This window comes from Zea mays, chromosome 9 (genome assembly GCF_902167145.1).
Source record: "Zea mays cultivar B73 chromosome 9, Zm-B73-REFERENCE-NAM-5.0, whole genome shotgun sequence".
NCBI classification, from domain to species: Eukaryota; Viridiplantae; Streptophyta; class Magnoliopsida; order Poales; family Poaceae; genus Zea; species Zea mays.
This window is the reverse complement of record NC_050104.1, coordinates 79,860,229-79,932,317: the sequence shown is the minus strand read 5'-3', so window position 1 is coordinate 79,932,317 and position 72,089 is coordinate 79,860,229.

The window sequence follows — 72,089 nt, the reverse complement described above, 5'->3', positions numbered from 1 at the left end:
CGACGTGACCGCCAGAGTCTCCCCGAGCCAACCCTGCCCTTCGCCGGACCTCCCTCGCCATCGGTAAGCCGCGCCACCCTTTTCTTTCCCGCGGTTACTGTTTACATTGGGGGAAGGACTGCGGGTGAGAGGGAGAGAAGGTCAGGGGGTTTTGTGAAATGTCAGAGACACAGGGGAATAGTGGTGCAAGGGTAGAATTGCGAAGGTTGATTTAGTTTAAACCCAGGGACCTCGGTGTAAACTGTTTTTCTAGAAAACCTTTATTAAGTCTGTTTTTAATTTGAACAGAAACTTTAAAAACTCATAACTTCAGTTTAGTTCATCCAAATTTGGTCAAACCAATTTTGCCAGACTTTAATTAATGTAACCTACTTAAGAAAAATATAAAACCCCTTGGTACTATAGAAAACTTTAAAGTTCTGATTTAATGATAGTTTTAGCCAAAAGCTCAATAATAGAAAGAAAAATAGTTGTGCTATTTGACTAGGGTTAGAAAAATTTGGAGAAGTTTATATCTACCTACTGACCTGTTTAAAAATGTTAAACCTCTCTGTCCACCCCAATAAGTTAGTCTTTACCCCTTATTTTGCAATATGCTTAGGATTAAGAAAAATAGAAAAGGGGGTATAAATAATGAACCAGAGAGCACCTCTATTTTTGTTGGGATACTTATTCAATATAGTTCACTGGAAAAATCTATCATACCCTGGTTTAGTATAAAATAAGTAGGATACCTTTTATTTTAATAAAATAAGGATAACTTAGAAAAACCCTACAAAAATAACCCCAAGGTAAAAACACCCCCACCCTTGGGATAACTAATGTTTTATTAATGAGAACTTAGGAAAAATATGAAATCTGCTGTTTGACATTTTTCAAATAATAATGTAGTAGAAAGTGCCTTTTTGACATTAAACTTAAGAAAATCATAACTAAATAACCACCCCTTAGTTTTCTGTGATTTTTAGCACAGAAGCCTATTATTACTATTGGATGCCAGCAAAAATAACCTTTAGGACAGAACCCACCCCTAACTAAGAGATGTAGTGTAAAGTGGCCCATTTTGCATAACTCTTGTTATTTTTGTTTAAAGCCTAGCCTTTGTACTTTAAGCCTCAAATTCTTAAAACAGGCTAGAATGGCAAATGGCAACCCACTGTACTTTTTACAGAATTTTTGGAAAATATTAAACCCCTGTCATAGTTCAAACCTACCCTAGAAACCATAAGTAGAAAATAAAAGAAAGGGAAAAGTGGGTAATAGAAGAATGGTGCCATCCTAAAATCCTTTATATCTTATCCATTGAAGGATACAAGAGCAATACAAATTCCCTATGTTTATCCTCAACAAAAACCTAAGCCTAAAGGTGATAAGTCTAACCCACTAGAAGCCCCACATAACCAAGAAACCCTAAGTTACTTCTTGACTTATTTTCTTTTTAGCATAATGTTATTAAATCCTGCATAATCATGACATACATGTTCATTGCATTCGATAGACTGTAACCTTGCTGACGGAGAGTACATCCTCATGCCGGAGCAAGGAGCTGCTCAGGAGGTAGCCCCGGATCCAGCACCCGAGCCTGCACCAGAGGACCTGCCTGCCACTGCTTTGGAAGGCAAGCCCCGGTTTATGCATAACCATTATATATGCTATTTTACTGCACTTAATGATTGTAGGATTGATTGTGCACTTAAGTGTAGGAATTGTTTGAAACCCTAGTTGCATGATCTCAGGAGTCCTTTTGAGATGAATACTAGTATGATAGGTCGAGTAGTTGCTTTAATTAATTAGGATCTCGGTAGAAGACGAGTGATTTTTCTAGCACTCGCTCAAGATCAGGATTTGGTTGTACCACCTTCATACTATTATGATACTAGTGGTAGACAACAATCCATGGGGATTGGTTGTCTACGAGATGGGAAAATGGAATAAGGATTAACGTGCGGATACCTGTGTCAAGCGTTTGAACGTACTAAACACATACCGAGAAATATGGTAAATCGGTAAGCCTAGTACCTGAGTGAACCTGCCCGCAGACATATCCCCTCACGCGACCTGAGACGAGGTCTCCCATTCCGGTTATGGTGGGTACAAGTGCGGTCACTGCACGACGGCAGTCGGGGTCAGTGAGGCATTGTACGCCAAGGCGGTGAGCCCTGATCTGTTGCCAGGGAATCGATGGGGACGGTTGATGTGTGTGGGGACGGAGTGCCCCTACATGTCGTGTGTTTAGGTTTACCTTGCAAGGATAAAAACTCGATTCGAATCGTCTGCTTCTCGCAGCTAATGAGACTGCTTGATCCATTGTACTGCATTGAGTAACAAGTGGAAGTGTGATGAGATGATGTAAGCTGTTGATTGATAATAATGCTTGCTACCATGTATGAATAGATAGTACATCTTTAGCCTTAAGAGAGTCACACTTAAATTTGACAAAGTTAAAAACTTGATTTAGAAACTCAGCTAGTGCTTTTGGCAACCAAACCCCACAGCCAAACAGCTGCATGTCTAGAGGTAGAGGAGTAGACTCCTCACACCGGGTAAGTCTAGCTGAGTATTAGTATACTCAGCCTTGCTTGTGGCATAATTTTTACAGGTTCTCTGGTGGACATGGTTGCTGGAGTGACTTGGCCGTCCATCTTGCCACCGGGTTGGACTGTCGAGTGGGACCCTACCTCGGTTGAGGAGGAGCATGAGGAGTGATGGGACAGGCTTCCCCATCTCTCTATTTATTTACCGTTAGTTTATTTCCGCTGCACTTCGAACAATGATGGTTACTTTTGCAAAACTTTTATGATGATGTAATAACTTACTACCCCTTTCATGCATGGTTTTATGCTTTATTGTATTTGCTCTGTGACTCACCATCGAGTGAGATTGTGGTACTTGATCGTGTCAGTGGCTGTGTCGGACTAGATCCGAGGGATTGATGGGTTATTCCCATTTAAGTGTGGTCTAGCCTCTAAGGCGGGGCTTAGGCACTTAAGTTGGAATAATTCGGGCAGTTCCGCCACACAGGGTTGGCTCGGGGAGGCTCTGGCGGTCACAGCGAGGTGCGGTTCGACGGCGGGGATGGCCGGAATTGCTCGGTCCACGTGCGCAGGCGGGTGTTCTCGTCGGCGGTGAGTGTACCGGCCAAACCACGGCGATCTGGTTCAATCCAAGGGCACGGTGAGCTTCATGGGGTAACGTAGAGACCGTGTGTACAAGGAATCGGAAAATGGTTGAGTGTATTACCCGGTCCACGTACTCCGGCGGGGTTGTGAACTCCGGCGACCGTGGACTGGCCTCTCCGGCGAAGCAGGCTTCGATTCCTCGCTCGAGGAGCTTCACTGAGTTGTGCACACTCATCTCCGAGGGTTGGATGGGGCTGGGGAAAGCTAGGCTGGCCGGTCTACGGCGGCAGTGGCTCGGGTGGCCGCGGACACATCGCGCACGGGCAAACGGCGGTGAACTGAGCTCCGGTGAGGCTTGAGGGTGCGCGGAAGAGTGCAGTCGACGCCCGAGCGGGCTTTATAGGCGCGGGCGCGGGCCATGGCGTCGGCTGGCCGTTGGCGCGACGCAGGGCGCGCGCGGGCGTGCTCTGGCGCACACAGAGCGCGTCGAACACGTGGAGCTTTTCTTCTGCCCGTGTTCCACATCTCACCCAAGTCAGAAACGTGCGAATCTTGGCAAAAATCCGGCGCGAGTCTTTTCCTGGCACCTAGGGCTGTCTCTCATCCGTGAGCTACCATGGCAGATATGGCCTAGGTAGGGAGATCTTCGGTTGCCAAATCGGGTGTGTCACACTGCCCACCTCGCAACAAAAACCATGCCAAGGCATGTCAAACGTCCAAGTCTCGGGCTCAGCTTTTTCCAGTGGGTGCCTTAGGTGGTATGCCACATTTTTGGTATAGAACATAGGTGGATTTGATGCCAGCTTCGAGGTGAACACGACTGATCTTTAGTGTAGGTGTAGTTTTTAACTTAGAGAGAAATAGAGAGCTCTAGCTCTCTCTCCACTTGGAGATTTGATTTGGGGTTTCTCCAGGGGTCTTTTTGCAATATTTCCTTCCCCTAATTGCTGGTTATAAGGTTACTTAAGGTTTGGTTAAAGATTACTCATGTTTTGCACCTTTGCTCACTCTCTTTCCCCTCTTATCCATGGTTTTGGGAGATAGGGTTTAAGAGAGGTCTAGGGTTCTTCCCCCCTCTTATCCAAGGTAGTAAGTGTACAAAGATTTGAGTAATACTTCTTAGGTCATTAACAAACTTTGATTAACACATGATCTCCAAAGTTCTTATGTGTTCCCTTAAGTCTCTACCACATATGATCACAGTCCTTAGGACCAAGGTGTGCTCTAGCCATGGTAACACCTGAGGTGTTACAGCCCTCCCCCCTTAAAGGAATCTCGTCCCGAGATTTTAGGCAGAGTCCTCTAGAGGGGTGCTACTAAGGTACGATGGTGTGTTACTCTTCCTTATACTCCAGTTTCTCTCGTTAACTGCTCTTCGAATGTCATTCTCTTTGCAACTTCAGAAGGAAGCTCTTTTTAAGTTAAATCCACAACTTAGACTATCCTTGTTATCTAAGTTTTTCTTATAATTGAGTTCAAGGGGCAGGTGGGGGTGGGGTTTTGGGGTTACGTACCGACTCCTTTGGGCAGAAAGTCGGGGAAGCGAGAGCGTAGAAAATCCTCAGTCTCCCATGTAGCTTCTTCTATCGAATGGTGACTCCACTGAACCTTATACATTCTGACCGACCTTGCCCGAGTTGATCTCTCCTTTTGATCTAATACCATGATGGGGTACTCCTGGTAGGACAAGTCTGGTTCTATCTCAAAGTCTGGTTCTGGCAGCACTTCAGTGGGTAGGCGAACACACTTCCGCAATTGAGATACATGGAACACATTGTGAACTGCTAACATGTGAGGTGGCAATTCCAATTGATAGGCTACGGGTCCACAAGCTTCCTTGATCTCGTAGGGTCCAATGTAGCGAGGAGCTAACTTGCCCTTGATCCCAAATCTTTGGACACCCTTGGTGGGTGACACCTTAAGATAAACATGATCTCCCACCTCAAACTGTAGAGGCTTCCGCCTCTTATCATGATAGCTCTTTTGTCTGGCCTGAGCAGCTTCTAGGTTCTTCTTGATGATTCTGACCTTTGCCTCTGCTTCAAGTACCAAATCTGGCCCAAAAATTTCCCTCTCTCCCGCTTGAGACCAATTCAGTGGGGTCCTACACCTTCTCCCATATAAGGCTTCAATAGGTGCCATCTTCAGACTGGACTGATAGCTGTTATTGTAAGAAAACTCTACCAAGGAAAGACACTTGTCCCAATCCATTCCGTAGTGTAGTGCACATGCTCGCAACATGTCTTCCAAAATCTGATTCACCCTTTCTGTCTGGCCATCGGTTTGGGGATGATAGGCTGAGCTTCGTATGACCTGGGTCCCAAGTGATTCCTGCAATTGTTCCCAAAATCGTGCCACGAATGGTGCTCCTCTATCCGAGACTATAGTCCTTGGTATCCCATGCAGACGAACTATCTGGTCAATGTAGATCTCTGCATACTTCTCTGTCCTGTAGGTGGTGTGCACTGGCAAGAAATGAGCAGTCTTAGTTAATCTGTCCACAATAACCCAAATAGAATCATGGTGTATGGATGTATTGGGCAATCCCACTATAAAGTCCATGCAAATGTCCTCCCATTTCCAAGATGGTATGGGAAGGGGTTGCAAAGGACCTGCTGTCTTCAAGTGACTAGCTTTTATCCTCTGGCAAGTGTCACACTCAGATATGTACTTGGCAATTTCCCTCTTCATTCTGGTCCACCAATATAAAGATCTGAGATCATGGTACATCTTGTTGCTACCAGGGTGCATGGAGAATTTTGAAAGATGAGCTTCATCCAGTATCTTCCTTCTGAGCTCAAGGTCCTTGGGAACAACCAATCGATCTCCAAACCATAAAATTCCCTTGCTGTCCTGACGGAAGCACTTGTATTTTTCTGCCTTTTGCTTGATCATGTCTTTGATAACCTGAACACTCTTATCCTCAATCTGTGCCCTGACTATTTGCTCTTGCAATGTGGGCTCTACCGAGATATAATTTAATTCACTGGAAGGAACAACTTCCAGGTTCAGCTTGCACAATTCATCACATAGGGTGGTAACCCTTGCATCCATGCTCATACAATTGCACTGGGCCTTCCTGCTCAAGGCATCTGCCACAACATTTGCTTTGCCCGGATGGTAGTGCACCTCCAAATCATAGTCCTTGATTAACTCCAACCATCTCCTCTGCCTCATGTTCAGATCTGCCTGAGTGAAGATGTATTTGAGGCTCTTATGATCAGTGTAGATGTTACAGTGAGCTCCCATCAAGTAGTGTCTCCATATCTTAAGAGCATGAACCACAGCTGCCAATTCCAGATCATGTGTAGGATAGTTCTGCTCATGGGGGCTGAGTGCTCGGGAAGCATAAGCAATGACTCTGTTATCTTGCATCAAGACACAACCCAAACATGTACCAGAAGCATCACAATAAACTTCAAATGGCTTGGTGTTGTCAGGTTGAGCCAGCACTGGGGCTGTTGTCAAATGCTGCCTCAAAGTATGAAAGGCATCTTCGCACTTTTGGCTCCAATCATACTTGACTCCCTTCTTTAACAGTTCAGTCATTGGCTTGGCAATTCTGGAGAAATCCGGAATAAATCGTCGATAATACCCTGCCAATCCTAGAAAACTCCGAATTTGCTTCACTGTAGTCGGGGGTTTCCAATCCATTACCTCTTGTACCTTCTCAGGATCAACTGATATCCCATCCTGAGAAATTGTGTGACCCAAGAATTTAATCTCCTTCAGCCAGAATTCACATTTAGACAACTTAGCATAAAGACGATGATCGCGCAGTCGCTGAAGCACAATGTGCAGGTGCTCAGCGTGTTCGTCTTCATTCTTGGAATAGACCAGAATATCATCAATGAAAACGACCACAAACTTATCCAACTCTGGCATAAAAACTGAGTTCATCAGGTACATGAAATAAGCCGGGGCATTGGTCAGCCCAAAAGACATCACCAAAAACTCATACAGCCCATATCTAGTAGAGAAAGCCGTCTTGGGAATATCGCTGGCACGGATCTTGATCTGATGGTAACCTGAGCGAAGGTCTATCTTGGAGAATACCTTGGCTCCTACGAACTGATCGAACAAAACATCAATGCGGGGCAGTGGGTATTTGTTCTTGATAGTCACCGCATTGAGAGGGCGGTAGTCAACACACATTCTCAAACTCTCATCCTTTTTCTTCACGAATAAGGCGGGACATCCCCATGGTGAAGTACTTGGGCGAATGAACCCCTTATCCAACAACTCTTGCAATTGCTTTTTCAGTTCTACCAATTCTGCGGGAGGCATCCTATAGGGTCTCTTGGAGATAGGAGCAGTCCCGGGTTGTAACTCGATTGCGAACTCAATGTCTCGGTCAGGTGGCATCCCTGGCAATTCATTCGGAAACACATCCGGGTAGTCACAGACCACTGTGATCTTTGCCACTGGGGATTCTATCATAACGAAAGCACAAGAATGGGTACATCCCCGGTCGGGCAAATATAGCGTGGTTTCACCACAAGTGGATGAGTGCACCTCAATGGCCCTAGCTGCAATATCAATCACAGCCTGATGTTTGGTCAACCAGTCAGTTCCCAATATGATATCCATGATATCCAAACCCAAAATGAGGAGGTTGGTTTTAATTATCAGACTACCAAACTTTATGGGCACATTCTTGTTGATTTGGTAGGTGGCAACCCTGCCTCCTGGTGTTGAAATTGTGATACCCCCATTGGTGTGGTGGAAAGATAATTGGCACTTGGCACTAAATTTGGCACAGATAAAGCTATGCGACGCACCAGAATTAAAAAGAATAATGGCAGGATAATTTAAAACTGTAAAGATACCAGTCAAGACGGGTGCTCCCTCAGGAATATCAGCCATGGTGGTGAAGTTTAGCCTGCCCTGCCTCACTTGCACCTTCTGTCTCTTGCCTTGATTCTGATTAACATTCTGCCCCTGCCTCTGCTAGTTCCTGGGGCAATTCTTGGCATAGTGCCCGGTGTTGCCGCAAGTGAAACACCTGTTATCATTTGCCTGGCGGTACTGCTGCTGCTGATTGTTCCTCTGAGCTGGAAACTGGGTGCGGTTGGGTGCCTGCTGCTGCTGCTGCTGGGGTCGGATCACCCATCTTCCTTGCTGCTGCTGGGGTCCCCTGCTCTGAGTGTCGGACACAATCCTGAAGCGTTGTGGCTGAGCTGAGGGTCCTGCCACCGGGGTCTTCCTCTTCTTTTCTGCCTGTCGAGCTGTAATGCAGTCCTCCTGGGAGATAGCCATGTTGACCAACTCGTTGTAACAATTGGCCCTGACGGTGTTGAGACGGTCACGGAGCTTAGTGCTGAGCCCCCTCCGGAACCTGTCTCTCTTCTTCTCATCCGTGTCTGCGTGATATCCAGCATACTGGCACAAGTCATTAAAAGCCTGGGCATACTGCAATACTGTCTGTTGCCCTGAGTGAGTGCCAGAAACTTGTTGAGCTTTCGGTCCATAATCCCGGCTGGTATGTGGTGTCCCCTGAAAGCTGCCTTGAACTCCCTCCATTCCACCTCTCGATCCTCTGGCTGCATGGCAAGAAAATGGTCCCACCAAGTCCTTGCGGGTCCGCGAAGCTGCTGGGTGGCGAACCTGACTTTAGTGACCTCTGAGCAAGCTCCATGGAGTAGCGGGAACTTGGATTCCACCACTCGCAACCACACATCTGCATCAAGTGGGTCCTCTGCCCTGGTGAACAATGGTGGCTGGGTACTGAGGAACTCCTGGTAGGTAGCTGTCGCGTGGTGACGCTGATGGTCTCCACCACCATAGTGCTGCGGTGGTGGTTGACGCTGAGCCAGCTGCCTCAAGATCTCATTCTGCTGAGCCATTAGCTCCTGCAGAGTGGGAGGCGATGGCGGCGGTGGAGGAACACGCTCATTCTGGCCTCGACGCTGCCTCCCGGCCATCTGAAAAGCCACATATATACTTAACACCATATCTCCAAGTTCAAGGTTTAATCGCGGCGAAAAGAGTCAAAAGCAAAATGATAGATTCCAACTTAAACAAAAGGATTCAAAAAGGCATAAATTTTTCCTTCCAAATTTAAAACTGATAACAGCATGCATCAATCATGCTTCCAAAAGAGTTTATCACGGTTACATCATTTGTCCCAAAAAGACTCAACTCTATCTAGCCTAGTACCCCAAGGGTGCAAAAGCTAAGCTAGCTGCGAGGAGTCCTACCATCACCAACGTCTAACTCTATCTCGGACACCTAGTGAGCGAACGAGGCAACACTCGACTCAGGGTAAGGTGGTCTCCCTGGGCCAGCAGTGTCCACACTAGAGGCAGGCTCAGCTCCTCCCTCGATGTCGACGTCCTCGTTGGCCTCCATATCCTGGATCTCTTGGTGATGCATATCCAAGTGCTCGTTAGCCTCAGCAAGCTGCTGCTGAGTGTTAATGAGCTGATCCTCGAGAACCTCAATGGTGTTCTCCCTGGTGCCCACTAATTCCTCCAACTCTTGGATATCAGTGGATAGCTGCTCCACCTGCAAGTCCTTTTCCACCATTTCAGTGGACAAATCAACCACGAGCTCCTCCCTGTTGTCCAAAGTAATCTTTGTTGCCTCCAATAGTGCCATCAGATGGGACATCGCCTCACCTCGCATCACTTGCAGACGGTACAGAGCATTCATGCACCGTACGGTCAAGTGCGTAGTCTGTCCTGGGTAGATGGCCCAGATATCCTTGGCATGCTCCACCCGATCCTTCCACATTGGGTCGTCCTCCCTTTCGGCGGGGAACAAGCCAATGGGGTGGGTAGCCAGCTCCAAAGGATGGAATCCGCAGAAAGTGGTCAACCCGTGCAGAGCGATCGCCTCGATCGTGTCCTCAGCTCGGTACCCAAAAGACTCAGAGTCCAATGAGCGCCAGCCGGGCTGCAGGGGATGAGGCTCCAAGGTCATCCTCACCCTACAACGGGGCACTCGGTGCTTCTCGAACTGCTGCACCGCGTACTGAGGGGGTGTCGTGTATCCGGCCCCCTGAAGTACCTCCCACAAAATGCGGGGAAAGCCCTCTCGTGCAAGCCCGTCAGTGTGGGACAGTGCATTTCCGTCCTCTGAGGATCCGTGGGAAGTCATCTGTGTACGGTTAAGCGTAAGTAAAATAAAAGAATTATAAAAAGAACAAGAAAAATAAAACTCAACCTTTCTCTAGTTAAATAAAATGGTACTGAGGACTTAGTTGGTTATCATCTTGTTTTTAAGTCTTTACTCAATTATCCATTTGTTTAATTTAGTAATGCATGCATGATAGTCCTGAACGACCTCACCAATATAAGGGGATAGGGAAGAACTCCCATCCCTTAAGGTGGCCTATAGGGCCTAATTACGTAGCCACCTAGCTACCCTTCTATCACCCTAAGGCTTCACGTCCTAGGTCTATCCTGCTCGTCCTACTATCTATCCAACATGGTTTCTAGCAAGTTTTATTTTGAAAAAAATGATGGTATTCACATTTTATGGATTCCTCTATGGTAGTACAAGCTCCGATACCAGCTGTGGCGGAACTGCCCGAATTATTCCAACTTAAGTGCCTAAGTCCCGCCTCCGAGGCTAGACCACACTTAAATGGGAATAACCCATCAATCCCTCGGATCTAGTCCGACACGGCCACTGACAGGATCAAGTACCACAATCTCACTCGATGGTGAGTCACAGAGCAAATACAATAAAGCATAAAACCATGCATTAAAGAGTATTAAATTATTACATCATCATCGGAGTTTTGCAAAAGTAGTCATCATCGTTCGAAGTGCAGCGGAATAAAACTAACGGTAAATAAACAGAGAGATGGGGAAGCCTGTCCCATCACTCCTCATGCTCCTCCTCAGCCGAGGTAGGGTCCCACTCGACAGTCCAACCCGGTGGTAAGGTAGACGGCCAAGTCACTCCAGCAACCATGTCCTCCAGAGAACCTGTAAAATTGTGCCACAAGCAAGGCTGAGTATACTAATACTTAGCTAGACTTACCCGGTGTGAGGAGTCTACTCCTCTACCTCTAGACATGTAGCTGTTTGGCTGTGGGGTTTGGTTGCCAAAAGCACTAGCTGAGTTTCTAAGTCAAGTTTTAACTTTGCCAATTTAAGTGTGACTCTCTTAAGGCTAAATGTGTACTATCTACTCATACATAGTAGCAAACATTTTTAGCAATCAACATCTTGTATCATCTCAGCACAATTCCACTTATTACTCAATGTAGCAGCATGGATCAAGCAGTCTCATTAGCTGCGAGAAGCAGACGATTCGAATCGAGTTTTTTTATCCTTGCAAGGTAAACCTAAACACACGACATGTAGGGGCACTCCGTCCCCACACACATCAACCGTCCCCGTCGATTCCCCGTCAGCAGATCAGGGCTCACCGCCTTGGCGTACAATGCCTCACTGACCCCGACTGCCGTCGTGCAGTGACCGCACTTGTACCCACCATAACCGGAATGGGAGACCTCGTCTCAGGTCGTGTGCGGGGATATGTCCACTGCTAGGTTCACTCAGGTACTAGGCTTGCCGATTTACCATATTTCTCGGCATGTGCTTAGTACGTTCAAACGCTTGACTCACGGTACCACACCATAATCCTTATTCAAATTTTTATCCCGTAGACAACCAATCCCCATGGATTATTGCCCACAAACTAGCATCATTATGATAAGAAAGTGGATACAACCAAATTCCTGATCTCGCGCGAGTGCTAGAAAATCACTCGACTTCTACCGAAATCCTAATTAATAAAGCAGCTACTCGTCCTAGCATACTAGTATCCATCTCAATAGGATTCCTGAGATCATGCAACTAGGGTTTCAACACAACTCCTACACCTAAGTGCACAATCAATCCTACAATCATTAAGTAAATTAAAATAGCATAATTAACAGGTTATGCATAAAACCGGGGCTTGCCTTCCAAAGCAGTGGCAGGCAGATCCTCTGATGCAGACTCTGGGGCTGGATCCGGGGCTACCTCCTGAGTAGCTCCTTGCTCCGGCACGAGGACGTACTCTCCGTCAGCAAGGTTATAGTCTATCGAATGCAATGAACATGTATGTCATGATTATGCAGGATTTAATAACATTATGCTAAAAGAAACTAAGTCAAGAAGTAACTTAGGGTTTCTTGGTCATGCGGGGCTTCCAGTGGGTTATGCTTATTACTTTTTAGGCTTAGGTTTTTATTGTTGAGGATAATCATAGGGAATTGGTATTGCGTTTTTATATACTTTAGTGGGCAAGTTATAAAGAGTTTTTAGGATGGCACTAAATTCCTGGCATTCACTTTCCCTTTTCTTTATTTTCTACTTATGGTTTCTAGGGTAGGTTTGAACTACGACAGTGGTTTAATACTTTCCAAAAATTCTATAAAAATTACAGGGGGTTGCCATCTGCTATTTTAGCCTGTTTTAAGAATTTGAGACTTAAAATATAAAGGCTATGCTTTAGATAAAAATAACAAGAGTTGTGCAAAATGGGCCACTTACACTACATCTCCTAATTAGGGGTGGGTTCTATCCTAAAGGTTATTTTTGCTGGCATCTAATGGCAATAATAGGCTTCTGTGCCACAAATCACAGAAAGCTAAGGGGTGGTTATTTAGTTATGATTTTCTAAAGTTTAATGCCTAAAAGGCACTTTCTACTACATGGTTATTTGAAAAATATCAAACAGCAGATTTCATATTTTTCCTAAGTTCTTAATAACAAAACATTAACTATCCCAAGGGTTGAGGTGTTTTCACCTTGGGGTTATTTTTGTAGGGTTTTTCTAAGTTTTCCTTGTTTCATTAAAATAAAAGGTATCCTACTTATTTTATACTAAACCAGGGTAGGATAGATTTTTCTAATGATCTTCATTGGATAAGTACCTTAACAAAAATAAGGGTGCCCTCTGGTTCATTATTTAAATCACATTTTCTATTTTTCTTAACCTTAAGCATATTGTCAAATAAGGGGCAAAAACTAACTTAATGGGGTGGACAGAGAGGTTTAACATTTTTAAACAGATCAGTAGGTAGATATAAACTTCTCCAAATTTTTCTAACCCTAGTCAAATACTGCAACTAATTTTTTGCCCTATTATTTAGCTTATGGCCAAAACAATAATTAAATTAGAACCCTAAGGTTTTCTGTAGTACATAGGGGTTTTTATATTTTTCTTAAGTAGTTTACATTATTTAAAGTCTGGCAAAATTGTTTGACCAAATTTGGATGAACTAAACCGAAGTTATGAATTGTTAAAGTTTATGTTCAATTTAAAAATAGATTTAATAAGAGTTTCCTGGAAAAACAGTTTACACCGAGGCCCCTGGGTTTAAACTAAATCAACCCGCACAAATCTACCCCTGTGCCACTATTCCCCTGGGTCGCTGACAGTTCAAAAAGCCCCCTGACCTTTCCTTCTTCTTCCCCGAGGTCCTTCCCCTAATGTAAACAGTACCCGCGGGAAAGAAAAGGGTGGCGCGGCTTACCGGCGGCGAGATAGGTCCGGCGAAGGGCAAGGTTGGCTCGGGGAGGCTCTGGCGGTCACAGCGAGGTGCGGTTCGACGGCGGGGATGGCCGGAATTGTAACACCCCTGGTGTTACTATAACTAAAACTTGAGCATGGCATCATAAGCATTGGCATTGCATATGTTTGACACACCTAGAGTGCATTCACTAGGCAAAAATTTCAAACAAGTTGTATTGTTTTAATGTTTTTGCAAATTGAACCTTGGTTAAAGGATTTAACCCTAAACAGGGATTAAAGGGGTAAAACTTAACCCAAGTTAAGGAAACCTAAAAACTTTAGGGTAAAAGTCATAAAATGACCCCAAGAATAAACTTGAATCACATTTATACCCCTGGGATACCAGAAACCCTAATTGGAACCCTGGAAACCCTAAAACCAAACCCTAGGGGCTTATGTGCAAAAGTGATGAACCTTTGGACCAAAGTGTAAAAACTACTATGTTTACACACATAAAGTCAATTGGTTCACAAATATGTGGACTTGAAAGCCAAACCCTAAGTTTTGGACTTAAATGCAAAATGGACCTCATTTGAGTTCTACACTAAGTCTGAAATTCAGTGTTAAAGGCTCCACTTTTGGGCTTTGTAACTTGCAGAGCATAGGGTTTTTGCCCTAGGTCACCACATCAAAGTTGAAGACCAATCATAGGAGAATAGCCTTGCTTAAGAAGGAAAACATAGTTAATAAGAAAAAGTCAGAGATAATTAAGCCTCAAGTTTGGCTGTCAGGCTGATCCATTCTGAAATTCAGATTCTCAGTGGAACAGAGCCAACTTGGTGTGTGAATTCAAACCTGAATTGTTGAGAAGTTGATCAAGGTTGCTGTGACAAAGTTGTAGCTGGTTTGTCAGGCTATAATTTTGGTACAGGGAGCTAGCTTAGTCGCCACACAAAATTGAGAGAAAACTAAGCCTCAAAAGGCTCTGTCAGGCATCTAAACTGAACTTCGCCATGGTACAGTAGCCGGATAGGATTAGAACGCCAGCGCGGCTTGCTCACCGTCGGCGACCTCTTTGCGCCAAAATCCGTGCCGCCGCCGTCCGTGTTCGTGCGCGATCGGAAATGGATAGAGTCGGAGTTAAACAGCGCATAAGTGGCACCGTTCCCTGAGTCCAGCCGGAGACCTCACCGGCGGCCACCGTGACCCAGTGACTTTGCCGCGGTGTCACCCATGCCGCGATCTCCCTCACTATGTCTTCTACCGACGTGGTAAGCATGCGTGTGTGTTACTGTCCGTGGCCGCAGGTCGACTATTGGGTCGCCGTGGCTATAAATAGCACGGTGGTCCACGGCGAGGTGTCTTCCTCTTCACCTACAAACCCATCGCAACCCAAAATTCGCCGTGTCTCTTCTCCCACTCTCCAAATTGGTTGTGCACGGGGAATCAGTGGTTCTTTACGGCCGCGTAGCCCCAATCCCATCTCCTAATTTCGTCCAGAGACGCCGCAACACCATTTTCCCCCAAAACTGGTCCGCCACATCGCGTAGAACAGCCCGTCCGTGGCTAGGCCACTCTGGTAAGTCCCTGTCCAATTCAAGCCTTGTTTTAGCAGCTCTGTGTGTTCATGAAACTCCTCGTAGTGGCCGTTCAATCAATCCGAGCGTGGATAATTGAGAACACGGGATCGACACCGCGGTTCTCGCCGTGAACGTGGACAGGCCGTTCGCAGGGCGCTCTTGTCAAATTAATGCGTGTTCCGAGGCCATCCTAGGTTAGTGAAGCCTCCCCGATGGTTAGTCCGGGCAGTCGTCGCCGGCCATGGCCGGTACAGACCCCGTCCAGGATGAACGGCGAGCGCGCCGTAGACCGGGGTGTAGTTGGAGAAGAATTAGAAATATGGGGGTATTTCTGCAATGTGTCAGCGACCTAATACAATAGTAAACGAACCTGCTTCGGTTTAGCTGAAAAGACCAGGGCTTCTGTGCAAATTAGCTAGAGCACGCGGGCACGCGACCCTTTTCCTGTGTCGTTGGGCCGACCAGGGTTAGAATCGGCCCAAGACTGTTACAAGTTTCTCTTTTTCTTTTTATTCCAGAACTAAAACAATTATAGAAAAATGTAGAAAAATGCTAAAATTGTGAAACTAATTTTTCTAGGCTTGTTATTTTCCCTAGAATTTAATAAAAATAGTTTTGTGATTTTTAGCGGAAGTAAGAAATTGTAGGGTATTTAAAGTGGTTAAAAGTATTGGTTATAGATTTTTAGAAAATAATTGATAAGTCCAAAAATGCCCAAAATTTTTATATGAGTGTTATACACTATTTAGAGACCTTGGGTAAAGTTTGAATTGATTTGGACCTTGTTTGATCACCAAACCCCAAAACACCCCCCCCCCCCCCCCCCCCCGCCCTATGAACTCCTTTACCGATTCCGGAAACCCTAAGTTCCCGGAACTCCGTGAAGGAAAGTTGTATACAAGACAAAAATAATAAGTTTATGCTATCTTTGCATCCTCATGAGCATCCCATGGCATCCATTCTTATACCTATGTACGGTTATGATTAGAACGTGAAGAAGAAATCGAAGTAACTGAAGAGGAGACACCACCACCACCTTCGGAGTCTCAGGCCGGGAATCATTTCTACTTTGACATCTGTGGATCTGAGCCTGATTCACATGTAAACGAAGGCAAGCCCCGGTGCATTTGCCACCTCCCTTGCTATTTCAAAATCTTTCTCACTTGATTGCTGCATTAGGTGATAGGAGTTGCTTGATAAAACCATTCCTGCATTACCTTCCTTGAATTTGATTACCTTCCTTGATCACCTGTTTTACAAAAGCTTTTTGATGCTTAGCTTTGCTTTAGAAAAACAAAAGGTTTTGTTTTTACAAACTATGATGTGGCAAAAGTGGGTGGGATGTTTTTCGAAAATAAAACTTGATGATGGATCTATCAAAGGCCTTGATAGGTTCAACATCGGAAAAGATGTACCTCTGCCAAGTACCAAACTTTGGGTTTGAAATGATTAAGCTGAGACCGGGCGGGTGACTTGCACGAGAAGAGAGTCTCGGTGTAGTGTCTCCGTCTGAGTCGATTAAGGACCTTGTCGATGTAGGCTTGTTGATCGAGGACCCTTTAACTGGTCACATGCCTCGTCATGGGTAAGCCTTGCCTCGGGCAGACTAAGGCCGGAATAAGACAACACGAGATGGGCGTAGAGCGGTGGCGAGAGTAGCGTGTACCCTCCGTGGCAAGAGGCTGGACGGTGGTGTATCTGTGCTCTCGGTCTGCGTGAACCTGATCCGGTCTTAAGAACCCCGGTGGCGGGTTGACATATGCAAGGGTTAAGTGCTACATATGTCGTGTGATTGGAGATCCTCAGCTGAGTATAATCGATTCGGATCGCCGTACCTTCGTGGTTATGAAGACTTGGTCACTACCCTACACGTAGCATTCCACTAAAGACGATGGGCTTTTGTTAAGAAATTGGCCAGTGCAGGACCAGTGATTGAACTAGGGTAGAAAGAACTCTAGTACAGGTAATTTTACCTAACTTGACAAATAAAATTGGATTTTTAAGGATCCACTTTAGTAAGCATTTCTGCAAAAAAACAGAGTCATTGATGATTGAAAAGCCTTACCTTGACTCCCATATAACCAGCATACCCTTGAGAGTCTTTTCTTTAGTCGGGTAAGACTTGCTGAGTATCCCATACTCAGGGTTTATCCCTTCGTTGTTTTTAGGTGAGGAAGTAGCAGACTTTTGCTGCTTCTGTGCCAAGGTGGTTCCAAAAGAAGAACAACAAGACTGAAGTGCGGGAGGACTCGGTCCTCCACTTAGGTTCTTTTGCTTATAGCTTATCGGGAGGAGTTTGTGCCTCCCCTGGTTTGTATAATATTACTACTCTGCACTCACTTTTAGTCTGGTCTGTAATAACATAACTCAAGCTTGCTTTTGAAATAAATGTAAGATTATGTAATTCGCTTCCGCATTTCTTTATCTCCGATGTTCTGTAATGTCTGCAAGACGGGTGAGACGTTCCTGGTAAGGTAAGGAAAGATACCGAACTTGTCGAGTAGTCAGGGGCACCTACAGGGTTGTCTAAAGTCCGTTGGACAAGGACAACTGTAGGTGGGCCTAATTACTTGGGAGGTTCCGTCACAGCTGGTATCGGAGCGTAGCCCTTCTTGGCAGATATTATGAGGCATCTTCAAAAGGATTTTCAAAAGTCTTACCTAAAAACTCTTTTCTCTCCTTACCTAAGTATTCTGAAGAGTCTATCTTAAAGACCAGATAGGAAGAGTGCAACGTATAGAAGGTTGAATCGACTAAGGTTGATTCTGTAATTATACATGCATCATGCTAAGCACTATACTAATAATATTTTCCCCCTTAGAAAAGATGCCGCCACGCACCAGGCTAACGGCACGCAAGTCTACGGGACCAATTGGGGTGCCTCGGCATCAATTGGCTCCCCGACATGAAAGCAGCAGCAGTGGAAGTAATGACCCCATCGGAGATCTTGAAGCTCGTGTGAGTCGACTTCAAGCAGCTCTTCAACAGAGGACCGATGCTTGGGTCGCTGACGGAGATAGAATCAATGAACTGAGAAGGGACATCCGACACTTGCAGGATCAACTCGCTGATCGAGACTTAGCACTTGACTGGGTCGTACAGTCTCGTTTGCTAATGTGTGCTAAGGAAGCAAGGGCTCAGGCCCGAATTAAAGAACTTAGCTCGACTGTCGATGACCTGCAGGTTTACTGCAATACGTTGCATGAGGAAGTCCATATACTTTACTCACAATTACACCCAAGTGAGCCTGCACAACCTGCTGAGGCGGAAGCTGGACCATCTCACGTTGCGGGACGTGCGCTGGGTGGGGAGTTAGACCTTTTTGAGCCCCCTCCTTCTTTGAGGTTGGTTGATGTCTGGACTCCCACACCTGAAGATGAAGCCGCCAAGAGTAATGGCAAGCAGGAATAAAGGTGTGATAGAAGTAGAGTAGTGTATAGTAGGGTATTGTAGGGTGTACTGTTGTATAATAGGTTGAACTTTTGTATAATGGGTATTGTATCCTGTTATGTAATATCGAGTCTGTATCATTACTTTTTATAGTAATGTAAAATGGAAGGTTTTCTCTGGCATATTATGTTTACTTCAAATGTTCTTTGCCACAGATGCCGACCAGGACTCGAGGACAGGACGCAGCCGGAACTTCTGGGGGCAGGGATGTTACCCCAAACCCACCTCCGGTTCCTCCCACGTTAGCCGAGGCGATCGCCGCCTTGGTGAATGCCACCGCAGACAATACCCGCTTCCTTAGGGAAATGGCGGGTCAGCAGCAATTCCAGCAGCAGGCAGGAAGAGGTTATCCGCAAGGTCCCCGTGAGACCACCTATCTGGATTTCTCGGAAACTCGTCCACCCCTATTCGTTAAAGCTGAAGATCCCCTAGAAGCTGATGAGTGGATTCGGGTTATTGAACAAAAGTTTGGTCTTCTCCGTTGCTCAGAGACGCAGAAGCCGTTATTTGCAGCACAACAACTCCGTGGTCCTGCCAGTACCTGGTGGGGAAATTTTGTGGCTATCCAACCTGTCAACCATCAAGTCACTTGGGATGAGTTTAAAGCAGCCTTCCGTGAACACTACATTCCCGAAGGAGTGCTACATATGAAACAAGAGGAGTTTATGAAGTTACAACAAGGTGGAGATACCGTCAACCAATATCTCAACAAATTTAATCACCTGTCGCAGTATGCCATCGACCAGGTGAATACGGATTTAAAGAAGAAGAACTATTTTATGCGAGGATTGAATGATCGGCTACAAAGGAAAATGGCCACATGCATAGATCTCACGTATGGAAAGGCTGTCAGCACGACCTTATCTGTTGAAGCCAAGTACACAAATTCTGGGAAGAATAAGGGATTCGGTGGTGAGAGGCCTAGTCAGGGCCAGGCGAAGAAACCACGGTTTGTGATCCGACCTTCAAGCCAAAATCGCACTTTTTCTCGTCCACCCTCATTCCCCTTCAAACAGCCTATCATTATCCGCCCCAACAATACCCCCACTACCCCAAAACAGCCGGGTGCCCCAGGCACTCGATTTCCTGCCTTGCCTAGTTCTTCAACTGGGTGCTTTAATTGCGGCAAGTCGGGACACTTCATCAAAGACTGCCCATATCCTAGGCAAAATCAATCAAATGCTTCGCAAGGATCTGGGAAATCAAGTCAGCCCAAAGGAAATGCTATGGGGAAGAATACGAAGAAAACGGGGCGTGTATATTACACTCAAGTGGCTACTACACCGGAAGGAGAGCCGGTGATGATGGGTACGTTTCCCGTGGCCAGTCACCCAGCAATTATTCTTTTTGATTCTGGTGCTTCACATACATTTATTAGTAAGAAGTTTGTGGAACAACATCATATTGCATACCATGAATCAAAGGAGGGATTTAAAATTCATTCACCTGGGGGACACATTTATACTAGAGAAGTGGCCTATGGAGTGCCAGTAACAATGGCCGGACGGAACTTTCCTGCTAACATGATTGTTCTGAAAGGCCAGGATATAGATGTAATATTGGGTATGAATTGGTTAACCCAACACAAGGCAATTCTCAACACTGAACTCAGAACCGTCAGGTTGAGCTATAATCAAGAAGAGATTCTTTTGACTCTCCCCGCAACCAATCCAGCCAAAGCTTCTGGTAGAGTCTATGAAGCCATTGTACCGGAGATCAAGAACATTCCGGTAGTGTGTGAGTTTCCAGATGTATTTCCGGAAGATTTGCCTGGACTGCCCCCTAAAAGAGATGTAGAATTCATAATTGAGCTAAAGCCCGGTACGGCTCCCATCTCCCGAAGATCGTACCGCATGCCCCCTAATGAATTAGCGGAACTGAAGATTCAATTACAAGATCTACTGAACAAGGGATTCATCCGGCCAAGCTCGTCCCCATGGGGTTGTCCCGCCATTTTTGTTAAGAAGAAGGATCAAACCTTGAGAATGTGCGTGGATTATCGACCCCTAAATGCGGTCACTATCAAGAATAAGTACCCTCTTCCAAGGATCGACATCTTATTTGATCAACTGACTGGGGCGAGGGTATTTTCCAAAATTGATCTCAGGTCGGGCTATCATCAAATCCGTATTCGGCCCGAGGATATACCGAAGACCGCGTTTACTACGCGGTATGGATTGTTTGAATACTTGGTAATGTCTTTCGGGCTTACAAATGCTCCTGCCCATTTCACCTACTTGATGAACTCGGTGTTCATGCCCGAGTTGGATAAGTTCGTGGTAGTCTTCATCGACGATATCTTGATATATTCCAAGAATGAAGAAGACCATGCTCAGCATTTACGGATTGTATTGACGCGCCTGAGGGAACACCAGCTATATGCCAAGTTCAGCAAGTGCGCGTTCTGGCTGGAAGAAATTCAATTTTTGGGGCACGTGTTATCGGCTAAAGGAATTGTGGTAGATCCTAGCAAGGTCAAAGATATTCTGGAGTGGAAACCCCCAACAACCGTTCACCAAGTCCGAAGTTTTCTTGGACTAGCTGGGTATTATCGCAGATTCATACCAGATTTTTCTAAGCTTGTGAAGCCAATCACAAGTTTATTGAAGAATGACATTAAGTTCAATTGGTCTTCTGAGTGTAATGAAGCCTTTGAGCAACTGAAGACACTATTGACCACTGCTCCGGTATTGGCTCAACCGGACATCACTAAACCTTTTGACGTATATTGTGATGCATCTGGCAGTGGGCTCGGCTGTGTACTGATGCAAGAGGGCCGAGTGATTGCGTATGCTTCAAGGCAGTTGCGCCGACATGAGGAGCATTATCCAACTCATGATCTGGAGCTAGCTGCTGTGGTTCATGCCCTAAAGATTTGGCGTCACTATCTGCTGGGTAATATCTGTCACATATATACAGATCATAAAAGTTTGAAGTACATCTTCACCCAGTCAGAGTTAAATATGAGGCAAAGACGATGGCTTGAGCTCATCAAAGACTATGAACTGGAGATCCATTATAACCCAGGCAAAGCCAATGTGGTGGCAGATGCATTGAGTCGTAAGACTTCCTGCCACTGTCTTATGGCAAAGACCTCCGAGAACACTTTGTGTCAAGAAATGGAAAAGTTAAACCTGGGGATCATCCAACAAGGGACTCTGAATCAACTAAAGTTTGAGTCAATCATTTTGCAAAGGATAAATGATGCTCAAAAGGATAATCTGGGTATGAAGCACATACGAGAGAAAATAAGGGCTGGAACAGCCAAGTGTTTCAAGGAAGACGATCAAGGTGTGATATGGTTTAAAAACCGCATAGTTGTGCCAAAGAACGAAGAGCTCCGCCAGCAAATTCTAGATGAAGCACATCTTAGTCGTTATTCTATTCATCCCGGAAGCACTAAGATGTACCAAGATTTAAAGCAACATTACTGGTGGACAAAAATGAAGATTGAAATTGCACGCTATGTGGCGAAGTGTGACACTTGCAGACGTGTCAAGGCCATACACATGAAAACTGCTGGTCCATTACAATCCTTGCCAATCCCAACATGGAAATGGGAAGACATCAGTATGGACTTTATTGTGGGACTGCCCAGGACGGCCAAAGGGTATGACTCTATTTGGGTTATCACTGATCGATTTACCAAGATCGCCCACTTTCTCCCGGTCAAGGTAAAATATCACGTCAATATCTATGCGGAGTTGTACATCGCCCGTATTCTCAGTTTGCATGGTATCCCAAAGACAATAGTGTCGGATCGTGGACCACAATTTGTATCTAAATTCTGGGAAGAACTTCATAAATTCCTGGGTACTAAACTGATCCACAGTTCGGCCTATCATCCTCAAACCAGTGGACAAACTGAGAGAGTGAACCAAATACTTGAAGATATGCTGCGGGCATGTGTCCTGGATTTCTCACTAAAATGGGATGAATGTTTACCTTTAGCGGAGTTTTCATATAATAATAGCTACCAAGAAAGTATCAAGATGGCACCCTTTGAAGCTTTATATGGACGACGGTGTCGGACTCCGCTAAATTGGTATGAACCTGGTGAGAGGTGCTTCTTTAGACCTGATCTGGTGAAAGAAGCCGAGGATAAAGTTCAGAAAATTATTTATAATCTGAAGAAAGCACAAGCTCGTCAGAAGAGTTATGTAGACACACGGCGAATGCCCCTATATTTCTTGAAAGGAGACTATGTCTACTTGAAGGTCTCACCAATGAAAGGTGTATCGCGTTTCGGGGTTAAAGGGAAACTTGCACCCAGGTACATTGGTCCATTCTTGGTGCTTGAGCAATGTGGACCAGTGGCATACCGACTTCAGCTCCCCGAAACATTGTCTGCTGTGCATAATGTGTTCCACGTGTCACAATTGAAGAAGTGTCTGCGGGTTCCTGATCGAACCATTGAAGCGACTGATGTTGTCCTGGAACCAGACTTAACATACTCGGAACATCCTATTCGAGTTCTGGACCAAAGGGACAGGATCACCCGAAGAAAGACTCTCAAGTTTTATAAGATACAGTGGAACCAGCATTCTGAAGATGAAGCTACATGGGAAACCCAAGATTTTCTAGAAAAGAATTTTCCAGGCTTTCTAGCCTCTTGTAAATTGTAAAGTCTGTATAGCTGTGTAATAAAGAAGTAACCCCCACATCACCCCTGCCTTGTACCAAAATTAAGGAAATAAAAATGTGATGCGTTTCCTTTACCATTACCTACCCTAGGATTTTAATCTCGGGACGAGATTCTTTTATGGGGGGAAGGATGTAACACCCCTGGTGTTACTATAACTAAAACATGAGCATGGCATCATAAGCATTGGCATTGCATATGTTTGACACACCTAGAGTGCATTCACTAGGCAAAAATTTCAAACAAGTTGTATTGTTTTAATGTTTTTGCAAATTGAACCTTGGTTAAAGGATTTAACCCTAAACAGGGATTAAAGGGGTAAAACTTAACCCAAGTTAAGGAAACCTAAAAACTTTAGGGTAAAAGTCATAAAATGACCCCAAGAATAAACTTGAATCACATTTATACCACTGGGATACCAGAAACCCTAATTGGAACCCTGGAAAACCCTAAAACCAAACCCTAGGGGCTTATGTGCAAAAGTGATGAACCTTTGGACCAAAGTGTAAAAACTATGTGGACTTGAAAGCCAAACCCTAAGTTTTGGACTTAAATGCAAAATGGACCTCATTTGAGTTCTACACTAAGTCTGAAATTCAGTGTTAAAGGCTCCACTTTTGGGCTTTGTAACTTGCAGAGCATATGGTTTTTGCCCTAGGTCACCACATCAAAGTTGAAGACCAATCATAGGAGAATAGCCTTGCTTAAGAAGGAAAACATAGTTAATAAGAAAAAGTCAGAGATAATTAAGCCTCAAGTTTGGCTGTCAGGCTGATCCATTCTGAAATTCAGATTCTCAGTGCAACAGAGCCAACTTGGTGTGTGAATTCAAACCTGAATTGTTGAGAAGTTGATCAAGGTTGCTGTGACAAAGTTGTAGCTGGTTTGTCAGGCTATAATTTTGGTACAGGGTGCTAGCTTAGTCGCCACACAAAATTGAGAGAAAACTAAGCCTCAAAAGGCTCTGTCAGGCATCTAAACTGAACTTCGCCATGGTACAGTAGCCGGATAGGATTAGAACGCCAGCGTGGCTTGCTCACCGTCGGCGACCTCTTTGCGCCAAAATCCGTGCCGCCGCCGTCCGGGTTCGTGCGCGATCGGAAATGGATAGAGTCGGAGTTAAACAGCGCATACGTGGCACCGTTCCCTGAGTCCAGCCGGAGACCTCACCGGCGGCCACCGTGACCCAGTGACTTTGCCGCGGTGTCACCCATGCCGCGATCTCCCTCACTGTGTCTTCTACCGACGTGGTAAGCATGCGCGTGTGTTACTGTCCGTGGCCGCAGGTCGACTATTGGGTCGTCGTGGCTATAAATAGCACGGTGGTCCACGGCGAGGTGACTTCCTCTTCACCTGCAAACCCATCGCAACCCAAAATTCGTCGTGTCTCTTCTCCCACTCTCCAAATTGGTTGTGCACGGGGAATCAGTGGTTCTTTACGGCCGCGTAGCCCCAATCCCATCTCCTAATTTCGTCCAGAGACGCCGCAACACCATTTTCCCCCAAAACTGGTCCGCCACATCGCGTAGAACAGCCCGTCCGTGGCTAGGCCACTCTGGTAAGTCCCTGTCCAATTCAAGCCTTGTTTTAGCAGCTCTGTGTGTTCATGAAACTCCTCGTAGTGGTCGTTCAATCAATCCGAGCGTGGATAATTGAGAACACGGGATCGACACTGCGGTTCTCGCCGTGAACGTGGACAGGCCGTTCGCAGGGCGCTCTTGTCAAATTAATGTGTGTTCCGAGGCCATCCTAGGTTAGTGAAGCCTCCCCGATGGTTAGTCCGGGCAGTCGTCGCCGGCCATGGCCGGTACAGACCCCGTCCAGGATGAACGGCGAGCGCGCCGTAGACAGGGGTGTAGTTGGAGAAGAATTAGAAATATGGGGGTATTTCTGCAATGTGTCAGCGACCTAATACAATAGTAAACGAACCTGCTTCGGTTTAGCTGAAAAGACCAGGGCTTCTGTGCAAATTAGCTAGAGCACGCGGGCACGCGACCCTTTTCCTGTGTCGTTGGGCCGACCAGGGTTAGAATCGGCCCAAGACTGTTACAAGTTTCTCTTTTTCTTTTTATTCTAGAACTAAAACAATTATAGAAAAATGTAGAAAAATGCTAAAATTGTGAAACTAATTTTCCTAGGCTTGTTATTTTCCCTAGAAGTTAATAAAAATAGTTTTGTGATTTTTAGTGGAAGTAAGAAATTGTAGGGTATTTAAAGTGGTTAAAAGTATTGGTTATAGATTTTTAGAAAATAATTGATAAGTCCAAAAATGCCCAAAATTTTTATATGAGTGTTATACACTGTTTAGAGACCTTGGGTAAAGTTTGAATTGATTTGGACCTTGTTTGATCACCAAACCCCAAAACACCCCCCCCCCGCCCTATGAACTCCTTTACCGATTCCGGAAACCCTAAGTTCCCGGAACTCCGTGAAGGAAAGTTGTATACAAGACATAAATAATAAGTTTATGCTATCTTTGCATCCTCATGAGCATCCCATGGCATCCATTCTTATACCTATGTATGGTTATGATTAGAACGTGAAGAAGAAATCGAAGTAACTGAAGAGGAGACACCACCACCACCTTCGGAGTCTCAGGCCGGGAATCATTTCTACTTTGACATCTGTGGATCTGAGCCTGATTCACCTGTAAACGAAGGCAAGCCCCGGTGCATTTGCCACCTCCCTTGCTATTTCAAAATCTTTCTCACTTGATTGCTGCATTAGGTGATAGGAGTTGCTTGATAAAACCATTCCTGCATTACCTTCCTTGAATTTGATTACCTTCCTTGATCACCTGTTTTACAAAAGCTTTTTGATGCTTAGCTTTGCTTTAGAAAAACAAAAGGTTTTGTTTTTACAAACTATGATGTGGCAAAAGTGGGTGGGATGTTTTTCGAAAATAAAACTTGATGATGGATCTATCAAAGGCCTTGATAGGTTCAACATCGGAAAAGATGTACCTCTGCCAGTTACCAAACTTTGGGTTTGAAATGATTAAGCTGAGACCGGGCGGGTGACTTGCACGAGAAGAGAGTCTCGGTGTAGTGTCTCCGTCTGAGTCGATTAAGGACCTTGTCGATGTAGGCTTGTTGATCGAGGACCCTTTAACTGGTCACATGCCTCGTCATGGGTAAGCCTTGCCTCGGGCAGACTAAGGCCGGAATAAGACAACACGAGATGGGCGTGGAGCGGTGGCGAGAGTAGCGTGTACCCTCCGTGGCAAGAGGCTGGACGGTGGTGTATCTGTGCTCTCGGTCTGCGTGAACCTGATCCGGTCTTAAGAACCCCGGTGGCGGGTTGACATATGCAAGGGTTAAGTGCTACATATGTCGTGTGATTGGAGATCCTCAGCTGAGTATAATCGATTCGGATCGCCGTACCTTCGCGGTTATGAAGACTTGGTCACTACCCTACACGTAGCATTCCACTAAAGACGATGGGCTTTTGTTAAGAAATTGGCCAGTGCAGGACCAGTGATTGAACTAGGGTAGAAAGAACTCTAGTACAGGTAATTTTACCTAACTTGACAAATAAAATTGGATTTTTAAGGATCCACTTTAGTAAGCATTTCTGCAAAAAAACAGAGTCATTGATGATTGAAAAGCCTTACCTTGACTCCCATATAACCAGCATACCCTTGAGAGTCTTTTCTTTAGTCGGGTAAGACTTGCTGAGTATCCCATACTCAGGGTTTATCCCTTCGTTGTTTTTAGGTGAGGAAGTAGCAGACTTTTGCTGCTTCTGTGCCAAGGTGGTTCCAAAAGAAGAACAACAAGACTGAAGTGCGGGAGGACTCGGTCCTCCACTTAGGTTCTTTTGCTTATAGCTTATCGGGAGGAGTTTGTGCCTCCCCTGGTTTGTATAATATTACTACTCTGCACTCACTTTTAGTCTGGTCTGTAATAACATAACTCAAGCTTGCTTTTGAAATAAATGTAAGATTATGTAATTCGCTTCCGCATTTCTTTATCTCCGATGTTCTGTAATGTCTGCAAGACGGGTGAGACGTTCCTGGTAAGGTAAGGAAAGATACCGAACTTGTCGAGTAGTCAGTGGCACCTACAGGGTTGTCTAAAGTCCGTTGGACAAGGACAACTGTAGGTGGGCCTAATTACTTGGGAGGTTCCGTCACAGGAATTGCTCGGTGCACGTGCGCAGGCGGGTGTTCTCGTCGGCGGTGAGTGTACCGGCCAAACCACGGCGATCTGGTTCAATCCAAGGGCACGGTGAGCTTCACGGGGTAACGTAGAGACCGTGTGTACAAGGAATCGGAAAATGGTTGAGTGTATTACCCGGTCCACGTACTCCGGTGGGGTTGTAAACTCCGGCGACCGTGGACTGGCCTCTCCGGCGAAGCAGGCTTCGATTCCTCGCTCGGGGAGCTTCACTGAGTTGTGCACACTCGTCTCCGAGGGTTGGATGGGGCTAGGGAAAGCTGGGCTGGCCGGTCTACAGCGGCAGTGGCTCGGGTGGCCGCGGACACGTCGCGCACGGGCAAACGGCGGTGAACTGAGCTCCGGTGAGGCTTGAGGTTGCGCGGAAGAGTGCAGTCGACGCCCGAGCGGGCTTTATAGGCGCGGGCGCGGGCCATGGCGTCGGCTGGCCGTTGGCGCGACGCGGGGCGCGCGCGGGCGTGCTCTGGCGCACATAGAGCGCGTCGAACACGTGGAGCTTTTCTTCTGCCCGTGTTCCACAGCTCACCCAAGTCGCAAACGTGCGGATCTTGGCAAAAATCCGGCGTGAGTCTTTTCCTGGCACCTAGGGTTGTCTCTCATCCGTGAGCTGCCATGGCAGATATGGCCTAGGTAGGGAGATCTTCGGTCGCCAAATCGGGTGTCTCACACTGCCCACCTCGCGACAAAAACCATGCCAAGGCATGTCAAACGTCCAAGTCTCGGGCTCAGCTTTTTCCAGTGGGTGCCTTAGGTGGTATGCCACATTTTTGGTATAGAATATAGGTGGATTTGGTGCCAGCTTCGAGGTGAACACGACTGATCTTTAGTGTAGGTGTAGTTTTTAACTTAGAGAGAAATAGAGAGCTCTAGCTCTCTCTCCACTTGGAGATTTGATTTGGGGTTTCTCCAGGGGTCTTTTTGCAATATTTCCTTCCCCTAATTGCTGGTTATAAGGTTACTTAAGGTTTGGTTAAAGATTACTCATGTTTTGCACCTTTGCTCACTCTCTTTCCCCTCTTATCCATGGTTTTGGGAGATAGGGTTTAAGAGAGGTCTAGGGTTCTTCCCCCCTCTTATCCAAGGTAGTAAGTGTACAAAGATTTGAGTAATACTTCTTAGGTCATTAACAAACTTTGATTAACACATGATCTCCAAAGTTCTTATGTGTTCCCTTAAGTCTCTACCACATATGATCACAGTCCTTAGGACCAAGGTGTGCTCTAGCCATGGTAACACCTGAGGTGTTACAACGGTCGGCCGCCAAATCCGCGGGCGACGCGTGGCCTGCTCCAACGGTCGGCAGGGGGCACCGGACTGTCCAGTGCGCCAACAGCTACAATTCTGCAACGGTCAACTGTGCTATTTTAGGAAGGAGAACCGCACCGGACACTGTACAGTGGATGTCCGGTGGTGCACCGGACTATCCGGTGCGCCACCCGACAGAAGGCAAGAATTGCCTTCCCAGATTGCATCCAACGGCTCCTTGCTGCCTTGGAGCTATAAAAGGGACCCCTAGGCGCATATAGGAAGAACCCAAGCATTCCTTGATCATTCCTATGCACCAAGACTCCATTCTCGCGCATTCGATTCTTTGAGATAATGCATTAGCTCCATTTGAGTAGAGAACTCCTTGAGTGGTGTTGTGAGCTCAAGTTGTGGCTTGTGTGCGTGATTGTGCTCATGCTCTTTGTGATCATCAATTGTAAGGGCGAGAGGCTCCAAGATTGTGGAGATTCCTCGCAAACGGGAAAGAGTATAAGAAAGAAAAACACCGTGGTATTCAAGTCGATCATTGGATCACTTGAGAAGGGTTGAGTGCAACCCTCGTCCATTGGGACGCCACAACGTGGAGTAGGCAAGTGTTATACTTGGCCGAACCACGGGATAAATCATCGTGTCTCTTGTGCTTGTTTTCCTTGTGACCATTGTGTTTCACAAGAAGCTCGGTCCTTAGCCACTTGATTTCATTGTGCTAACACTTAACCAAGTTTTGTGGCTACAAGTTTTAGATTTTTATAGGATCACCTATTCACCCCCCTCCCTCTAGGTTCTCTCAATTGGTATCAGAGCTGTTCTCTTCACGAAAGGGACTAATCGCCCAAAGAGATGGATCCTAAGAGAAAGGGGATGGTGGTCAACGACAAGACTAAGGAATCCATCGTCAATGAGCCAAAAGATGATAAGCCCTCGGACTCTAGCTCGAGTCATAAGAAAAGAGATGGGAACAAGAAGAGGCGCATCAAGAAGATTGTCTACTACGACAGCGACGAGTCTTCTTCTTCCCTAAGAGACGACGACTACGACGAGGAAAAGAAACCAGTTAACTCAAACTTTTCTTTTGATTATTCTAGTATTCCGTTTAACTCCAATGCTCATTTACTTTCAATTCCACTTGGGAAACCTCCGCACTTTGATGGAGAAGACTACTCATTTTGGAGTCACAAAATATGTAGTCACCTATTCTCTCTCCATCCAAGTATTTGGGAGATTGTTGAAAACAGAATGCTTTTTGATAGTACTGACAATCCCGTTTTCATTAATGAGCAAATCCATAAAAATGCACAAGCTACTACTGTTTTGCTAGCATCCTTGTGCAGGGACGAGTACCACAAGGTGAGCGGGTTGGATAACACCAAGCAAATTTGGGACACCCTCAAGATTTCTCATGAGGGGAACGACGCCACCATGATCACCAAGATGGAGTTGGTGGAAGGCGAACTGGGAAGGCTCGCAATGATCAGGGGGGAGGAGCCAACCCAAACGTACAACAGGCTCAAGACCCTGGTCAACAAGATCAGGAGCTATGGAAGCACGAGATGGACAGACCACGACGTCGTTCGACTTATGCTCAGGTCTTTCACCGTCCTTGATCCTCATCTTGTGAACTCGATTCATGAAAATCCTAGGTATACGAAGATGACGCCCGAGGAAATACTCGGAAAGTTTGTAAGCGGGCGTATGATGATCAAGGAAGCAAGATACGTTGACGAGGCATTGAATGGCCCAATGCCCATCTACGAGCCTCAAACCGTTGCTCTCAAACCAACAAGCAGCCGGGAGGCACTACCTAGCAAGGTGGCGCAAGTTGAAGCGGTCGGGCTAAACGAGGACGAAATGGCCCTCATTATCAAGCGCTTCAAGACGGCGCTAAAAGGACGAAAGGAGCATCCCAACAAGAGCAAAGCAAAGGGAAAGTGCTCCTGTTTTAAATGTGGTAAGACTGGTCATTTCATAGCAAATTGTCCCGATAATACAAATGACCAGGAACAAGAAAGGAATGGGAAGAGGGAGAAAAAGAATACCTACAAGAAGATGAAGGGCGAGGCGCACCTTGGCAAAGAGTGGGACTCGGATTATTCTTCGTCTGATTCCGACGACAAAGGACTCGCCGCCTCGGCCTTCAACAAGTCGTCGCTCTTTACCAATGAGCGCCACACTTGCCTAATGGCAAAGGAGAAGAAGGTAAACACTTGAGAAACTTCTAAGTACTCTACTTCTAGTGATGAGGACTCTAGTGATGATGAAGTAGATTACACTAGCTTGTTCAAAGGATTAGATAGATCTAAAGTAGAAAAGATAAATGAGTTGATTGATGCCTTGAATGAAAAAGATAGACTGCTAGAGAGGCAAGAGGACATTTTGTATGAGGAACATGACAAATTTGTTAGTGTTCAAAAGTCTCTTGCCTTAGAGATTAAAAGGAATGAATAACTATCTTTTGAGTTATCTATTTGCACTGAATCTATTTCTAGTTTGAAGACTTTGAATGATGATTTAAATGCTAAGCTAGAAATAGTTAGTAAATCTAGTCCTTGTGTAGAGCATGTTGTGATTTGTGATAGATATAAGGATTTCAATATTGATGCATGTGTTGAGCACCTTACTTCTATTTTAAAATTAAATGATGAAGTGGCAAGTCTTAATGTACAACTTAAGACTTGCAAAAATGACTTTGATAAACTAAAATTTGCAAGGGATGCCTACACTATTGGTAGACACCCCTCAATTAAGGATGGGCTTGGCTTTCGAAGGGAAGCCAAGAACTTAACAAGTCAAAGGGCTCCCATTTCCAACAAGGAGAAAGGGAAGGCCCCAATGGCTAGTAGTAGTCAAAAGAATTATGCTTTCATGTACCATGATAGAAAATATTCTAGAAATTTTCATTATGATAGGAGTTATAATGTTTTCGAGTCATATGCCATGATTGCTTCGAGTTCCAATATTAATGGTAGGTCTAGGAGAAATTGTGTGTCTCATGCTCCTCGGAAAGTCTGTAATAAACCTACCACTGTTTTTCATGCTTGCAACACCACATTTGTTCTTTCATGTAAAAATGAAAAAGTGGTTGCTAAAAAGATGGGGGCCAAAAGCAAGGGAGACAAGACTTGCATTTGGGTCGCTAAGGCTATTGTTACTAACCTTGTAGGACCCAACAAGAGTTGGGTACCTAAAGCCCAAGCCTAATTTGCCTTGCAGGTTTATGCATCCGAGGGGTCAAGCTAGATTATCGATAGCGGATGCACAAACCACATGACGGGGGAGAAGAAGATGTTCATCTCCTACGTCAAGAACAAAGATTCCCAAGATTCGATCATCTTTGGAGATGGGAATCAAGGCAAGGTTAAAGGACTAGGAAAGATAGCTATTTCATCTGAGCATTCCATATCTAATGTGTTCTTAGTTGAATCGCGCGGGTATAACTTGTTGTCCGTTAGTCAACTATGTAATATGGGTTACAATTGCTTATTTACCAATGTAGATGTGTCTGTCTTTAGAAGGAGTGATGGTTCATTAGCTTTTAAGGGTGTACTAGACGACAAACTCTATTTAGTTGATTTTTCGAAGGAGGAGGTCGATCTAGATGCATGCTTTATCGCTAAGACTAGCATGGGCTGGTTGTGGCATCGTCGTCTAGCACATGTTGGGATGAAGAACCTTCATAAACTTCTAAAGGGAGAACATGTGTTAGGTCTAACCAATGTAACTTTTGAAAAAGATAGACCTTGTGCAGCTTATCAAGCAGGTAAACAGGTGGGAAGTACTCATCACAGCAAGAATGCGATGACCACATCAAGACCTCTGGAGCTACTTCACATGGACCTCTTTGGACCCATCGCCTACCTCAGCATCGGGGGAAGTAAGTATGGTCTTGTTATTGTTGATGATTTTTCCCGCTTCATTTGGGTATTCTTTTTGCAGGATAAATCAGAAACCCAAAGGACCCTAAAGCGCTTCCTAATGAGAGCTCAAAACGAATTTGAGCTCAAGGTGAAAAAGATAAGAAGCAACAATGGGTCCGAGTTCAAGAACCTTCAAGTGGAAGAGTTTCTTGAGGAGGAAGGAATCAAGCACAAGTTCTCCGCTCCCTACACACCACAGCAAAATGGTGCGGTAGAGAGGAAGAACAGGACGCTTATAGACATGGCGAGGACGATGCTTGGAGAATTCAAGACACCCGAGCGGTTTTGGTCGGAAGCTGTGAACACAGCTTGCCACGCCATAAACCGGGTCTACCTTCATTGCCTCCTCAAGAAGACGTCGTACGAACTTCTAACCGGTAACAAACCCAATGTTTCATATTTTCGTGTATTTGGGAGTAAATGTTACATTCTAGTGAAGAAAGGTAGGAATTCCAAATTTGCTCCTAAAGTTGTAGAAGGGTTTTTGTTAGGTTATGACTCAAATACAAAGGCGTATAGAGTCTTCAACAAATCATCAGGTTTGGTTGAAGTCTCTAGCGACGTTGTATTTGATGAAACTAATGGCTCTCCAAGAGAGCAAGTTGATCTTGATGATGTAGATGAAGATGATGTTCCAACGGACGCAATTCGCACCATGGCTATTAGAGATGTGCGACCACAGGAACACCAAGAGCAAGATCAACCTTCTTCCTCAACGATGGTGCATCCCCCGACTCAAGATGAAGAACATGCTCCTTAAGAGAAGGTGTGTGATCAAGGGGGAGCACAAGAAGAACAAGTTGTGGAGGAAGAAGCACCACTGGCCCCTCCAACTCAAGTCCGAGCGACGATTCAAAGGAATCATCCCGTCGACCAGATTTTAGGTGATATAAGCAAGGGAGTAACTACTTGCTCTAGATTAGCTAATTTTTGTGAGCATTACTCGTTTGTCTCTTCTATTGAGCCTTTCAGGGTAGAAGAGGCCTTGCTAGGTCCGGACTGGGTGTTGGCCATGCAGGAAGAGCTCAACAACTTCAAGCGAAATGAAGTTTGGACCCTGGTGCCACATCCCAAGCAAAATATTGTGGGAACCAAGTGGGTGTTCCGCAACAAACAAGATGAGCACAGGGTGGTGACAAGGAACAAGGCTCGACTTGTGGCAAAAGGTTATGCCCAAGTCGCAGGTTTGGACTTTGAGGAGACTTTTGCTCCTGTGGCTAGGCTAGAGTCTATTCGCATTTTGTTAGCCTATGCCGCTCACCATTCCTTCAGGTTGTTCCTAATGGATGTGAAGAGCGGTTTCCTCAACGGGCCAATCAAGGAGGAGGTGTACGTAGAGCAACCCCTGGCTTTGAGGATGAACGGTACCCCGACCACGTGTGTAAGCTCTCTAAGGCGCTCTATGGACTTAAGCAAGCCCCAAGAGCGTGGTATGAATGCCTTAGAGATTTTCTAATTGCTAATGCTTTCAAGGTTGGGAAAGCTGATCCAACTCTATTCACTAAGACTTGTGATGGTGACTTATTTGTGTGCCAAATTTATGTCGATGACATAATATTTGGTTCTACTAACCAAAAGTCATGTGAAGAGTTTAGCAGGGTAATGACTCAGAAATTTGAGATGTCGATGATGGGTGAGTTAAACTACTTCCTCGGGTTCCAAGTGAAGCAACTCAAGGACGACACCTTCATCTCCCAAACGAAGTACACGCAAGACTTGCTCAAGCGGTTTGGGATGAAGGACGCAAAGCCTGCAAAGACTCCAATGGGAACCGACAGACATGTCGACCTCAACAAAGGAGGTAAGTCCGTTGATCAAAAGGAATACCGGTCTATGATAGGTTCCTTGCTTTACTTATGTGCTAGTAGACCGGATATTATGCCTAGCGTTTGCATGTGTGCTAGATATCAATCCGACCCAAGGGAATGTCACCTTGTGGCCGTTAAGCGGATTCTTAGATATTTAGTTGCTACGCCTTGCTTCGGGATCTGGTATCCAAAGGGGTCTACCTTTGACTTGATTGGATATTCAGACTCTGATTATGCTGGATGCAAGGTTGATAGGAAGAGTACATCAGGGACGTGCCAATTCCTAGGAAGGTCCCTGGTGTCTTGGAGTTCTAAGAAACAAACTTCTGTTGCCCTATCTACCGCTGAGGCCGAGTACGTTGCCACAGGACAGTGTTGCGCGCAACTACTTTGGATGAGGCAAACCCTTCGGGACTTTGGCTACAATCTGAGCAAAGTCCCACTCCTATGTGACAATGAGAGTGCAATCCGCATGGCGGATAATCCTGTTGAACACAGCCGCACTAAGCACATAGACATTCGGCATCACTTTTTGAGAGACCACCAGCAAAAGGGAGATATCGAAGTGTTTTATGTTAGCACCGAGAACCAGCTAGCTGATATCTTTACCAAGCCTTTAAATGAAAAGACCTTTTGCAGGCTGCGTAGTGAACTAAATGTCTTAGATTCGGGTAACTTGGATTGATCTATAGCATACATGTGTTTTATGCCTTTGATCATGTAACTTATGCATTTCAATCTATTTTGTTCATTTGTGGTGCTCAAGTTGTACACATGATCCCCGGACCTCACAAGTCCATTTGCAAGTGATGCACTTATTTAGGGGGAGGCATGCTACAACTTGACACTTTGAGACTAACCTTATGTATTGAGTTTACTTGTTTGAGTCTCAAAAGTGGATTGAAAGGGAAAAGTGAACTTGGACCATGCAAGACTTCCACTGCACTCCGATGAGAGGGTAATTTACTCCAAGTTCATCTCCATACTCATATTGCCTTTTTTGCTCTTCGTTGACAATTTTGGTGAGGCAATGGGGTTAAAGGGCAAAGATTGATCCTGTTTTGGTGCTTAATGCCAAAGGGGGAGAAAATAAGGCCAAAGCAAATGGATCAGCTACCACTTGTGAAATTTTTTAAAAAGAGTAGAGTAGAACTTTTGATTTGTCAAAATAACTCTTACTATCAAAATTTGGTCTCTTGTGGGGAGAATGTTTGATTATTGGAAAAAGGGGGAGTTTTGGCTCTTAATCATTTTTCCTCTTGGATTATCTCCCTTTGTGTCTAAACATGTGTGTTTAACTTAGAGATAGGAAAATGAATTTGATTTGCAAAAACAAACCAAGTGGTGGCGAAGAACGATCCAAATATGTCAAATCGTGTCAAAGACTATTTATGTTCTCAATTGCATTGATGCTGCACTTCTATTTGTTGCTTTTTGATGTGTTGGCATAAATCACCAAAAAGGGGAAGATTGAAAGGGAAATGTGCCCTTGGGCCATTTCTAGTATATTTTGGTGATTAAGTGCCCAACACATATTGAGTGAGTAATTATATACCAAATGATGGATGAAGTGCAAATCGACAAGAAGGTATGGTTCTAGACTTAGTACATTGGTTTTTGTGTACTAATATATTTGGCTAAGTGCTAGAATCAGGAAAGGAAAAGGATTGGAAAAGAGTTGGCTGTGTATAGCCAACTGCTGCTCAGTCTGGGTGCACCGGACTGTCCGGTGCGCCAGGCTGGGCTCTGGCGAACTGGCCACTCTCGGGAATTCGTCGGCGGTGTACGACTATAATTCACCAGACTGTCCGGTGGTGCACCGGACTGTCCGGTGAGCAAACGGCCGCCGTCGCAACGATCGACCACCAAATCCGCGGGCGACGTGTGGCCCGCTCCAACGGTCGGCAGGGGGCACCGGACTGTCCGGTGCACCAACAGCTACAATTCTGCAATGGTCGACTGTGCTATTTTAGGAAGGAGATCCGCACCAGACACTGTATAGTGGATGTCTGGTGGTGCACCGGACTGTTCGGTGCGCCACCCAATAGAAGGCAAGAATTGTCTTCCCAGATTGCCTCCAATGGCTCCTTGCTGCCTTGGAGCTATAAAAGGGACCCCTAGGCGCATGGAGGAAGAACCCAAGCATTCCTTGATCATTCCTAAGCACCAAGACTCCATTCTCACGCATTCGATTCTTTGAGATAGTGACTTGAGCTCCATTTGAGTAGAGAACTCCTTGAGTGGTGTTGTGAGCTCAAGTTGTGGCTTGTGTGCGTGATTGTGCTCGTGCTTTGAGTCTTGTGTGTGTTGCTCTTCCCAACCTTACTTTCATGCTTCTTTGTGATCATCAATTGTAAGGGCGAGAGGCTCCAAGATTGTGGAGATTCCTCGCAAACGGGAAAGAGTATAAGAAAGAAAAACACCATGGTATTCAAGTCGATCATTGGATCACTTGAGAAGGGTTGAGTGCAACCCTCGTCCATTGGGACGCCACAACGTGGAGTAGGCAAGTGTTATACTTGGCCGAACCACGGGATAAATCACCGTGTCTTTTGTGCTTGTTTTCCTTGTGACCATTGTATTTCACAAGAAGCTCGGTCCTTAGCCACTTCATTTCATTGTGCTAACACTTAACCAAGTTTTGTGGCTACAAGTTTTAGATTTTTACAGGATCACCTATTCACCCCCCTCTAGGTTCTCTCACCAACCAATAGTGTCATGATTGATTGTATAATCTATCTGTCCTCACCTAACAGCAAATAAACTTTTGACCTACATCATGTAGTCTATCTCATCATATCTATCTTAACCATATTCCCCAACTCCGCTAAAATACACTAACATCGAATCAATGAGACCAAGACCGGAGAAGGAAAAAGATCAACATCGACAAGGGAGGATACAACAATCAAAGCGAATCTCGAGATGAATCAAGACTTAAACCTTTCAAACGAAGCCTTTTCCATTGCCGTAATATTTCCTACATCAACCTATTCAGCTTATATCATACATAATAAGTAGCTGGATACCTAAGCTCTTCTAATCACCCACTATTGTCTATAAAAAAAGAGGGCTCTAGATTTCTAAACCCATTCTAGACTAAAAGTTGATCACTTCCTTTTTACCCACTCATGTTCTTATTAATCATAATGATCTGCATAGGTTAATTTTGATGGGATCCAATAGGTTACCCCAGTTTTGGCTATCTTTATACCTTGATTTACCACTAAATATTTTTGGGTAGTACTTGATATTGCTTTATGTGGTTTTGGGTATGGAGATACATTATTCATGATTACACTTTTTATTATTACTGTTCATGTTAAGATTATTATGTTAATGGGAACATGGAGCGACCACCCGAGAAAACAGTGTACCACAAGGGTAGTATGGGATGCCCTTGGCTGATTAACTAGGAAAGCTAGTGGATGACTACCTTACCCGAAAGGGGCAAGAGCAGTAGGGGAGTGGTCAGTGTAGGGAGGTCCTTGGGTTGATTTTGCTGCGATGGCGGTCAAGCGAGGGATCCCTGCATTGGAGCTTCCTATAAATTGTAACGGGTTTTTTAAAACTAGTGGAACTTTATAAAGGCCTCGTAGTGTTACCCTGCCTCGCTTCCTTGGTAGAGGTGTATGGGGCCCGTACAACCCCGTGGCAGATGGGTAACATGACTTGTGGGAAAAGATGTGCAACCTCTGCAGAGTGTAAAACTGGTATACTAGCCATGCTCACGGTCATGAGCAGCTCTGTCGTCGTTTTGACCCTGGCGGGTCCCTGGACCGACGAGTAAACTGTCGCCGCGTGCCCCAGCTCAGATGGGTCGGCGCGAGACGGAGCGCGAAGGGGGGAAGCCGGAGGGAGACAGGCGTAAAAGGGGAATCCCGCAGCCTTCGTGTTTGTCCCGCGCCCAGGTCGGGTGCGCTTGCAGTAGGGGGTTACAAGCGTCTGCGTGGGAGAGAGCGAGAGGCTTACGCGTGCCGTCCCGTTCCCCCACGTGGCCAACCTCCTCGTAAGAGAGCCCTGGACCTTCCTTTTATAGGCGTAAGGAGAGAGTCCAGGTGTACAATGGGGGGTATAGCAGTATGCTAACGTGTCTAGCAGAGAGGAGCTAGTGCCCTAAGTACATGTCGTTGTGGCAGCCAGAGAGGTTTTGGCACCCTGTTCATGTGATGTCGTGGCCGTCGGAGGAGCGTTGGAGCCTTGCGGAAGGACAGCTGTCGGGGCTGTCGAGTCCTTGCTGACGTCTCCTTGCTTCCGTAAGGGGCTGAGAGCCGCCGTCGTCATGGAGCACGCGGGGCGCCATCATTATTTGTTTACCGGGGCGAGCCAGATGGGACACCGGTCTTGTTCCCCGTAGCCTGAGCTAGCTAGGGGTAGGGTAATGATGGCAGCCCTGTGAAGCGGTCGGTCCGAGCCCTGGGTCGGGCGAGGCGGAGGCTCCTCCAAGGTCGGGGTCGAGTCTGTCTTCCGAGGTCGAGGTCGAGTCCGAGCCCTAGGGTCGGGCGAGGCGGAGTTCGTCGTCTTCCGGGGCCGAGCCCGAGTCCGAGCCTTGGGGTCGGGCGAGGCGGAGTTCGTCGTCTTCCGGGGCCGAGCCCGAGTCCGAGCCCTGGGGTCGGGCGAGGCAGAGTTCATCGTCTTCCGAGGCCGAGCCCGAGTCTGAGCCCTGGGTCGGGCGCGGCGGAGTTCATCGTCTTCTAGGGCCGAGCCCGAGCCCGAGCCCTGGGGTCGGTCGAGGCGGAGTTCGTCGTCTTCCGGAGCCAAGCCCGAGTCCGAGCCCTGGGGTCGGGCGAGGCGGAGTTCGTCGTCCTCCGGGGCCGAGCTCGAGTCCGAGCCCTGGAGTCGGGCGAGGCGGAGCTTCCTATGGCGCCCGAGGCCGGACTTGGCCACTGTCAGCCTCACTCTGTCGAGTGGCACAGCAGTCGGAGCGACGCGGGCGGCGCTGTCTTCTTGTCAGGCTGGTCAGTGGAGCGGCGAAGTGACTGCGGTCACTTCGGCTCAGTCGACCAAAGGGCGTGCGTCAGGATAAGGTGTCAGGCCACCTTTGCATTAAACGCTCCTGCGATACGGTCGGCCGGTGTGGTGATCCGGCCAAGGTTGCTTCTCGGCAAAGACTGGGCCTCGGGCGAGCCGAAGGTGTGTCCGTTGCTTGAGGGGACCCTCGGGCGAGACGTGAATCCTCCGGGGTCGGCTGCCCTTGCCCGAGGCTGGGCTCGGGCGAGGTGAGGTCGTGTCCCCTTGAGTGGACCGAACCTTGACTTAATCACATCCATCAGGCCTTTGCAGCTTTGTGCTGATGGGGGTTACCAGCTGAGATTAGGATTCTTGGGGGTACCCCTAATTATGGTCCCTGACAGTAGCCCCCGAGCCTCGAAGGGAGTGTTAATACTCGCTTGGAGGCTTTTGTCGCACTTTTTTGCAAGGGGACCGGCCTTTCTCGGTTGCGTTTTCGTTCCGGTGGGTGCGCGCGAGCGCACCCGCCGGGTGTAGCCCCCGAGGCCTCGGAGTGGTTTAACTCCTTCGAGGTCTTAATGCGTTTCGTGATGCTTCGGTCGGTCTGGTTGTTCCCTCATGCGAACTGGTCGTAGCCCGGGTGCACAGTCGAGTCCCAAGTTCTCGGGCTGGTATTTTGACGCTGTCAACGGTTTGGCCGGAGCCGGGTTTGCGAGAGCAGCCCCCGAGCCTCCGCACAGAGCGAGAGGACGGTCAAGGACAGACTCGACTTTTTTACATACATCCCTGCGTCACCTTTCCGCAAGGAGGAGGGGGAAAAGCGCCATGTTGCCCTTGGAGGGCGCCGAACATGGTGTCTTCAGTGAGCTGCTAACGGGTAATCCGAGTGGATGCCCGTGCCCCATTCGTTAGGGGTCGGCTAGTGGCCCGGAGGCGCGCTCCAAAAGTACCTGCGGGTGATTTGCCGGACCCGGTCCCCTTTTGACGGGGTCTGAGGGCTCGATGCCTCCCTCTGGTGGGATTCCGTTACAAGATCGTTCCCGTGGGTCTCAGAAATGTGCTAGGGTACCTCGGGAGCGTAGCCCGAGCCTTGGTTATGTATCGAACGTACCCAGGGCCATCCCTCGCTCTGCGTCTGAGGTGGCTGTCGAACCCTTCGGGGGCCAGCCTACGAACCCCTGATCAGTAGTGGGCGCGGAGCCCGAGTGGACTGAGGCGGCCGTTGAACCCTTCTGAGGGGCCGGCCTTCGAACCTCTGACCAGTAGTGGGCGCGGAGCCCGAGTGCTCTGAGGCGGCTGTTGAACCCTTCCGAGGGGCCAGCCTTCGAACCTCTGATCACTAGGGGGCTCGGGGCCCGTTTCCTTCGCGAAGAAGGATCCCTTTCGGGGTGTCGTCTTTCCCAGTCCCTATCGCAAGAGAGAGAAAGAGGGAGAGGAAAAGGATACAAAATCGAACGACGTGGCGCACCTTTTTTGACGTGGTCATTATGGCGGAGGTGAATTGTCGCCTGCTTCGCCCGCCAAAGGTGCCGTCTGTCCTGCCGCAGAGTTAATGCGACGGGACGAGTGGTTCGTGGGGCAGCCGTTGCGCATGCGCGAGCCGTTCGAGGAACGGAGCACGGATGCGCCGTCTTCACGCCGTGGGAGAGGGTCCTCTCGCTGTCCCAGGAGGGGGCGTGAGCTTGCTGACGACGTGACGGCTGCTTCCGCCCGCCTGCCACCGTCGATACTGCCGGCCCATTTCTGGCCGTATCGATCGTCGCGCCTTCTCCCGTGGCTGACTGACCCATGACCGATGTGCCTGGTTGATACTGTTGGGTCATGCGTAGGGTCGCCTCGAGTCGCGGTATAGGTTCCGCAGTCGAGGAGGCACGATAGTGGCGCGAGTGGCGGTGCAGTTTCTTGCACGTAGTAACCGGTGCGCCGGTCACATGACGTGTGGGCCTGGGCCTCCATGCTTGGACGCATCGAAGTCGAAAGGGTACGTCCCCTTGGTGTGGTTGCATGCCGCCTGCATGGCGGTCCGCCCTTTCACCCGCTGGTCCGGGCGAAAGTGGAGGAATGCTCGTAACCGCTGGGCAGTTACGTGCACCGCGCGCGGTGGTTTGGCTTCTTCTACCCTGGGCCAGCTTGCATGACGCGTGGGACCCAGCCCCCATGTCGTAGGGGGAGAACCTTGGAGCGTGTTGGAGAAGACTCAGCCCGCGACGGCTGAGGACGCAAGTGGGGAGAGTTGCCTTTAAAAGGAGGGTGACCCCCTTGGAAGACAACCATGTCTTCGCGCTCCCCTTATGCATCGCGTCTTTCCACCTTCCAAGCCCCAGGATGGGGAACACTCGCAGTTCTTCCACCTTGTCGTTGGAGGAACGCAACTTCGCGAAAGTTGGTACCTTTCAGCCTTCGTTCGGCTTCAAGGATTTTCATCAGCCAGCCCGGCCGCATCCCCTCACCGATGGTCACCCAAGACGGTGACCACCAGCTCCTGGGTGGGGAGAAGCAAGCCGGGCTGCAATCTTGGTCCTGCCCTCAGCTTCAAGGATCTTCATCATCCTTGCTGGGGCGGAGAGCGAGGTGAGCCGGGGCTCTACCTCCCGCACGGGTCGGCTGGCCACCTCTTCTTCTAGCTTCTGGTGGTGGAAACCATCCTCTAGCTCTGCGGAGGAGGCGTCCTCCAACCATGCCGGGGAAGGTGAACTGTTGCTGCCTAGCTAGGATGCAACATTCCATCCTCTGTCCTCGCTTTCGTGGCGAGGACGGGAGCGAGGACCTGCCGGTGCGCTTTGGAGCGGTCTGCGCTCGCTGGTGCGACGTTGGTGGACAGCTGGAGAAAGCTTCTCCGCCGTCGAGGCCGTCAGCGTCGCCTACGGACTGACCTCCGGCTCTTTGGCTTTAATGTCTGGTTCTCGTCCCTTGAGTGGGGACGCGAACGAGAGCCTTCCGGTGGCTGCGTCCGTCCTGGGACCATGGCTGCTGCTGTAGAGGTCGTTGTCGAGTCGCCCAGAGCTTGTCGCCCCGCAGGCTCTCCGGTGTGGAGGTCGTTCATACCCGCGGGGGGTGGAACCGGAGTTCCGTTTGTAATGGCACCTTGAGTGCCGGTGTCTGTTCATTGTGGCTGTCGGGGCCTGAACATGTATGTATTTTTGGCACGGAGCCGTGTTTTTTCTTCATTTCGAGCACTAGGACTCGCCTGTCGGCTAACTGAACCGCTTAACCAAGTGTGAGTTGCCCCGTGCGAAGGTGACGAGTGAGGTATCCGTATCCTAGAGGCGTAGGAGTCCCTCGGCTCGGTCGGCCTTGCCGCCCGAGGCTTCTCTTGCTTAGTTAAAGGAACCCTCGGCCGCTCTTCGATGAGCCGAAGCCAGGGGCAGCGGTGTCAGTGTGGGCAGAGGCGGAGTCGGCTCGAAAAGAAGTCTTCGTCGGCCGGAGCCTGGCCGGGCCGTCCACTGGCGGGACCAGCGCCGGAGTCGAGTTGTCGAGGCCATGAGTCGGGCTGATGTCCTCGGCGGACAGCTGGCTGAGGCTTCGGGTCGGCCGAGCCGTCTGCTCGGGCCGGATTCCTGGAGGAGACCCTGGTGGCGATGGCCCGGGCGCGGTGCTGACGTCGTCCTTTGGAGTGGAGATCCTCCGACCGTGTTGCCGTCCGAGGCTCGGTCAGACTTCGCCGAAGGTGGAGTTGACGCCGAGGGTGCTGTTGCTCCCCTTCCGTCAAGGTCCGAGCCTGCAGGATCGGTTTACCTTGTAGTGTGCGTATGTTTTCCGCGACCGCCGAGGCCCAAACATACTGTCGTTGTGTTGTAAAGCTATGTTTCTTTTCCTCTTATTTCGAGTATCTGGACTTATTTGTCGGTAACAGAATTGTTTGTCCGAGCGAGAGTTACTTTTCACGGAAGGTAATGAGTGAGGTATCCGTATCCCGGAGGCGTAGGAGTCCCTCGGCTCGGTCGGCCTTGCCGCTTACGTGCACTCTTACTCGTCCATAGGATTCTGCTAACGATGTAGCCGAGAAGGCCTGAAAAATCGTTTCGGCAGAAGGGTTTCCGAGTATTAAGACTTGTTCGGTCAGCGGAATCGCTTATCCGAGCGTGAGTTACTTATCGCAGAAGGTGATGAGTGAGGTATCCGTATCCCGGAGGCGTAGGAGTCCCTCGGCTCGGTCAGCCTTGGCTGCTTACGTGTACTCCGTCATTTTCAGGATCCCACTTTCGAAGTAGCCGAAAAGCACGAAAGACGTTCTGGCAGAAAAGATCTTTTGCGAGGAAAATTTTGACGCAGAGGGGGTTCCCCCCTTCTAGCCCCCGAGGGAGGGTCGGGCTTTGCCGAGGCAAGGCTGACCCTTCCTTGATGGTTAGACTTTGTGTGTGAACGAGGTGTATGAACAATTTGAAAGCATCTTAAGGGTAGAAGCGACATAGCTGTCGGATGTTCCAAGCGTTGTTGTAGACCTCGCCTTGACTGTTGGCCAACTTATATGTCCCGGGCTTCAGAACCTTGGCAATGACGAATGGCCCTTCCCAGGGAGGCGTGAGCTTGTGCCGCCCTCGGGCGTCTTGTCACAGCCGAATCACCAAGTCGCCCACCTAGAGGTCTCGGGACCGAACCCCTCAGGCGTGGTAGCGTCGCAGGGACTGCTGATACCGCGCCGAGTGTAGTAAGGCCATGTCCCGAGCCTCTTCCAGCTGGTCCAGTGAATCTTCTCGGTTTGTTCAATTGCTTTGGTCGTCGTAGGCCCTCGCCCTCGGGGAACCGTATTCTAAGTCTGTGGGCAAGATGGCCTCGACCCCATAGACTAGAAAGAACAGTGTGAAGCCCGTGGCTCGGCGTGGCGTCGTCCTTAGACTCCAGACCACTGAGGGGAGCTCCTTCATCCATCGCTTGCCGAACTTGTTGAGGTCGTTGTAGATTCGTGGCTTGAGTCCTTGCAGAATCATACCGTTGGCACGCTCTACTTGCCCATTCGTCATGGGGTGAGCCACGGCGGCCCAGTCCACCCGGATGTGGTGATCCTCGCAGAAGTCCAGGAACTTTCTATCGGTGAACTGGGTGTCGTTGTCGGTGATGATGGAGTTCGGGACCCCAAAGCGATGGATGATGTTGGTGAAGAACGCCACCGCCTGTTCGGACCTGATGCTGTTTAGGGGTTGGACCTCGATCCACTTGGAGAATTTGTCGATGGCGACCAGCAGGTGCGTGTAGCCCCCGGGTGCCTTCTGTAAGGGACCGACGAGGTCCAGGCCCCACACAGCAAACGGCCAGGTGATGGGTATTGTCTGCAGAGCCTGAGCGGGCAGATGGGTCTGCATTGCGTAGAATTGACACCCTTGACAGGTGCGGACAATTCTAGTGGCGTCGGCCACCGCGGTCGGCCAGTAGAAACCTTGTCGGAAGGCATTTCCAACAAGGGCTCGGGGCGCTGCGTGATGACCGCAAGCCCCCGAGTGTATTTCTTGTAAGAGCTCCTGGCCTTCGGCGATGGATATGCATCGTTGGAGGATGCCTGAGGGGCTGCGGTGGTAGAGCTCCTTCTCGTCCCCCAGCAAGACGAACGACTTGGCACGCCGCGCCAGTCGCCGAGCCTCGGCTCAGTCGAGGGGCAGCTCTCCTCGGTGGAGATATCGCAGGTACGGGGTCTGCCAGTTTCGATTAGGCGTGGCCCCGTTCCACTCTTCCTCGACGCGCAGTGCCTCACCCTCGGGGGGCGAGGGTGCCTCGGGTTGAGCCGAGGGCGCCTCGGGCTGGGCCGAGGGTGCCTCGGGCTCGGACGTGTCGTCGGTCTTGACTGAGGGTTGCTGTAGGTCTCGGGAGAAGACGTCCGGGGGAACCGTTGTTCGCCCCGAGGCTATCTTAGCTAGCTCGTCCGCAGTCTCGTTGTATCGTCGGGCGATGTGGTTGAGCTCGAGCCCGTAGAACTTGTCCTCCAGGCGCCGAACCTCATCGCAGTAGGCTCCCATCTTCGGGTCGTGGCAGTGGGAGTTCTTCATGACTTGGTCAATGACGAGCTGCGAGTCACCACGAGCGTCGAGGCTTCGGACCCCTAGCTCGATGGCGATGCGCAACCCGTTAACCAGAGCCTCGTACTCGGCCACATTGTTGGACGCCGGGAAGTGGAGGCGTAGCATGTAGCGTAGGTGCTTCCCGAGGGGCGAGATGAAGAGCAGGCCTGCGCCTGCCCGGGTCTTCATCAGCGACCCATCGAAAAACATGGTCCAGAGTTCCGGTTGGATCGGAGCTGCTGGAAGCTGGGTGTCGACCCATTCAGCCACGAAGTTCGCCAAGACTTGGGACTTGATGGCCTTCCGAGGGGCGAACGAGATTGTCTCGCCCATGATTTCCACTGCCCACTTTGCAATCCTACCCGAGGCCTCTCGGCATTGGATGATCTCCCCCAGGGGGAAGGATGACACCACAGTCACCGGATGAGACTCGAAGTAGTGTCGCAACTTCCGCCGCGTCAGGATCACCGCGTACAGCAGCTTCTGAATTTGTGGGTAGCGGATCTTGGTCTCGGACAGTACCTCACTGATGAAGTAGACTGGCCTCTGGACGGGCAATGCATGACCCTCTTCTCGTCTCTCAACCACGATCGCGACGCTGACCACCTGAGTGGTAGCGGCGACGTAGATCAAGAGGGCTTCTCCGGTAGCGGGGGGCACCAAGATGGGCGCGTTTGTGAGGAGCGCCTTCAGGTTCCCGAGGGCTTCCTCGGCCTCAGGGGTCCAAGTGAAGCACTCGGCCTTCCTTAAGAGGCGGTACAGAGGTAGGCCTCTTTCGCCGAGGCGCGAGATGAAGCGGCTCAGAGCCGCGAGGCATCCCATGACCCTCTGTACGCCTTTCAAGTCCTTGATGGGCCCCATGTTGGTGATGGCCGCGATTTTCTCCGGGTTGGCCTCAATGCCCCGTTCGGAGACGATGAACCCCAAGAGCATGCCTCGGGGTACTCCAAAGACGCGCTTCTCGCGATTGAGTTTTACGCCTTTCGCCTTGAGACACCGGAATGTCGCTTCAAGGTCGGAAAGGAGGTTGGAGGCTTTCCTCGTCTTGACTACGATGTCTTCGACGTAAGCCTCGACCGTTCGACCAATGTGTTCGCCGAACACGTGGTTCATGCACCCTTGGTATGTCGCACCTGCATTCCTCAAACCAAATGGCATAGTAATGTAGCAGTACATGCCAAAAGGTGTGATGAAAGAAGTCGCGAGCTGGTCGGACTCTTTCATCCTGATTTGGTGATACCCTGAGTAGGCATCGAGGAAAGACAGGGTTTCGCACCCAGCAGTGGAATCCACGATTTGATCGATGCGAGGCAGAGGGTAGGGAACCTTCGGACATGCTTTGTTTAGACCAGTGTAGTCTACACACATCCGCCATTTCCCTCCTTTCTTTCTCACAAGCACAGGGTTGGCAAGCCATTCGGGATGGAATACCTCTTTGATGAACCCTGCTGCCATCAACTTGTGGATCTCTTCGCCTATGGCTCTATGTTTTTCTTCGTCGAATCGGCGTAGAGGCTGCTTCACGGGTCGGGCTCCAGCTCGGATATCCAGCGAGTGCTCGGCGACATCCCTCGGTATGCCGGGCATGTCCGAGGGACTCCACGCAAAAACGTCGGCGTTTGCACGGAGAAAGTCGACGAGCACTGCTTCCTATTTGGGGTCGAGCTCGGAGCCGATCCGGATCTGCTTGGATGCGTCGTTGCTGGGGTCGAGAGGGACGGACTTAACCGTCTCCGCTGGCTCGAAGTTGCCGGCATGGCGCTTCACGTCTGGCACCTCCTTGGAGAGGCTCTCCAGGTCGGCGATGAGGGCCTCGGCGTACTCCACGCACTCCACATCGCATTCATACGCGTGTCGGTACGTGGGGCCGACGGTGATGACCCCGTTGGGGCCTGGCATCTTGAGCTTGAGGTAGGTGTAGTTGGGGACGGCCATGAACTTGGCGTAGCATGGCCTCCCCAGCACTGCGTGGTAAGTTCCTCGGAACCCGACCACCTCGAACGTGAGGGTTTCCCTTCGGAAGTTGGTGGGAGTCCCGAAGCAGACGGGCAGATCGAGTTGTCCGAGGGGCTGGACGCGTTTCCCGGGGATGATCCCGTGAAAAGGCGCCGCGCCCGCCCAGACCGAGGACAGACCGATCCGCAGGAGCCCGAGGGTCTCGGCGTAGATGATGTTGAGGCTGCTGCCTCCGTCCATGAGGACCTTGGTGAGCCTGACGTTGCCGATGACGGGGTCGACAACGAGCGGGTATTTCCCCGAGCTCGGCACGCGGTCGGGGTGGTCGCCCTGGTCGAAGGTGATGGGCTAGTCGGACCAGTCTAGGTAGACTGGTGCCACCACCTTTACCGAGCAGACCTCCCGACGCTCTTGCTTGCGGTGCCGAGCCGAGGCGTTCGCCACTTGCCCATCGTAGATCATGAAGCACTCGTGGACCTCGGGGAACTCCTCTGCCTTGTGATCCTCCCTCTTGTCGTTGTTGTGGGCCCTGCCACCTTCTGCAGGTGGCCCGGCCTTGTGAAAGTGGCGTCGAAGCATGGCGCACTCCTCAAGGGTGTGCTTGACGGGCCCCTGATGATAGGGGCACGGCTCCTTGAGCATCTTGTCGAAGAGATTGGCGCCTCCGGGAGGTTTCCGAGGGTTCTTGTACTCAGCGGCGGCGACAAGGTCCGCGTCGGCGGCGTCACGTTTTGCTTGCGACTTCTTCTTGCCTTTCTTCTTGGTGCCGCGCTGAGTAGACGCCTTGGGGACGTCTTCCGGCGGGCGGCCCTAGGGCTGCTTGTCCTTCCGGAAGATGGCCTCAACTGCCTCCTGGCCAGAGGCGAACTTGGTGGCGATGTCCATCAGCTCGCTCGCCCTGGTGGGGGTCTTGCGACCCAGCTTGCTCACCAGGTCGTGGCAGGTGGTGTCGGCGAGGAACGCGCCGATGACATCCGAGTCGGTGACGTTGGGTAGCTCGGTGCGCTGCTTCGAGAATCGCCGGATGTAGTCCTGGAGAGACTCTCCCCGCTGCTGGTTGCAGCTTCAGAGATCCCATGAGTTCCTAGGGCGCACGTACGTGCCCTGGAAATTGCCGGCGAAGGCTTGGACCAGGTCGTCCCAGTTGGAGATCTGCCCCAGAGGCAGGTGCTCCAACCAGGCTCGAGCGGTGTCGGAGAGGAACAGGGGGAGGTTACGGATGATGAGGTTGTCATCGTCCGTTCCACCCAGTTGGCAGGCCAACCGGTACTCCGCGAGCCACAGTTCCGGCCTCGTCTCCCCCGAGTACTTCGTGATAGTAGTCGGGGTTCGGAACCGGGTCGGGAACGGCGCCCGTCGTATGGCCCGGCTGAAAGCCTGCGGACCGAGTGGTTCAGGCGAGGGACTCCTATCCTCCCCATTGTCGTAGCGTCCCCCACGCCTGGGGTGGTAGCCTCGGCGCACCTTCTCGTCGAGGTGGGCTCGACGGTTGCGGTGATGGTGCTCGTTGCCGAGGCGTCCCGGGGCCGCAGGCGCTGTGTTGCGCGTGCGCCCGGTGTGGACCAAGGCTTCCCGCATGAATCGGGAAGTCGCGGCGCAATGCTCCGAGGGGTACCCCTGCCTTCAGGAGGCAGAGCTTTTGGCCCGTCGGACCGCGGCGTCTTCCAGGAGATTCTTGAGCTCTCCCTGGATACGCCGTCCTTCGGTGGTTGATGGCTCTGGCATCGCGCGGAGAAGTATCGCTGCTGCAGCCAGGTTCTGGCAGACCCCACTGGAAGCCGGTGGCGGCCTTGCCCTGACATCGTCGGCGATGCGGTGCTGGATGCCCTGGGGTAGATGACGCGCTTCTCCAGCCGGAACTTGGCCTGCCCATTCCTGCCCGATGTTCCGCCGGAACGGCTCAAGTGTTCCTGCTCCCTCGTCGAGCCTGGCCTGCATCTCACGGATTTGCTCGAGCTGTATGTCCTGACCCCCCGTAGGGACTGGGACCACAGCTAGCTCCCGAAGGATGTCAACGCGAGGCGCAGGCCTAGGGGGATCACCGTTTTTCCGGTATACCAAGATGGTTGCCTTCGCCGGGACCCCCTAGATCGACGTGGAAACATTCACGACTTGGGCCGCAGTCCTCGTCGCCGAAGCTGCGGCTACCGTTGGAATAGCCGGAAAGGCAGTAGTCGCATGCGGTCATGAAGTCCCGCATGGCACTGGGGTTACCAAGTCCAGAGAAATCCCAACAGAAGTTGGGCTCGTCATCTTCCTCGGAACCCGAGGGTCCGTAGGTCGAGATGGACGTCAGCCGGTCCCAGGGTGACCGCATACGATACCCTAGAGGGTTTGAACATGCCTCTATGAAGGCTTCCACCGAAGCGACGTCGCTCGGTGGGTCGAGGCTGAATCCAAAAGGCACGAGATGGGAGTCGGTCGGTACCTCCTGGTCGACAGGCGGTGACGAAGTCGCGTCAGGGGCAGACTGCACCGTCGTCTCGGGTACGAGAGTGACGCCCAGCAAGTCCTTTGCGAGCGTGCTGGCGTCTTCCGTCTGCTTGGAGTTGGCGTGTTGCAGGGAAACGACGCTCGTCTTCATCTCAGACGCGAGGTCGATGCCCGACGTGTCCCCCGTTGGGGCGCCGGCGCCGTCGACTCGCTCGACAGCCGGCGAGGTGCCGCCTCCTGCTTGGCCTTGGTTGCCCCGCCTCCTCCTCCGTCGGCGGGGGAGGCGACGGGACAAGCCCGTATGTTGTTCTTCCGCCACGTGGGGAAGACGTTGTCGATTCCGCCGCCGGCGGGCGGGTTGTCGACCGCCATTGTCGCTGTCGCGCGGCGGAGGAAGGAGTATCATGTCGTAGCTGCCGTCGAGAGACATGAACTCAAGACTCCCAAAACGGAGCACCGTCCCGGGCTGGAAAGGTTGCTGGAGACTGTCCATCTGGAGCTTGATGGGAAGTTGTTCGTCAACACGCAGCAGGCCCCTACCTGGCGCGCCAACTGTCGGCGTTTCGACCCCGGGGGGTCCCTGGACCGACGAGTAAACTATCGCCGCGTGCCCCAGCCCAGATGGGTCGGCGCGAGACGGAGAGCGAAGGGGGGAAGCCGGAGGGAGACAGGCGTAAAAGGGGAATCCCGCGGCCTTCATGTTTGTCCCGCGCCCAGGTCGGGTGCGCTTGCAGTAGGGGGTTACAAGCGTCCGCGTGGGAGAGAGCGAGAGGCTTACGCGCGTCGTCCCGTTCCCCCGCGTGGCCAACCTCCTCGTAAGAGAGCCCTAGACCTTCGTTTTATAGGCGTAAGGCGAGGGTCCAGGTGTATAATGGGGGGTATAGCAGTATGCTAATGTGTCTAGCAGAGAGGAGCTAGTGCCCTAAGTACATGCCGTCGTGGCAGCCAGAGAGGTTTTGGCACCCTGTTCATGTGATGTCGTGGCCGTCGGAGGAGCGTTGAGCCTAGCGGAAGGACAGCTGTCGGGGCTGTCGAGTCCTTGCTGACGTCTCCTTGCTTCCGTAAGGGGCTAAGAGCCACCGTCGTCATGGAGCACGCGGGGCGCCATCAATATTTGTTTACCGGGGCGAGCCAGATGGGACGCCGGTCTTGTTCCCCGTACCCTGAGCTAGCTAGGGGTAGGGTAATGATGGTCCCCCCTGTGACGCGGTCGGTCCGAGCCTTGGGTCGGGCGAGGCGGAGTTCGTCGTCTTCTGAGGCTGAGCCCGAGTCCGAGCCCTGGGGTCGGGCGAGGCGGAGTTAGTCGTCTTCCGGGGCCGAGCCCGAGTCTTGGGGGTCGGGCGAGGCGGAGTTCGTCGTCTTCCGGGGCCGAGCCCGAGTCCGAGCCCTGGGGTCGGGCGAGGCGGAGTTCGTCGTCTTCCGGGGCCGAGCCCGAGCCCGATTCCTGGGGTCGGGCGAGGCGGAGTTCGTCGTCTTCCGGGGCCGAGCCCGAGCCCTGGGGTCGGGCGAGGCGGAGTTCGTCGTCCTCCGGGGCCGCGCTCGAGTCCGAGCCCTGGGGTCGGGCGAGGCGGAGCTTCCTATGGCGCCTGAGGCCGGACTTGGCCGCTGTCAGCCTCACTCTGTCGAGTGGCACAGCAGTCGGAGCGATGCGGGCGGCGCTGTCTTCTTGCCAGGCTGGTCAGTGGAGCGGCAAAGTGACTGCGGTCACTTCGGCTCAGTCGACTGAAGGGCGTGCGTCAGGATAAGGTGTCAGGCCACCTTTGCATTAAACGCTCCTGCGATACGGTCGGTCGGTGTGGTGATCCGGCCAAGGTTGCTTCTCGGCGAAAACTGGGCCTCGGGCGAGCCGAAGGTGTGTCCGTTGCTTGAGGGGACCCTCGGGCGAGACGTGAATCCTCTAGGGTCGGCTGCCCTTGCCCGAGGCTGGGCTCGGGCGAGGTGAGGTCGTGTCCCCTTGAGTGGACCGAACCTTGACTTAATCACACCCATCAGGCCTTTGCAGCTTTGTGCTGATGGGGGTTACCAGCTGAGATTAGGAGTCTTGGGGGTACCCCTAATTATGGTCCCCGACAAGCTCGGACCCTCACATGATTAATTTATGGAACTGAATTCAATTTGTCATATGAATTGCATTGAGGGTGTTGTTAATACTTTTGTTCTACTACTTAATTGGTTTGGTATTTACTTATACTTAGTAATTGCTAATAAAATTTTGACCAACTTTAAAAGCAATGCTCAGCTTGAACCATCCTCTTTGGTAAGCCTTACACTTCACATGAGCTCCCATCTTTAGCGAGTTCATACACATTATTCTCCACAACTTGTTGAGCTATGAACGTATGTGAGCTCACTCTTGCTGTCTCACATCCCCCCACAGGTCAAGAACAGGTACCACAGGATAAGGCGCATGGAGGATGCTGTGACGAGGTCGTGAGAGGTTTAAGCCATCGTCTCCTAGTCAACTTTGGGTTGTTGGATCATTGTCTTCATATGATGTAATTATTTATTTATTTTGTATAGAACTCCTGCTATGTAGTAAAGATGTGACATTCGATCCTGTATCATGATTCATCATATGTGTGAGACTTGGTCCCAGCACACCTGGTGTTTATGTTCGCGCCCGGGTCTTGGTGCCCTAAAACTGGGTGTGACAACCTCCCCGTCACATCAGGTTACTATTTTAGGACAACACGATGGACGTCTTTCACTGGACAGACACCCAATGGGTGTACCATCCAGATTTTTTGAGATTTTCTGAAGCAGCGAGACCTGCAACATATACGCAATGAATACATAATGACAAGGGGGAAGATCGGTCAAACTAGAGGAAGTCCAGACTCTACCGAGCACAAGTCCAATCAATAGAGGCATTGAAGTCCAGGGCCGAGTGCCGTCCAGCCAGGCCCCCTCTGGTTTCGGTTTGACCGACTGGGCTCCAACTCGTCAAAGGGTCCGATCAGAGTAACTCCAAACCAAGCAGGGTATGGACAGATGTCATCACCGAGCTACTCTAAAAATCATTTTGAAAAGCAAAGCAGTGAATACCTTTGAGTTGATTATTTCAAAATGAAATCAAAGCTCGGGGGCTACACCCATTGGGTGCACCGTCGGTGCACCTAACGGAGTCATAAAATTTCAGAGAGAAATGCTGAACTCTAAAGCATACAATGAAGACCTTTGAGTTGATTATTTCAAAATCAAATTAAAGCTCGGGGGCTAGACCCATTGAGTGCACCTTCGGGGCACCCAACAGAGTCTTAAAACTTCGAAGACGAATGTTGAACTCTAAAGCACACAATGAAGACCTTTGAGTTAATTATTTCAAATGCAAATCAAAGCTCGGGGGCTACACCCAATGGGTGCACCTTCGGTGCACCCAATGGAGTCATGAAATTTCGAAGCTGAGTGTTGAACTCTAAATCACACAATGAAGACCTTTGAGTTGATTATTTCAAAATCAAATCAAAGCTCATGGACTACACCCATTGGGTGCACCTTCGGTGCACCTAACAGAGTCATGAAATATCAAAAGAAAATGGTGAACTCAAAAGCAAGTAGTGAGGACCTTTGAATTGATTATTTCAAAATCAAATCAAAGCTCGGGGGCTACACCAATTGGGTGCACCTTCAGTGCACCCAACGGAGTCATGAAATCTCAAAAGAAAATGTCGAACTCAAAAGCAAGTGGTGAGGACCTTTTAATTGATTATTTCAAAATCAATTTAAAGATCAGGGGCTTGTGAGGGATGGATATCTCTCGGATCCACACAAGTGTAAAAATGCGCCCGGGGCCACACAACAGTCGCCCCTTTGAGGCGTCCCGCTATGGGCCGGGTAAACGGAGCCAACAGAAGCGAGCTGGTCCAGATGAGAAAGAGGCCCACGTCTGAGTTAGCCGCGGCATAAGTGCGAATATATCGGGCCAGGTTTGTTCCGCACACCCTACATCCTAAACTGTCGGCGATAGCTCGGGCGCGGGAGGACCGGATTTCCCAGGATAATGGAAGACCATTCGCTACTAATTAGGGGATAAGTAGGGAGATTATAATCAACACCTATGCGGGGGAGCCCTCTCTGGTTGTGTATATAAGGCCAGAGGGCACCCTTGCCATTTTCGGCTCATCAATAACCCATCATCTTAGCAGTCACAACCTGTAAACCCATCTCCATACAGAAAACCACCATAGGAAGTAGAGTATTACGCTTCTCAAAGAGGCCCGAACCTGCTCAAACTTGCGTGTTTCCCTCTCGTGCAGCAGCACGAACCATCGAGTCACAATCTGCGACGCCGTCCTACCCAAAAGCACCATGAGGGTAACCCCAGGTGTGCGGTCGGACACAAAACAACAACAGGTGTCCTACGACCAGAGATGAAGTTAGCATGATGTGTGATCGAGATTAAGATTCGACCCTCGTCCCAACAGTTTTTTATGTGACTTTATAAAATAGCAAGGTTGTTGTGGACCTCTTCCTTTTTGAGGGATTTAGCTATTAATTTTAGCCAAGTCATTGGAGTTGATCTAATGATGTTTTAATAAGTCTACTCTAGAGAGACTCATGATATCTAATTTGCTATCTAATAACCGTTATGCTTTGTATGTCGGATGGGTCGATGGTTAGAAAACTTACGTAGAATTTACTACTCACATGCCAAAATAAAAATACATATCTCGTACCTTGAGCGGTAAGAATTTATTAGTTTTGCTATGAATTTGAAAAACAATATGAACATTATCTCTAAATAATCTTATTATAAAAATATACTTCCGTTGAACCAAATTTAGCACTGAACGATCGGAAGGTCCACCTTGTGGTCTGGATGGTCCGTGTGCTTGAGGGCCTCATAAGCGTCCTGACATCTTCCGCCACTTCCATCCAAGGTTGCGTTGCACTATCGTTTACCACCTCACTTAGAAGTATCGCTGCTACCGGCACAATGGTTAACTCATGTCTGCTCACCTGATGCCAAGATTGCTCTCAAATGTGTGGCAATGCGGCCTAGTCTGTAAGGTATCCCGACCGTTGAGCACCAAATGTCCAAATGCCTGCGTGATTGGACGGTCTATCCTAGGTATAAGAAGATTAGCCGAACTAACGCATGTTTTTGATAAAGATGTCATTGATGGAACTACCAATGGACTAGGTCTTGCTAGTTTTTGTAGAGAAGAAATCAAATATGTAGGGAGAGGGCGAATATTATCTTATCTATTCTTTTTTATGTTATGTATTTTTGTTCTTATTCTTTATTCCATGAAATGGATTATTTCATGAATTCCTCAAAACGAGGCTCATCAAAATGCAAAATCTAAGACTACTATAAGACTACTAATAAAACAAGAAAAAATGAGAAATGAGAAAAAATGAGAACGATTAAATTACTTCCCCCGAATATCCAACTGACTAATTAATTTCTTATAAATTACTCTATTTTTCTTTGCCAAATAAGCCAGCAAACGTTGACGTTTTCCCAAAAGTCTTCGTAGAACTCTTTCTGATGAAAAATCTTTTTGTGTAATTCTAAATGTGAAGCAAGTCTCCATATCTTATTGGTGAAACTGAATACTCCATGATTATATTAGTTTAGATAGGAGTCCTTATCCTGTGCGTGGTTATCCTAACAAACTCGAGAGAAACTGTTGGATCTCACCTAGAAATGGGTCTAGACCTCCCCCTATATATATGAAGGGGTACGACCGATTGAGAACACACAATCCATTCGAATCAATCTATTTACGTTATCATGCCTTAGGAGTAGATATAGCGTAGCTCTAGTTGTAGTTTCCCAATCTCAATCTTCACCTCTCTTCGGATCTACTTTGTCAAGAGGCGCTTTGGGTGGCCTGTGGATCTCGAAGAAACCCTACAGTCTGAGGTCCCTCTCGGGAGGTGAGATCTAGGTTCTACACTAAGCCCTCTACGCCATCGCGGACGGTCCACCAACTACACATGGACGGACCATGTACCTGCAGAGAAGAGCGTAATTATCTGCTTGACACTGACCTACATGTGGACGATATGGTGACATATCGCGGACCGTCCAGTGCCTCGCAGAGAGGTCCCCAAGGTATCGAATCCCCGTGAGCGGGATCTAAGGATCATTGGTGTTTGGGTCGAAAAGGCACCAACATACTTTTTGGTGACTCCACTAGGGACAAGAGAATTTAGATCTATTAAAATCAGGCTACAATGACCGATTCTAAAGATCTCAATGACGTTCCCCTAGGCAACAACACAATACTGACTATAGATAATCTATCGGCCGCTGAGCGAAAAGAATTTGAAGAGTACATGGAGAAGTTGGACGAGGAAGACCAGCGACAACAAGCTTAGATTCGCAAGGAGGCGAAGAGATGGTTTCTCTAGCACTTTAGGATAGATCACCACCAGAAGGACATCCAAGAGAGAGAAATAAAGCTTGCTTCCATGATGGCCTCGCTACAACTCCCCACTGTAAGTAACACCATGTCATTCGACGTTATTCAATGTCCTAAGAATTCTTGTTAGGATCGGATTGAACTTATGATGGAGTCTATAGAAAAGATGGCACAAGCACTAGAAAAAAAATAATATACCTAATTTTTTGTCACATAAATTGAGCACTAAAACAGTTGCGCCAAACACATCTGCAATAAATGGGCTTTTGCAATTCTAACCATATCATGGTATGCCGATAAACTCATATCCGGGACAACTATTTCCACCACCTACACTATACGATAGGCCGCCCATAAGTATGGTCGGACTGTCCAAGTACAATTCTGGACCGTCCGGTCCTCCCGTGGACCATACGACTCCATATGCCAAACTATCTAGTGCAGCGCAAATCCTACCACATGGCACACAGATAGTGCCAAACATTATCAGACATTCCGGATATAACCTCGAACAACCCGGCGTCATACCAGACCGTTCGGCCACCCATGCCAAATTGTCCGAGTATATCTATGTAGGACAAGGTGCTGCACAAAACACACAGTTTTCTACCCACCTCAGCAGCACTACTATCTCCCTCCCATAGCACATCAAAGTCGCAACATGCCACCTTTCCCATGCATTAGGCTGAATATTTTCAATCACTAGGGAGCCAGAGAGGTTCACCCCATGTTAGATGATAGTGGGATGCGGTACTGGTATGCCTCGGGGGCTTAAACCGGAGGCCACCTTTGATCATCTTGGGGCAGAAGGTCGACATAATAATAATCAGTCACTTGAGCCCCACGTCTCGAGGACCGGTGGGTTACCAACGGCCACTATGGATGAAGTTTGAGAGGAAATAACTAAGTTGTTTCGATATAAATTGTGTGTCGGTGTGTCTAGCCTAGGAAAATCATATTATAGACCATACTTCATGGTAGAGGTGAAGGAACACTTCTAGAAGAGTGTTCTAAAGAAGGAAGCACCAATATATCCTTCAATAAAAGCCTTCTTTGCAAAGATGAGTAAGCCAATAAAGTAGTCTATCTCTGACTATGAGTCGTTGCTGGGTAAAGAAAAGAAAAAATCTATGAATAAAAATGTGTCGTCCCATCAGTTTGCATGGAGATTCTAGCATGGTTAGCATCTAGTGTGGCCAGAAGAGGTCACAGAATTGACAACAGAATTGTGCAGTTTCCATGACTGCTATATGAAGGTATCAGTCAGGGTAGGACAAACTTTGGTGTGCTTGTACAAGACCACTAGTTCAACAACATTGATGTGATGTGGCTAGAGTTTAAAGATATATATGAGATATACCCGTGGAATGCGTTAGGCCTCTCTCTCCCATGAGTACTTGGGTTTTGTAAGTGTTTGGCTTCTCTCTTGTACATTACTGAATAATATATATTAAATGCTAGTAGAAGTGCTCTTACACCTACTATGTTTCATGAAGGATGAGATCCAACCATGCTGTAAAGAAGGGATTTTGAATATCATCTTCGTGGACACAATGTACATAAACCAAAAACCAATTAAGGGTTGTTGGGCAGACATCCTACCAAAATTGCACAAGTTTCTTCACAAGCAACACTATAGGAAATACATACTTATTCCACATAATTTGAAGTTAGTGCCCGTTATCTTTTCGCATCCATACCTTTTCAAACTAAATATGTATTCTTATTTGTTCTCCCTGTTTATAATGTTTCTATAGATTTCACTAGGTACTTTTAGTGGTCTCAATGGAAGAAGGCACTATAATTATCTTTGACACCTTGAGGAAGCTAGTCAAGGACATACAAGAACTAATAGAGCTTCTTAAAGAGTAATTCTTTCCATTCAAAACCTAACTCTCTAGACCTCTAAATAATTGAATTATTCATGCACCAAGGACTTATCATTTTCATTATACTAGGCATGGAGTCGAATACACAAAAAGCAGCCTAGCCTGAATGAAACTCTTAAGATTAGGCCAAATTTCCTATACGTTTGTAACTTTTTTATCCCTCCAGTTATTTGTTAATAATAATTCATAACTTTTTCTCCATTTCAGTGTTTGATATAGGAAAAGGGAAACAACATGTGTGGTTATTATATTACACATTCTTAGGTAACAAGTTAGTGGCCAAAGATATCAAGGTACATCAATATTTTCTACAGTATAGATGTTGATTTCATAATAATAAAGTATCTTGACTTTCAGTTTTATGTGATAACACTTTTTATTAATGTCTTTGGTAAATCTTAGGTACGAAGGATGAAGAAAGAAGTACTGCCTTCAGATAGGATACAAGCAATTCAAGAACAATTTATAAGGTTTATATATATATAGAGGGATCATGTCTAAAGACAAAGAGTTCTATTATGATGGATGAAATCTTCCGCCCTCACTCGATGAAGACGATTCATATTGAGAACATAGGAAACGATGATATATTTAAAGGAAAACGTCCAAATTACTCCCTTCACCTATGGACAAATGTTCACATGACCCCTTAAAGTATTTTTTGGTTCATTTTACCTCTCCATTCCTTTGAGTTGGTTCAATTTACCCCTTAACAAAAAAGATAAATTTTGTTAAGGGGTAAAGTGAACCAACTCAAAGGAGTGGAGGGGTAAAATAAACTAAAAAAATACTTTAGGGGTTATGGGAACATTGTCCATAGGTGAGAGGAGTAATATAAACTATTCCCTTAACTTAATCTAAAAGTCGAAAAACTTCATAGACATTTGTGCGTGTGTATCTATATCCATTTTAATGTAAACAAGCATGTAATAATTACTGATACTAAAGTCCCCTATTTAATACCGGTCTATACAAATGAACTAAAGACTTAAGTCTTTAGTTCTGGGACTGAGTATCGATTGAGAATCCAGATGAGGAATTGGCGCACGAGATAACTGCTCAGTTTAGAGAGATAAGTCTTAGCCATTTATTCACTAATATTATGGGGTAATTTAGTTGGATAAATCTTAGTAGTTATCTCCTAGTATTGTGGAGTAGTCGTGATAGGAACGGGGGTGCCCAATCTTCTGTCAGGTGAAGATAACTATCGATTTGGTGGAGATGTCACACAGACGATCCGGCTTCCAATCAACACGACTAGAACCCCGCAATCGCAGCACCACTTCTCCTTTGGTTATCAACCATGCACTGCGCGATTGACCTCGCCACGAGGGCTAATTCCTGCCTGAGAATCGAAGACACAAGCAAGAACAAGAAAGAACACAATCTAGAATATTGCGGATGAAAGATTAAGCTCACAAGTTGGGGTCTCACAAACCGATCTACGGCGACTGTTCTTGACAGATCTAAACTTAAGCAAAATCCAACCTAATTGTGGCGGTAGCTGCTGAATAAATAGAGTATTAGGACGTGCGTGACCCCTGGACTCGCCCCTAATGGGCTCCGACGCGATACATGACCCAACGGCCCAACAAACGGTGTCGCAGCACCAAAACAGAATCTGAATGCTGAATTGATTCGACGATTCCCGTTGACTCCGGATGAATTTTAGGGTGGAACCAGTTGGATTGGTTAGATAATCTCTTTATCTTTCCAACCATATCAATCCTGTCGCAATTGGAGTTCGGATGCATCTTGGGCGTCCATTTAAGTGCAGACTGGTCCTGGAACCCGAGATGGAGTCGGAGCCGAGTCGGACTTGATCTCCTTCTTGTTGTGGGCGCCCTTGCTGCTCCTCCTCAACACCTAGGTCTTTCCCAAGTCCTTGCTGGTCCTCTCCAAGGTTCCTAATCATCAAAACATCCATGGCCCCAAGCGTAAGCTCTGAAACGCAATTGACTATGGTAGAACGTACCTGGAGAATTAGCTGTCGTGCACGCGATCGTGTTATCGGTCTATTCATTGTATGTATAGAAGTGATGTCCTCATCATCCTCCCCCTCTTGAAGTGGAGTCGTCCTCGACTCAAGCTCATCTTCTTCCCCCAAATACGGTTTCAAATCTGCAATGTTAAATGTAGGACTAACCCGGAACTCGGGAGGCAACTCAAGTTTATATGCATTATCATTTATTTTCTCCAAAATCTTATATGGACCAGCAGCACGTGGCATCAATTTAGACTTTATTAACTCTGGAAATCTATCTTTTCTCAAGTGCAACCACACTAAATCACCCACTTCAAGCTTAACTTGTTTACTACCTTGACTACCAGCAATTCTATATTTTCAGTCATCTTTTCAATGTTTGCTTTAGTTGTAGAGGCAAAAGATCAATAGGAGCACGAGGGTTAAAACCATATACTACCTGAAAAGGACTTACCTTGGTGGTGGAGTGTTCCGCCCGATTATATGCAAACTCCACATGCGGCAAACACTCTTCCCACATTTCAAGTTTTTCTTCAATATTGCTCGCAGCATTGCAGACAATGTTCTATTCACAACTTCCGTTTGTCCATCAGTTTGGGGATGACAAGTAGTAGAAAACAGCAATTTTGTCCCCAATTTGTTCCATAGAGTACGCCAAAAATGACTCAAGAATTTTACATCACGATCTGAAATAATAGTAGAAGGCATACCATGCAAACGAACAATCTCTTTGAAAAAGAGGTTAGCAATATGAATGGCATCATCCGTTTTGTGACAAGGTATAAAATGTGCCATCTTAGAGAAACGATCAACCACAACAAAAACACTATCACTCCCCTTCTTCGTCCTAGGCAATCCCAAAACAAAATCCATAGAAATATCCGCCCACGGAACTGAAGGAATAGGAAGAGGCATATACAAACCATGTGGGTTCAATCATGACTTAGCTTTTTGACACATCGTGCATCTTGCTACAAAGCGCTCAACATCATGCCGCATTCGAGGCCAAAAGAAGTGTGTGGACAGCACAACCTCCGTCTTCTTGGCACCGAAGTGACCCATCAAACCACCACCATGCGCCTCCTGCAACAACAAAAGATGAACCGAACCAACTGGGATGCATAGGCGGTTAGCTCTAAACAAGTATCCATCATTTAGCACAAATTTATTCCATGTATGGCCCTCTTTACAATTTAATGCAACCTCTTTAAAATCATCATCAAAAGCATATTGTCCCTTAATTGTTTCAAGTCCAAAAATACGACAATCAAGTTGAGACAACATAGCATAGCGTCTAGACAAAGCATCAGCAATCACATTATCATTCCCCTTTTTATATTTAATGATGTAAGGAAAAGTTTCAAGAAATTCTACCCACTTAGCATGTCTACTGTTCAGATTTGTTTGACTACGAAGATGCTTAAGTGACTCATGATCAGAATGAATAACAAATTCCTTAGACCACAAATAATGTTTCCATGTTTGCAAAGATCGTATGAGAGCATATAATTCTTTATCATAAGTGGAATAATTAAGAATAGGGCCATTCAATTTCTCACTAAAATATGCAACGTGTTTACCTCCTTGCATCAAAACAGCACCAATGCCAAGTCCACCTGCATCACATTCGAGTTCAAAAGTCTTACCAAAGTCAGGAAGTTGGAGTAGTGGCGCGTGAGTAAGCTTCTCTTTTAAAAGAGCAAAAGAATCCTCTTGTGACTGCCCCCAATTAAATGAAACACCCTTCTTGGTCAACTCATGTAATGGGGCAGCGATGATGCTAAAATGCTTCACGAAACGATGATAAAATCCTGCAAGTCCAAGAAAACTCCGTACTTGTGTCACCGTCGATGGCATTGGCCAACTCTGAATAGCATGCACCTTGGCGTCATCAACCTCAATACCCTGTGGAGTGACAACATAGCCAAGAAACGATACACGTTCGGTGCAAAAGGTGCATTTGTCAAGGTTAGCAAATAAGCGCGCGGCACGCAAAGCATCAAAAACAGCACGTAGATGGTCAAGATGTTCAGATAAACAAGTGATGTAGATCAAGATATCATCAAAATAAACCACCACAAATTTCCAATAAATGGGCGCAAAACCTCGTTCATCAAACGCATAAAAGTACTAGGGGCATTAGTTAATCCAAAAGGCATCACTAACCACTCATACAAGCCGAACTTGGTTTTAAAAGAAGTTTTCCATTCATCGCCTAATTTCATTCTAATTTGGTGGTACCCACTGCGCAAATCAATCTTAGAAAATATTTTAGAACCACTTAACTCATCAAGCATATCATCTAATCGAGGAATAGGATGACGGTACCGGATAGTGATGTTGTTAATGGCTCTACAATCTACACACATGCGCCAACTGCCATCTTTCTTTGGAACCAAAATGACAGGAACAGAACAAGGACTAAGGCTCTCACGTACATACCCGCGGTCCAAAAGGTCTTGGACTTGGCGCTGAATCTCCTTAGTCTCCTCAGGATTTGCTCGATATGCAGCACGGTTGGGCAAGCTCGCTCCAGGAATCAAATCAATCTGGTGCTCAATCCCACGAATGGGAGGAAGTCCTGGAGGTAACTCAGAGGGAAAAACATCTCGGAACTACTGCAAAAGGTTAGTCACAGATGCAGGCAAAGTGCTAGCAATATCATCAATAGAAAAGAAAGCATCTTTGCAAACCAAGGCATAGCAACAAGCATCAGTAGCATGAGTTTCAAGAAGATCAGATTTAGTAGCAAGCATGACAGGAGCTTTCAATTTAATTTGTTGCTGAATTTCTGTCTCATTAGTTGTTTTCTTATGGGTACTTGCAGCTCTATCTTTATCAGCTTGTACAATTTCAGCAAGAGTCAAAGGTAGCAAAGTAATGTTTTTATCTTTATGCCTAAAAGTGTATGTATTACTCCTACCATGGTGACGTGCATCAGTATCATATTCCCAAGGTCTACCCAACAAAAGAGAACAAGCTTCCATAGGTACTACATCGCAATCCGCATAATCATAATACATACCAATGGAGAAATGCACTCGTACCATGTGTGTTACCTTAACCTTGCCTGAATCATTGATCCACTGAATGTGGTATGGATGTGGTCGTGGACGTGTGGTCAAGCCAAGCTTCTTGACCAAATCTGAACTCACCAAATTATTGTAGCTTCCACCATCAATAATAACACGGGCACGCCAATTCTCGATGGCGAAGAAACTCTGGAACAAATTATGGCGTTGCTGCTTCTCTGATGATTCAGGCTGAGAACTAAGAACACGCTGCACCATGATGCTTTGAAGGTTCACCGTAGCATCAGCACCAAGCATGGCATCATCAGTAGCAGCAACATCACTGGAGTCATCATTGTCACCCTCACCGTCGGAAGCACTAATATAGCCATCATCCGTAGCAATGTATGTTCGCTGACTCGGGCAATCCTTCTTCACGTGACCAATCCCATGACAGCGGTGGCAAACAATACCCGAAGAATGACCACTGGAAGGTGCTGCAGGTGCTGGTGAATTCTGTTTCTTGGCGGGTACCTGCAAAGGAAGTTTACCAACATGTGCAGCAGGTGTCGAGGGAGGTCGCGTGGACGCTGGAGTGGTCGAAGGTGTATGACTCGAGGCAGGTGTGTGTGTCCGTGATGTAGAGGAGGCACCAAAAGTAGCCCTAGGTCGATGTTGGCATCCCTGCAATTCCTTCTCTGCAAGCATAGCAAACTGGAACAACTTGTTGACAGTGTTAAATTCTTTGTAATCCACAATGTCCTGAATGTCACGCCGCAAACCTAAATAAAAACGGCAAAGAACGTCCTCATGTCCCTATACTATCCCACAACGCTGCAATCCCTTCTGAAGCTCAGCATAATAATCTTGAACAGATTTATCCCCTTGCTCTAAACGCATCAATTTCTTACGCAATTCTCTAGGATAAGATGGGGGAACAAATCTATCGCCCATAGCTACCTTAAGATCTTCCCAAGTCGTAGGTGCTCTACCATCCCCAACTAGACCAGTCCACCAAATAATAGCAAAATCTTTAAATTCACTAGTGGCTTGTCTAACTTGATGTCGTTCAGGTACAAGGTGGGAAGCAAATTTCTGTTCTATCATCATCTCCCAATCAAGATATCCCTCAGTGTCATAATGACCCAAAAAAGATGGTATAGAAAATTTAATCTTAGCATAAGGGTCGTCAGGAGCACGATTGTTATTACCTTGCTGGCGGTGTGGCATACCTTCTTTGTTTTGATGAAGACGGCGATGTAGGTGCAAATCTCTGGTGGCTGCTTCATCATAATTACCTTCTTCATCAAACACCGCATCATCGGGAAGGCGTGGACGAGGAGGTGGTGGTGGCGGTGCTTGTTGTTGCGTCTCCAACACAGCAAGTCTGTCGACGATCTGGGACAATTGTCGATCCAGCCTCTCGTAAGTCTTGCCAAGGTTCATGTTAATGAAGGCATCATGCACTGACTTGTGGACCGTCTCCTCCATTTGCTCCTTCAGGATCTTGTTGTTTGCCTCAAGATCTTGGCGGCTAACACATTCATTGAAGTTAGTAGGGATCCTTGCTTCTTCGTCGTCGCCTGCCATCGAAACACAAAAACAGGAAACAAACGGTGACGGTTATCCCTAATAATTTCACTACACGCTCCTCTCAGGTGGAACATAGGAACACGCTCTATTGTATCTTACCAAGCTCTTACAAGTGTCTGACGAAATACAAGCAAAGGATGGTACAATCGGAGGCTGGTTCGTGATACTTACCAAGAGGTAGTGAAACAGCGATTGCAAGGTCAAATCTGTATTGATCAGAAGATATAGTATGTGGAGCTGTAGGACAGGCACACTATGTATGTAAATGTGGAACAAAATCGAGTGCAGATGAGAGAAGTTCAATCAATATCCAAAGCACAAGTCACAATTGCTGGCTAAGAGATGTATCCGAGGCGTATCACAACAAGTTGGAACAAAGAACAATGGGACTAGCAGGATGATAGTACCATAAATGTTGTACAAGCGAGGCCAAAAAGGCACTAGTAGGATTCACTGGTGATTTTGTTTTTCTTTTTTGTATGGTTTTTTGATATTTTTTTAGCACAAGAAGCAACAAAATAGGAGCTACACCAAGTTTCACCTAAAACAGAGATCATATGTGGTCTATAGAAAATGAGCAAGTTCTCTGAAAAGCGTGCAAGAGCTTTGACAATTTTTTCTTTATTTTCCTGAATGGTGTCAACAAGCTCCTCTAAAAATTTTAGATTTTTGGACACCCGAGCGAAAAGTTATGCCCGGTTTAAGGAAGGTACCTCAAGTTATGTTTTTGGAGGCACGACTAGAAAACGGCGGTTAGGGCAAAAATTCCCTATCTGCAATCACAGCGATTAATGGGGTGGATCAACTTGTGATTTGGGAAATGGTGGACGGGATAGCGACGTATCTGCAATCTATCTAGGGCTGGAACGGTGGCGGCTAGCGAGGGCAAGTCGATTAATGGGTGGATCGACTTGTGATCTGGATAATGGTGGATGCGATAGCGGCTAGCGAGGGCAGTTGATCTACGACGAAGATACACCCTAAACCAGCAACACGACTCGACCACGGACACGAACTGAACAAAGCCAAACTGAAAATGAAATTGCAAATGCTAAACAAGGGTTCTAGGACAGCGGAATTTTTTTGTATGGCAATTATCTGGAGTTATAGGATGAAAACCCTAAACTAAACTAGGGTAAGCCTGACGGTAATACCTGAGTCTTTGAATACCACTTGATAGGAACGAGGGTGCCTGATCTTCCGTCAGGTGAAGATAACTATCGATTTGGTGGAGATGTCACACAGACGATCCAGCTTCCAATCAACACGACTAGAACCCCGCAATCGCAGCACCACTTCTCCTCTGGTTATCAACCGTGCACTGCGCGATTGACCTCGCCACGAGGGCTAATTCCTGCCTGAGAATTGAAGACACAAGCAAGAACAAGAAAGAACACAATCTAGAATATTGCAGGTGAAAGATTAAGCTCACAAGTTGGGGTATCACAAACCGATCTACGGCGACTGTTCTTAACAGATCTAAACTTAAGCAAAACTCAACCTAATTGTGGCGGCGACTGCTGAATAAATAGAGTATTAGGGCGTGCGTGACCCCTGGACTTGCCCCTAATAGGCTCCGACGCGATACACGGCTCAACGGCCCAACAGACGGTGTCGCAGCACCAAAACAGAATCTGAACGCTGAATTGATTCGACGATTCCCGTTGACTCCGGATGAATTTTAGGGTGGAACTAGTTGGGTTGGTTATATAATCTCTTTATCTTTACAACCATATCAAGCCCGTCACAATCAGAGTTCGGATGCATCTTGGGTGTCCATTTTAGTGCAGACTGGTCCTGGAACCCGAGATAGAGTCGCAGCCGAGTCGGACTTGATCTCCTTCCTGTTGTGGGCACCTTTGCTGCTCCTCCTCAACACCTAGGCCTTTCCCAAGTCCTTGCTGGTCTTCTCCAAGTTTCCTAATCATCAAAACATCCATGGCCCCAAGCGTAAGCTCTGAAACACAATTGACTAGGGTAGAACGTATCTGGAGAATTAGCTGTCGTGCACGCTATCGTGTTATCGGTCCATTCATTGTATGTATAGAAGTGATGTCCTCATCAAGTCGGTTGGCCTTAGGCCTATATAATTAGGGCTTTGTAATCAAGAGAAGACAAGGAATAACTGTATCTCTGCTAACTTCCCCAGGAGAGCTAGAGCCCCCAACTCTGTGCACTACCCTCTGCCATTATGGCGCCCAAGGGACAGCCATCGCCCCGTGGTTGCAGCCTACCCTCCTCTCACTCTTACTCTCTGTGCAGCTCCCTCGTAGGGCTAGGAAACCAACCACCCACACTAGTTTGCATACCTTACAGGAATTATTACGCCTACTGCAAAAAGGCATGCATGCAAACAAATTTCATTTTTGCCTAGGATTTAAGACCGCCTCCAGCAGGTCATCTAAAGTATTCAGTACTCTAAATTTTAGAGGACGTTGTCGTCCTCTACTCTCTCCAGCAACATTCTCTAAATGGTCCTTTAAATTTAGAGGAGACTGTAAAAGACATATATTGTTGGCGCCGATCTGGGCAGCGCCAATCACTAGGGGTGTATCGCCTGGCGGTGCCCTCGGCGGTGGCACGAACAGTCCGCGGCCTTGAGCCAGACGGTCCATGACCTGGGCATCGAAGCGACGCCTTCCCTATGTCGCACCGGATGGTCCGCGCACGGGGCCGGACGGTCCGCGATGGCATAGGGTCGCCTTCCTCCTCCTCGCTGGAACCTAGATCTCGTCCCATGGGGGAAGAGATTTTAGGGTGTCCTGGGTCGACAGGTCACCCGGGGCGTTCCCAGATGATGTGGAGTCACTTAGGAATTAAAAGATCAATTCGAGGAATAGGCCTTGGGTGGACAACTAGCGGAAGGGGTAATATCCTAGGGTCGTCTTGGGGTCGGCAGGCCACCCAAAACGAATCTAGACGACGTAGAGTCGAATAGGGGTGGAGGTGGAGATGCAGAAGGCTATAACTAGAACTACGCTACATCAACTCATAGGGCAGGAATGATAAAAAAAAGTAATTGATTCGATTGGAATGTGTTCGGTGGTTATCAATCGGCCGTACCCCTTCATATATATAAGGGGAGGTTTAGACCCATTCTAAGTGATAGCTAACAAATTACACGTGATTAGATGGATAACCACGCATGAGATAAGGATAATCGACCAAGTTAATCTGATCGTGGGGTGCGGTCAAACGCAGGAAGAATATGAATACGAACAAGTAATCTGAAAACTTGATACCATTGGCGATCGGAGATTCACTCCAAACCACGCAGAAACCTCACGAACAGGGCGCTGGCGCGCTTCAATACCAAGAAAGTGACCTACCTCCTGTGAGAGTGAGAAGGCAGCAGTGACGAGCGGTGTCTGCAAACTGCATGATTGGCACGAGGGCCGGGGGTCGCTTTTGTGTGCACTGGAAAACAAACACCCAGGGGCCCCAGCTGTCGACGTTCTTAATCATCAAATTTAATCAATCAAACCGGGTGATATTTGCGACGCGAAGCACTCGATCGCACTCTACCAGCGTGCTCCACGTGTACAGCCAGGTTTGGCGAAATTGATGAGTAGTTTTCTGTCCAGATCCCAATCGATGCGGAACTGAATGACTGTGTTCGCTGTTGGTGTCTGAGATGGAGATCTTGCTTGTGGCGGCAAGCTAACGTGTGCAGTACTTCCGTTTGATAGCGAAGTTTAGGCCAGATCACCAACACTAAATGCGTTAACTTTGAGCATGTTAAGTTTTCCGTCGAGATCTCGAGTATAATCGATGGAAACTCATTGACTCTGATCGAGCTCTGGTGGTGTCGTTGTAGATGGAGATGGTGCAGTTTCGTCTATCTGACAGCGAAGTTCTTCGGTTTTAATCGTGGTTAAGCTATCAATAATGGCGCAGATCACCAACAAACTAGATAGATGTGTCTGTCAATCTGGCATTGGCTGAAGCCGCCCAGCAGTCAAATGAAAGCTTCATCGCTTTCACCACCACGCGCGGTTCAAAAGAGGTTGCACATGTACACGCTCGTACTACAACGCTTGGCTACCACCTGTACACACTAGTAGAAAAGAGCTTAAAGCCTGCGGCACCCATAAATTATCACTGGCGGTTTCAGTTACCGTGCGCCAGTAAAAAAATCAGGTGGGCCCGGCTTGGGAACCGCCAGTGAAAACCTATTTCCACTGGCGGTTATCTTAACACAACCGCTAGTGGAAATAGGATGGCGTTTGGTGTAACAGAACCTAATTAATTAGCTGATTTCACAATGTCTATTACACATGCATGATTTCTTGTGCATTTTATTACATGAATAGGAGGTCTTGTCTCAATTTCGTGTGATGCTCGAAAAAGCTGCGGCACGATACCAAGACGCACCGGAACCGACCCAAGACGCACCGGAACCGACCCAAGGCGCACCGGAACCGACCGAGACAACCACCGGGAGGTCAAGGAAAAGGAAGCAGAGCGAACGGAACAGAGGTGATAGGGGGCTAAACAAGTTTCCTGACAAGACATATAAAATCGCAGACGTGAGCCCGAATGGTTAGCCCCTAGCTCCAGAAGAATCACTGCCTAAGTTCCGGAATGCACTTGGGTTCTTAGTTAGAGATAATCTTGACATCACAATCCGACAGTGGAGAGATGTATCAGATGATGTCAAGAATCAAATGTGGAATAAGCTAATAACGAGGTTCGTTTTGCCTCGGGGTTCAGAAGAACTCGTGAAAAAATACACAATGAAGCAGTTTGCAATCAATTTCTGAAACTGGAGGTCTGAGATGAATACAAAGTTTGCAAAGAAAGACCTAGACCCGACGAAAAAATATAAAATCTCAGCAGGTCAGTGGTCAGTATTTTTAGAGCAGAGGAGCAGTCCTGATTTCATATCGCTAAGTGAGGCAAATTCGGAACTATCTAAGAAGAACAAATACCACCACCACCTTGGCACAGGTGGTTACAAGCGTCAGGTTCCTAAATGGAGGCAAGAAGACGCCGAGAAGAAGGCTGCAGGGTTGCCGACGCTGTCCGAGCAACTTGGTGAAAGGACAGCTAATTGGATCCGTGCTAGAAAACCAAGGGAAACTGAGTCTGGTGTATCTTTTGATGATCCCACTGTCGAAGAAGCGGCAAAAAACATATATGCAATTGCAGCTAAGCAGAGCCAAGGAACATTTAAGCCGCAAAGAGAGAGAGACATTCTAACGGCTGGTCTCGGTAACCCTGAGCATCCTGGACGTGTACGAGGAATCTCATCTAAGGAAGGATGGAAGGAAGGATTCAGACCACAATGGGAAGGTCTGTACAAGAAACGTGATCGATACAAGGAAGAGATGGTGAATTATTTTAAGGAGGAGGCCAAGAAAGAGTTCAAAGGCCTGATGTCTGAAATGCTATCGAATCCTCCTCCAGAATTGATGCAGCAATTGGCGATGGCGAGTGCGATGTCTGTTCAACAGATGACCAGTCCACAGATGCAAATAATTCCAGCAGCTCAAACGTCGGCTTCCATCGAGGGTACGACCATCCCAAGCTCTATCACGTCAACAGGAAATAAGGTCCGCTATCCAGTTGATGACATCACAAGGCCTGTGGCATGCACACTAGTTATAAGATATGGTATTAACAATCAGCGTACAAAGAAAGTAGCCACAGGCCTTGCGATCCCAGGACGCAAGTTCCATGGAAACGACATTCCAGAAGAATATTGCAGGGTAGAAGTGACGACAGTTGTCCAAGGATACGAGGACGACATGCTAGACATCCCTGGGCCCGAAGGTATCGAGACACTTGGACAAGCTATCAAGAAATTTATCCTTTGGCCTCGAAGGGATGTCGAATTGGTTGATCCACCACGACAACCGTCGTCGTAGGCCCAACCGTCTCCGCCTTCTCAAATTGTTGTTCCTATTGTACATCCATCATCACCTCCTCAAACTTCACATGCTGCTCCTCATCCTCTTTCTGACCCTCCTTCTCCTCATCCTCATGGTGGCCCACCGTCTCCGCCACATACATCACCCTTCAGGGATCCACCTTCTCCACAGCCATCTCCACGACCATCAAAGAAATCTAAAGTTTCTATACCAAAATTAGTGTCCCCGTTCGAGAAGAAAAAGAAGAGTAAATCCACTGCTGGCACAACTCGTTTTTTGAAAGGGATTGGACGGAGCCTCACGTCAGACACTGTTGATTTGGCCGATCTCGAGGAGTCCGCAAAAAAGGCTGAGGCAATGGCCGCAAAGATAAAGAAGCCAACTAAGGCAGATTATAAAAACGTGCCTAAAAAATATGTGCCGGGCAGACCACTACTCACTTTTGAGAAACTAAGGAAGGTCCCGGCTAATATTAAAAGGTTGCATGATTGGTACATGCGGGCATCTTCAGTTGGCATCGACACCATCAGTGTTAATATACCAGCCCATGCTTTTATTGGTTCAAATCAAAAAGTCGTTGTTGCATTCGAGGACATGTGGTTAATGATGAACCTTCAGAGACTCGACGTGCAACTTGTAACCATATTTGCATTGTAAGTGTCACTCATACTCCACATATATGTGTTATTATTAGTGAGTTGTATAAATTTTCAATATCTGACATGCACGTGTGCGTTGCAGAATGCAACATGATCAGCAGGAGATCCTTTATGGTATCAATCCCAATGCTAGTGCCAGTAAAAGGGTGGGTATCTCAACCCAATAAAGATATGCGAGGATAACCACACTTTTAGAATTGGAAAAGGCAACGAAGCATTACAGGGACTAACGGACGAAGAAATTGAGGTGCGTATCGAGGATCTGAAGAAGGATTTTGAAGCAAGATACGCCACCTACATAGGACACGCAATGCTTCAATTTCAAGACAGGGAATCCATAGTGGCCTCGTACAACTTTAAGTAAGTGTGATTTTGCATAAATAAAATTAATAATTTCAATACACATGTATCACAAGTTTGATTCGTACAGGGACCACTGGATATGCTTCTTCATTTATCCTAAGGTTGGAAAGGTGCTGGTGCTCGACTCCTTGCACACTGAGCCTTCGGCCTATTCAAAATTCCTCGGCCTCTTAGAGTTGTAAGCCTTTTCTATGCATGCATACTTATATCGATGAGAATTGTAGAATAACATGGTGATTCTATTTGAGATCACAGGGCATTTAGGTTTTATAAGCTACGAGGTGGAAACTACGACACGTCCAAAAAAGGCGTGCCACTAGACATCCATTATAACTGGCCGGTAAGTATGTGAATTTATGAATACATATCATACATGTACGTACATAGGACAATGTTGCAACTAAATAACCAATCTCCCGTTATGTAGTGCCACAAGCAACCACCCGGATCGGTCCTATGTGGGTTCTACGTGTGCGAGTTCATGAGAATGAACGAACGATACATCACGAACCCTGGCAAGATATTATTAGTAATAGTCACGTATGTATTTATGTCATTAAAGATACAAATGTGTTATTATTGAGTATAAATAGATAATG